At 45.5% G+C, this 72,089-nt stretch overlaps 1 protein-coding gene across 1 annotated transcript; it reads right to left on the bottom strand.

The window, feature by feature from the left end:
* Window positions 1-20,386: 20,386 nt before the first annotated feature.
* Window positions 20,387-62,872, bottom strand: LOC137351410 (cyclic AMP-responsive element-binding protein 3-like protein 3). The gene is made up of 10 exons (XM_068015858.1): window positions 62,728-62,872; window positions 47,452-47,598; window positions 45,893-46,157; window positions 41,351-41,469; window positions 39,756-39,869; window positions 36,464-36,570; window positions 32,626-32,694; window positions 29,240-29,324; window positions 28,452-28,548; window positions 20,387-21,950 (listed from the first exon to the last, which is right to left on the bottom strand). The coding sequence occupies exons 1-10, from the start codon at window positions 62,746-62,748 to the stop codon at window positions 21,604-21,606; spliced, it is 1,371 nt and encodes a 456-aa protein (XP_067871959.1). The 5' UTR covers window positions 62,749-62,872; the 3' UTR covers window positions 20,387-21,603.
* Between the last annotated feature and the right edge of the window lie 9,217 nt (window positions 62,873-72,089).

Below are 72,089 nucleotides of genomic sequence, written 5' to 3'. Positions count from 1 at the left end.
AATCCCTGAAAGTTGCTACCCAGGTTAATAGGGCTGTTAAGAAGGCATATGGTGTGTTAGCCTTTATTAGTAGGGGGATCGAGTTTCAGAGCCACGGGGTCATGATGCAGCTGTACAAAACTCTGGTGAGGCCGCACCTGGAGTATTGCGTGCAGTTCTGGTCACCGCATTATAGGAAGGATGTCGAAGCTTTGGAAAGGGTGCAGAGGAGATTTACTAGGATGTTGCCTGGTATGGAAGGAAGGTCTTACGAGGAAAGGCTGAGGGACTTGGGGTTGTTTTCGTTAGAGAGAAGGAGGAGGAGAGGTGACTTAATAGAGACATACAAGATAATCAGAGGGTTAGATAGGGTGGATAGTGAGAGTCTTTTTCCTCGGATGAGGATGGCAAACACGAGGGGACATAGCTTTAAGTTGAGGGGTGAAAGATATAGGACAGATGTCAGAGGTAGTTTCTTTACGCAGAGAGTAGTAGGGGCGTGGAACGCCCTGCCTGCAACAGTAGTAGACTCGCCAACTTTAAGGGCATTTAAGTGGTCATTGGATAGACATATGGATGTAAATGGAATAGTGTAGGTCAGATGATCGGCGCAACATCGAGGGCCGAAGGACCTGTACTGCGCTGTAATATTCTAATTCTAATTCTAATTCTAATCAATATATGTCAGGAAGAGCAAGGGTCCCAACACTGAACCTGGGGAGCTCCACTACAAACCTTCTTCCAGTCCAAAAAGCATCCATTAACCACTACACTCTGTTTCCTATCTCTCAGGCAATTTCATATCCATGTTGCTACTGTCCCTTTTATTACATGAGCTATAAGTTTGCTCACAAGTTTGTTTTGTGGGACTGTATCAAATGCCTTCTGGAAGTTCATGTACACCACATCAACAGCATTATCCTCATTAACGCTCTCTGTTACCTCTTCAAAAACTCCAGCAAATTAGTTAAACAACGAATCCGTGCTGGCTTTCCTTAATTAACCCACATTGGCTGTAACAGGTTTTGGGAAGTCCTGAGGTCCTGAAAGGTGTTATTTAAATGCAAGTCCTTCTTCTTCTTGTTAAAACCTTATCCATTCCTTTGTTACCTCCAGGATTAACTTTTCTAATATTCTTCATCACCCACTGTCCATAATCTTCAGCTCAACAAAAATCTCTGCTCCCCATTTTCTATCCTGCACCAAGTATTGCTTACCTATCATCCCTGTTCTCGTTGACCTACTTTGGCTCCTGATCCCTGAAAGACTTCCAATTTAAAATTCATATTCTCTTGTTTAACTCCTCTATACGTCTTCCCCATCCCTGTAACCTCCTCCAGCCCCACAAACCACTCCCCTCTATCTGTTGCTCTCACTATGGTGTCATCTGTGTTCCATCTTCTTTTTCCCTCATAAGCTTTCAGCCGTCCTGGCTCTGGAATTCCTTCCCTAAACCTCTCTGCCTCTCCATCTTTCTCTCCTCTTTTAAGACCCTGACTGCTCCAAGGAATCATTTGTGCACCATGAATTTGGTATTATACTGTTATGATCAGGTGAGGAGGGGTTGAAATTCTTCCCTCTTGTCGCTCTCCTTGTTTGACCGCAACAGGGTTTATTTCTTTTAAACAGTGGGTTTGCTTACCAATTCAGTGAGTGTTTAACCCTTTTAGGTGTTATGATCATAAATGAACCAATTGGACAGGTTTTGAGTTGAAACAAGAAAGAAGTTAGTTTATTGTACTTAAAATCAAAAACTTAAGTAAAAATAATAAACTACACTCCAACTTTCACACACTCGCACACGAGAATCACATACACACAAATAGGTTACAGAGGGAAGAAGGATAGATTGGTTGGAATTGAGTCCAGAACAAATAAAAGAATATACAGCCTGTGGTGTCTGGTCATTCACTTGTCTTTTGGCTGAATTCATGGTCCTGAAGTTTCTGGCTGGTAGGCGTGGCCACCTGGTTTGGGGTTTTCTTGGAGTCGATGATGTAGATGGTTTTCTCTTCCAGAGTCTCTCTGTCTGCAACAATGATGGATGTCTTGCAGCCCACAGACAGGGTTTGAAATTTACAGTGTTACCTAGAGAGAGAGAGATTCAGCCCCACTGGGGGTCCTGCACTGGTTAGCTCAGATGCTTATCTGATGTATCCAAAAGAAATTCCAAGTTTTCACACAGATGGAGAGGCTGTCGCATGATTATCCAGTGTATTCTCTTTGGCACTTTAATGAGATCCAAGTCTAAGAATTCCAATCTCTCTCAGGTCTTATTGTTTCAATGATTACCCCTTGAGGGTTAATGTTCCAAGGTAGCTTTGAATGTCTTGCTAATGAAAGCAAGACCAGGTAGCTCATTCAAACTGCTCAAGCCATTGTTCTGGATGAGGGCTATTCAGACATGTGTCTCCACCACGATACCTTGGAATATGAGGTATTTCAATGCAAACTGCTGTGGCCATCTTAGCGGCTGTCTTTTTAAAAGTTGAATTTAGGATTCCAGCTTTCCTTTTAAAAGTTTAATTTAGGTCACCAACTGATGAATTAAAAGTCATCATTTAGCATAGCACGTTTTCATGACGATACATTATCATATACACATACACACACACACACATATCAAGGACTGAACTATCTCAGACATCACCATGGTACCAAGAGTACAGGAACCAACATGGCCTGTAGAACATTTGATCAGCTGTGTCTAGTCTTATAATGTTCAATCACAACTCGGCACCACAAGGAGTAGTTGAGACGATTAGAAATGATGCATTTAAGAGAAAGTTGGATAAGTACATGAGGGAGAAAGAGTAGAAGGAGCCTTGGGTGGAACACAAACACTGGCTTAGACCATTTCTGTGGCCTATTTCTGTGCTGTAATTGCCATGTAATCCTTAAAGAGATGTTGAGACGTTGATTCAGATCCCTTCTCGTGGAGATCGTTGATGTTAATTGCTTTTCATGGGAGTTTATTTTAATGTATCCACCAGTGTTTCTCACATCCAGTCTTGTTGAAGCATGTGCATTCCCCCGCTCTGTCTTCTAGTTGTCTGATAAAACCCCACATTATCCATCATCATTTTAAAGAGCTGGCTTGACATTTCCCACAATACTTTTCCCAATACACTAAGCCGTGTATTTTACACTGGAAGTAGCTCCCTGGGCAGTAATTTTCTCTTCCGTCTGCTTATATTTAATAAGCGATACCCTGGTACTCTCATTCTATGGCCTGCACGCACAAACGATTTACAGAACTTTCATTTCAATTATCCCAGTTTGCTGGATTGGCACCCGCTGACCAGCAGCTGGAGGTCTGGGACTGAAACCGAAAGTCTGACAATTTATTTCTAATGGCTCCAATTGCCGTGCCATAATTAGTATTTAATGGCAACAGATCAATACTCTGGAAGATGTAAAGACACACTGTGACAGCGGCATGGACTCTACACACTGTAAAGTGTCATTCTGCTGACGTGGGAATGCAGCTCAAGGTATAAATAACTTGGCAACTCTGAGAGGACAAAATAAAAGCAGTGTTTTCTTACAAAGGAAGATGGGATTCATTGGCCAGGATTGTCTGATTCCGTGATAGAAAGCAATAAATTCTGAAGCAATTCACAATGCTGTAATACCATTCTAACAAAGGAAACAAAGGGGAGAAAGACTTGGAGCTAAAAAGCACCTTATACTTTGAAAAGTCTCTAGAATCAATTCAGACAATGAATTACCTCAAAGTGCAGTAACTTATGTGGGCAAACAAGACAACAGTTTTGAGCACAGCAAGATCCCACAAACAGTAATTGAGATTAATCCAGGAGGCTGCAAACAGGGACTGTCCCTATTTAGGAGCAGGGAGAGAGGCCATGGTCAGAAGAGGTGAGAGGCTGTGATCGAGAGAGGGAGAGACTGCGATCGGAGGAGGAACAGGCTACGATCAAGAGAGGGAGAGGTCGCGATGGGGAGAAGGCAAGGCTGCAGTGGAGAGGGAGAGAGGCCATGTTTGGGAGAGGGATAGAGGATGTGATTTTTAGAGGGAGAGGCCACAATTCGGAGTGGGAGAGGCACCATCCCAAGTCTAAGGAAGACTGGAAAATTTACTCACCCTCAGTGCTCCACCTGCGTACTCACTGTGACATCAAAGTTGACTTCATTCTTAGCTGAATTCCAAGAATCCTTGCTTGCTCCTCCCTTGGTGCTCCATGCTGACTGGACCCTGGAAAACCAATTATCTTTTTGTTCATTCTTGGATTGTGAGCATCTCTGGCTAGGCCAGCATTTATTGCCAATCCCTAATTGCCCTTGAGAAGTTGGTGGTGAGCTGCCTTCTCGAACCGCTGCAGTCCATGTGGGGTAGGTACACCCACAGTGCTGTTAGGGAGGGAGTTCTAGGTGTTTGACACAATGACAGTGAAGGAACGGCGACATAGCTTCAAGTCAGGATGGTGTGTGGTTTCAAGGGGAACTTGCAGGTGGTGGTGTTCCCATGCATCTGCTGCCCTTGGCTTTCTAGGTGGTAGAGGTTGTGGGTTTGGAAGGTCCTGTCGAAGGAGTTTTGGCGAGTTGCTGCAGTGCATCTTGCAGATGGTACACGATCATGTCCTGCTGTCCTATGACGTCACTCCTTGATTTTTTTTTTTTGGTTGATTTTTGAAACCCAGCTCCGGACTCTCTGCTCCTCTCGCTCTCCCGCAGGTCCACTCTCGAGCCTTGTTTTATCCTGGGTCTGCTCCTTTCGCTCTCCCAGGTGATGCCAGAGGACTGGAAGATTGCAAATGTTACACAAACATTTAAAAAAGGAGAGGGATAAACATGGCAAACAGGCCAGTCAGCCTAACCTCTGCGTTTGGAAACATTTAGAATCAATAATCCAGGATAAAATGATTTACCATTTAGAAAAGTATGGGCTAATGAATGAAAGTTATTATAGAATTGTTAACAACAAATCGTGTTTGGCTAACTTGATTGAGTTCTTTGATGAGGCAACAGAAAGAGTTGATGAGGATCATGCGATTGATGTTTTGTATATGGACTTTCAAAAGGCATTTGTCAAAGTACCACATAACAGACTTGTTACATACAAACATACAAAATAGAAGCAGGAGTAGGCCACTCGACACCTCGAGCCTGCTCCGCCATTCAATAAGTTCATGGCTGAACTGATTACCCCACATTTCCACCTACCCCCGATTACCTTTCACCCCCTTGCTTATCAAGAATCTATCTACCTCTGCCTTAAAAATATTCAAAGATTCTGCTTCCACTGCCTTTTGAGGAAGAGAATTCCAAAGACTCACGACCTTCTGAGAGAAAACATTTCTCCTCATCTCTCTTAAATGGGCGACCCCTTATTTTTAAACAGTGACCCCAAGTTCTAGATTCTCCCACAAGGGGAAACATCCTTTCCACATCCACCCTGTCAAGACCCCTCAGGATCTTATATGTTTCAATCAAGTTGCCTCTTACTCTTCTAAATTCCAGTGGATACAAGCCTAGCCTGTCCAATCTTTCCTCATAAGACAGCCTGCCCATTCCAGGTATTAGTTTAATAAACCTTCTCTGTACTGCCTCCAACGCATTTACATCCTTCCTTAAATAAGGAGACCAGTACTGTACACAGTACTCCAGATGTGGTCTCACCAATGCCCTGTATAGCTGAAGCACAACCTCCCTACTTTTGTAGTCAATTCCCCTCGTGATAAACAATAACATTCTATCAGCTTTCCTAATTATGTGCTGTACCTGCATACTTGTTAGCAAATTTAAAATCTATGGAATTAAATGAACTGTGGCACCATGGATATGAAATTGGCTCAGGGACAGAAACCAGAGGGTAATGGTGAACAGTTGTTTTTCCGACTGAGATATACAGTGGTGTTCACCAGGGGTTGCTATTATGACCTCTGCTCATTTTGTTACATATTAATGACCTGCACTTTGGAATGCAGGATATAATTCTAAAGCTTGCAGATGACATGAAAGTCAGAAATGAGGGAGATAGTAAAAGACTACAGGAAGACATAGAGAAACCTGGTAAACTGGGCGGACAAATGGCAGATGAAATTTAACAGAGATACATTTTGGTGGCAAGAATGAGGTGTGGCAATGTGAACTAAATGGAACAATTTTAAAGAGGGCGCAGGAACAGAGACACCTGGGGATTCATGTACAGAAGTCTTTGAAGATGGCAGGACAAATTGAGAAAGCTGTTAAAAAGGCATATGAGATTCTTGAATGAAAGCAAAATACTGCAGATGCTGGAAATCTGAAATAAAAACAGAAAGTGCTGGAGATACTCAGCTGGTCAGGCAGCATCTGTGGAGAGAGAAACAAAGGACTGGATTTTATTGGTGCACCGCGCTCCATGGCGGCGCACTGTGACAGCAGCAGCCTTCCGACATGGAAGGGCCGCCGCATAGCACCTGCGATATTACGCATGGGGGCTGATTTAAGTCGAGGAGGCGGAGCGGCAGCCTCTGATGATGTAGAGGGGGCAGCCGCCGCGTCCCTGGCAATGGCGTCCAGCGTCACTGCGCAGGTACCGGTGCCATTTTTAAAGGGCTTCAAGCCCTTTAGTAATACTTCTATATGTAAAGGTCCTGGTCTCCGGGAAATAACAATAGGATTTTATTCACACTCTGAATTCCGTCTCCCACCCCACAATGGGTAATTTGTATACAAATTTCCCTCTCCCCCATAATTAACTTGTTTTCATCTCCGGAACTTTCTCCCCCGAAATTTGTTCCCTTTCACCCACAACCCCTCCCCACCATCCCCACAGCCAATAAAAATTGGTTACCCCACTCCACCACCCCTCCCACCCTGAAAATTCTATTGCTCCTCCCTCTGCTCGGAACTCCATATGGAGTTCTGAAGGTGCGCAAGGTACGAATGGCGGCGGTAAAATCGGCGTGGGACGGCCGCCACCTGCAGGTAGGTCAATTTACATCTAATTTATGTTGATTTGCATATTTAGATGAAGGCCCCGCCGCCAGTCGGCGGGGGGAGCCACACCGAGGCCCCCGCCGCCGGTAATATGCAGCGGGCCCTTCTCAAAGTTGGGGTTCGAGGCGGGCTTCACCCCGCTGAATTTTATAGGTTCCCCCGCTGCATTGAGGGGCTGGTAAAATTTAGCATAGAGTTAATATTTCAGGTCTGTGACTTTTCATCAGAATTGAATATTTCCAGCACTTTCTGTTTTTATTATGAGATCCTTGGCTTTATTAATCGAGGCATAGAGTACAAAAGCAAGGAAATTGCGCTAAACCTTTACAAAACACTGTTTGAGGCTCAGCTGGAGTATTGTGTTCAATTCTGGGCACCACACTTTCGGAAGGAGGACCTTGAAGAGGGTGCAGAAGAGATTTACTAGAATGGTACCAAGGATGACAGACTTCAGTTGTGTGGAAAGTCTGGAGAAGCTGAGGTTGTCATCCTTAGACCAGAGAAGGTTGAGAGGAGATTGGATTGATGTGTTCAAATTTGTGAATGATTTTGATAGAGTAAATAAGGAGAAACTGTTTCCAGTGGCAGAAGGTTCGGTAACCAGAGGGCACAGATTTAAGGTAATTTGCAAAAGAACCAGAGGAAACACGAGGAAATATTTTTTTACACAAGTTGTGATCTGGAATGCACTACCTGAAAGGATGGTGAAAGGAGATTCAATAGTAACATTCAAAAGGGAATTGCATAAATATTTGAAGGAAAGAATTGGAGGGCTATGGAACTAGCTCTACCAAAGAGTCAGCACAAGTACGATGAGCCTCCTGTGCTGTATTATTCTATGACAATATAACCTAATTTAGTGATTTTGGTTGAGCGATAAATATTGGCTAGGACACTGGGGAGAGCTCCACTGCTCTGAATAGTGCCACATCCACCTGAAAGGGCAGATAGAGCCTTGCTTTGACATCTTTCTGAAAGGGGCACTTTGACAAACAGCACTCCCTCGCTACTGCTGTAAAGTATCAGCCTAGATTTTTTTTGCACTCAGGTAGGACTTGAATCACTACCCTTCTGATTCAGAGGGGGGAGACTGCTGCTGCTGAGCCATGGCTGTAAAGCTCTTTGGAAATGAAATTTGGAACAGAGATCCTTGCTCTATTAGCTGATTTCATCATTTTATTTTTTTTTAGAGATACAGCACTGAAACAGGCCCTTCAGCCCACCGAGTCTGTGCCAACCAACAACCACCCATTTATACTAACCCTACAGTAATCCCATATTCCCTACCACTTGCCTACACTAGGGGCAATTTACAATGGCCAATTTACCTATCACCTGCAAGTCTTTAGCTGTGGGAGGAAACCGGAGCACCCGGCGAAAACCCGCGCGGTCACAGGGAGAACTTGCAAACTCCACACAGGCAGTACCCAGAATCGAACCCGGGTCCCTGCGGTGCTAACCACTGCGCCACTGTGCCACATTGAAAGTAATTTGACCACACAACAGCATCTCCCCTAAAACCAAAAATATCCTTGGCAACCAACACAACAGAACTGAATGGAGCTTTAACAATAAGGTAACTTCAAAATATAGCAACAAGTCCCTTTAAGGTAGGTTAGCCAAAAGAAATCGTTATTCTTATACTCAGTAGTAATATAATACATGAAACCACATGAATAGACAGCATCGAACATGACAGTGCTTCACATTAACAGCCGTAACTCGGATCACAATGGAAGTCCTTCCATTATTGATGGAGTGAAACAGCTTTCTACTACCCTTCTTGATGCAAGCATCTAAGCTTTATATACCCCGGATCTGCTCAAGTATTAATGTCACCAAACAATTTCAATCACATGGAATAAATTCAGATAAATATATATCTTGGACATTGATAACTATATGAATAGGCAGTGCATGAGAAAACTGGACTTCTCACAGAGATATGCAAATTATAATAGTAACACCACAAAGGTAGTAATCCAAGTTGGGACTTCAAATCCCAACATAGCAGTTTGTGAATTTGAACTGGTGGTGGAGCAGCTGAGACTTTGTGCATCCAGCAAGGTGAAGGATCCAGTTCTTGGGAATTGAATATTTTTCTGCAAGATCTACATCAAGAATTCCCCACAGTAGGTACACGCAGGGAATAAAGAAAGGTATAGCATAAACATTCACTCCTTCCGTTGCTGATGCACTGTGGCTGCAGTGTGTACTATCTACAGAACCCATTGGAGTAACTCACCCAAGCTTCTTCGAGAGTGGCTCCCAAGCCTGTGACCTCCACCACTTAGACAGATAGGTGCCTGAGAACACCGCCACCTCCAAGTTTCCCTCCAAGTCACACTCCATCCTGACTTGGAAATATATCGCCATCTCTTCATTGCTCGGCCAAAATTGTAAAACTCCCTATCTAACAGCACTGTGGGAGACCCTTCACCACACAGACTGCATCGGTTCAAGAAGAAGGCCCACCACCACCTTCTCAAGGTCTGCTCTGCCATTCAATATGATCATGGCTGATCTTGGGCTTCAATTCCACTTTCCTGCCTGCTCCCCATATCCCTTGATTCCCTGTAAGATCAGAAATCTATCTATCCCAGCCTTAAATGTATTCAATGATGGAGCATCCACAACCCTCTGGGGTAGAGAATTCCAAAGATTCACAACCCTTTGAGTGTAGTCATTTCTCCTCATCTCAGTCCTGAATGATTGACCCCTTATCCTGAGACTGTGTCTCCGTGTTCTAGATTCCCTGACCAGTGGGAACAATCTCTCAGCTTCTACCCTATCAAGCCCTTTCAGAATCTTATATGTCTCAATTAGATCACCTCTCATTCTTCTGAACTCCAGAGAATATCGGCCCAATTTACTTATCCTCTGATCGTAAGACAACCCCCTCATCCCAGGGACCAATTTAGCAAATCTTCGCTGCACTGCCTCCGATGCAAGTATATCCTTTCTTAAATGTGGTGACCAAAACTGCACACAGTATTCCAGGTGCAATCTCACCAAAGCCCTGTACAATTTTAGTAAGACTTCTTTATTCCTGTATTCTAATCCCCTTGCAATAAAGGCCAACATGCCATTTGCCTTCCTAATAGCCTGCTGCACCTGCATGTTAACTTTGTGCGTCCTTGTACGAGTACCCCCAAGTCTCTCTGAATATCAATACCAGCTTCAGATCTTTTAAACAATATTGTGCTTTTCTATTTTTACAACCAAAGTGAACAACTTCACACTTCCCTACATTATACTCCATTTGCCATCTTGTTGTCCACTCACTTAACCTGTCTATATCTCTTTGCAGCCTCTCTACATCCTGCCCCCCAGCTTACCTTTCCACTGAGCTTTGTATCATCAGCAAACTTAGATACATTACTCTCTGTCTCTTCATCCAACTCATCAATATAGAGTGTAAAAAGCTGAAGCCCCAGCACTGATCCTTGCGACACCCCACTATTCACTGCCTGCCAACTTGAAAATGCCCCATTTATGCCGACTTTCTGCTTCCTGTCTGTTACCCGATCCTCTATCCACGCTAATATATTAACCCTTATTCAGTGAGCCATTATCTTGCTTATTAATCTTTTATGTGGCACCTTTTCGAATGTCTTTTGAAAATCCATTTATACTACATCTACTGGGCCCCCTTTATCTACCCTACTAGTTACATCCTCAAAAAAGTCTAATAAATTTGTCAAATGGGATCTCCCTTTAGTAAAACCATGCTGACTTGTTCTAATCAGACTACTCTTTTCCAAGTGCAATGTTAAGACTTCTTTAATAATAGTTTCCAGCATCTTCCCAATGATTGATGTTAGGCTAACTGGCCTCTGGTTCCCTGTTTTCTCTCTACCTCCTTTCTTGAAAAGCAGTGTAACATTTGCCAACTTCCAATCTGACGGGACCATTCCTGAATGTAAGGAATTCTGGAAAATCATAGCCAGCACATCCACTATCTCTGCAGCTTTATCACTTTTAGAACCCTAGGATGTAGGCCATCTGGTCCCGGGGACTTGTCAGATTTTAGTCCCTCAAGTTTCTCCAATACTTTTTCTCGGCTGATATCAATTTCCTTAGATTCCTCACTCTTTTTAGCCCCTAGGTTATTACCTATTTCTGATATGGAACTTGTGTCTTCTACTATGAAGACAGACACAAAATATTTGTTCAATGTCTCTGCCATTTCCTCATTCCCCATGGGAAACAGGGTTAAAGAAAATCCCAAAGCCTTTTATTCATATATAAGGAGAAAGAGGGTAACTAGAGAAAGGATTGGCCCACTAAAGGACAAAGGAGGAATGTTATGCTTGGACTCAGAGAAAATGGGTGAGATTCTAAACGAGTACTTTGCATCGGTATTCACCGAGGAGAGGGACATAACGGATGTTGAGGTTAGGAACAGATGTTTGATTACTCTAGGTCAAGTCGGCATAAGGAGGGAGGAAGTGTTGGGTATTCTAAAGGGCATTAAGGTGGACAAGTCCCCAGGTCCGGATGGGATCTATCCCAGGTTACTGAGGGAAGCGAGAGAGGAAATAGCTGGGGCCTTAACAGATATCTTTGCAGCATCCTTAAACACGGGTGAGGTCCCGGAGGACTGGAGAATTGCTAATGTTGTCCCCTTGTTTAAGAAGGGTAGCAGGGATAATCCAGGTAATTATAGACCGGTGAGCCTGACGTCAGTGGTAGGGAAGCTGCTGGAGAAGATACTGAGGGATAGGATCTATTCCCATTTGGAAGAAAATGGGCTTATCAGTGATAGGCAACATGGTTTTGTGCAGGGAAGGTCATGTCTTACCAACTTAATAGAATTCTTTGAGGAAGTGACAAAGTTGATTGATGAGGGAAGGGCTGTCGATGTCATATACATGGACTTCAGTAAGGCGTTTGATAAGGTTCCCCATGGCAGGCTGATGGAGAAAGTGAAGGCGCATGGGGTCCAAGGTGTACTAGCTAGATGGATAAAGAACTGGCTGGGCAACAGGAGACAGAGAGTAGCAGTAGAAGGGAGTTTCTCAAAATGGAGACGTGTGACCAGTGGTGTTCCACAGGGATCCGTGCTGGGACCACTGTTGTTTGTGATATACATTAATGATTTGGAGGAAAGTATAGGTGGACTGATTAGCAAGTTTGCAGATGACACTAAGATTGGTGGAGTAGCAGATAGTGAAGGGGACTGTCAGAGAATACAGCAGAATATAGATAGATTGGAGAGTTGGGCAGAAAAGTGGCAGATGGAGTTCAATCAGGGCAAATGCGAGGTGATGCATTTTGGAAGATCCAATTCAAGAGTGAACTATACAGTAAATGGAAAAGTCCTGGGGAAAATTGATGTCCAGAGAGATTTGGGTGTTCAGGTCCACTGTTCCCTGAAGGTGGCAACGCAGGTAAATAGAGTGGTCAAGAAGGCGTACGGCATGCTTTCCTTCATCGGACGGGGTATTGAGTACAAGAGTTGGCAGGTCATGTTACAGTTGTATAGGACTTTGGTTCGGCCACATTTGGAATACTGCGTACAGTTCTGGTCGCCACATTATCAAAAGGATGTGGATGCTTTGGAGAGGGTGCAGAGGAGGTTCACCAGGATGTTGCCTGGTATGGAGGGCGCTAGCTATGAAGAGAGGTTGAGTAGATTAGGATTATTTTCATTAGAAAGACGGAGGTTGAGGGGGGACCTGATTGAGGTGTACAAAATCATGAGAGGTATAGACAGGGTGGATAGCAAGAGGCTTTTTCCCAGAGTGGGGGATTCAATTACTAGAGGACACGAGTTCAAAGTGAAAGGGGAAAAGTTTAGGGGGGATATGCGTGGAAAGTTCTTTACGCAGAGGGTGGTGGGTGCCTGGAACGCGTTGCCAGCGGAGGTGGTAGATGCGGGCACGATGGCGTCTTTTAAGATGTATCTAGACAGATACATGAATGGGCAGGAAGAAAAGAGATACAGAACCTTAGAAAATAGGCGACATGTTTAGAGAGAGGATCTGGATCAGCGCAGGCTTGGAGGGCCGAAGGGCCTGTTCCTGTGCTGTAATTATCTTTGTTCTATGATTTCTCCTGTCTCTGCCTCTAAGGGACCAACGTCTACTTTAGCTACTCTCCTCCTTTTTATATACTTATAAAAGCTCTTACAATCTGTTTTTATATTGCTGGCTAGTTTACTCTCATATTCTATTTTTTCCCTTTTTATAAACTTTGCTGGTTTCTAAAACACTCCCGATCCTCAGACTTGCTACTATTTTTTGTAACATTGTAAGCCTCTTCTTTTAGTCTAATACTCTCAACTTCCTGAGTGAGCCACGGATGGATCTTTCTTGACAGGTTTTTGGTTTTTAAACAGAATGTACTTTTGTTGAACCCAAGCAGTGTTATCCAATGCATTAGGCACTGGCTGATTGCATTTCTGACTCATAAATAATAACTGAGTGATAGACACCACAATCGGGCACATGGTCTCAGTAGTCATATTCGCACGGCATATGGATGTGAACTTTAATCTTGTATGTTTGTTGATAGGGCGAAAAAGCAAGCATATGTGAATGTTTTTTGATTGTTGTGACTGCTCTACTTCCTTTGTCACTGAATGGTGGTAGATGTTTGTGAAATAAATATGCACTTGCCAAGTACGTTTGTATGTAAGGTATTTTTCCCCCTAACATTAGTGCATATGGCTATAACGTTCTTGCCATAGCTACCCCTGTGTCTAGCTAGCAATTTCTATGGGACAGCACTGGTCTATAGAACTGAGTCAGTTTTTAAGAAACTGCATCTCAACATCAATCTCTGATTGCAGGAGAGGAGGGGAGGAAACTAGCATCACCGAAAAACAAACAGCCTTCATAAAATTAGTTTTCTCACAAGCCCAGTCAGACTGGTACAACCAAGATAAGAGGATAATTGAACTTCAACCAAGCCAGCAGTGGAGAAACTAAAAGGCTTGTTTTGTGCCTTTTTATTATATCTTACCAAAAAACAGTGTAAGCTCTTATAATCTGTGTACAAATATGATGTACGTTAGGATATGAAAAGAATTTTGTAATGATCTGTCTGGCTCCATTAATTCTATTCCAAATTTGTGGTTGTAATAATATTAACCAAGCAACTTGTTAAAGCTTCCAAATAGCTTGTTGGATTTTTTTTTTTAATATTTGTTCTCAGAACGTGGGCATTGCTGGGAAGGCCAGCATTTATTGCCCATCTGTGGTTACCCTGAACAAGTGGTGCTAGACCTTTTCTTCAAACCGCTGCACAGTGCAAATGTTTTACAGATGAATGTCTCATTAGGCCTCTAGAGAAGGCATTAAGAGTGGACAATACAGTGTGGGCAAGAGTCACATGTAGGCCAGAGCAGGTGGTGAGTGCCAAGTGCCCTTTCCTGAATCTTTCATGGTCATTTTTCTCCAAAGCTGGCCCACAAAAGACCAAAATGGGACTTGTGCTTGTGACCCTTAAATGGCTAGGTCAGCAGTTATTGGACCTGTTACAAACATTTGACAAATTAAAGATTCTCTTTTATCCCCTTTCAACCTCGCTTTCCTTCCCCTTGCCTTACGCAATCTAGTTCTGATTCCCAGTCTGTCTCCTCCAAACACTCTGGGCTGCATGTTGAACATGGCGGCCCACACACTTGGGGTACACGTCACAGAGCCACCGAGATTCCAAACGGCCACACCTCCCGATGATGTGGATGGGGCGGATGAGCCATCCCTGGCAACGGTGTCCGGCGCCAATCCGCATGCACCTGCACCATTTTAAAGGGCTTAGAGCTATATATGACAATAAAAATGAATCCAAAAGTCTTTCCATGCCCTCTTCCACCCCTCCAATGGCATTGCACATCATTCCTGCCCTTTGCCCCCCGCCCCCGAAATACCTACCGTGAATATATGACCTTCCCACCCACACCAAAGTTCAGAGCCTTTGTCCTTTACCCCTTCCCATCACCCTCCCCCCCGCTCCCCAACCAATCCAAAGAGTTTGACCCAGCTCCCCCCTCCTGCAGGGAGAAAAATACCTCCACCCCCTCCGCACAGGAGTCACACCTCATTTCCCCAAAGGGGGATTCGAAGGCGTGGCATTGCCAGCCGCCCAAATGAAGATGGGTGCGGCAAATCAGGAGGCGACGGGACCTTCATTCATTCATGTAGGTTAATTTATTTACATATGGAAATTGGGGTCCCGTCGCCGAGCAGTGGGGGCTGGGGGGGGTGGGGGGGTAGGGTGCTGCCACGAGGCCTTGCCACCGCCACTAAGATCAGGACAGGGCCTGCCGGGGTCAGTGGCGGGCCTCATCCATTGCTTTCTTCATGTCTCACGCCCCCCCCACCCCACCAATGTTCCCAGCACGGAGACCCTTTAAAATCCAGCCCTCTGTCTCAATATCCCTTGCCAACTTCAATGGGGCTCTCCACCATTCACCCTCCCCCCATCCCACCCATCATTGCCCATCCCATTCTAGTGTTTCTTCCCTTACTTCTCCCACGTCAGCTCCCTTTGTTATTTCTCTTCACAGTCTGCTGTCCTTTTTTTCCTCACTCGTCAATCAGTTTCCCTTTGGCTTCCATTGTGACTTTCCTGACCAGTCCTACACCCTAGGGCTTCCCATAATGATTACCCTGCCTCACTTTCATTGGCTCATCTTGATGCTTGCCCTCTCATTCTAATTCCCTCTGCCTTCCCATACCATTCCCCTCACAATCTGACTCCCTCTGCCTTCCCATAATGCTTCTTCTGGCTCCCTTTGCCAATACCCCTACCAATTTAATTGCCTCTGGCTTCTCATGATGCCTACCCCACCTCAATCTCCCACTGACTCCTATTGCCTCTCCCATTATGGATCCGCTTGCAGTTTGACACTCACTGTTGCTTAGTGATCCTCACCCCTAACCACCTATCCTTCTCTGTCTCCACATCCCATTCCTAATTCCACACTGATTCTCTTTAGCTTTTTATGGTGCCTATTAATAAATCACTGCTTACCTTATTATTAACCCTTTAAATTTGGTTCTCCCCATGTGCCCTCTCAATCTCTTCCCCACTGATTTCCTTTGCTGTTGCCTCTCTCAATCTGTTTTCGTAGAATCATCAGAGAATGATACAGCATAGAAGGAGGCCATTTGGCCCATTGTGCCCATGCCAGCTCTTTGTTAGAGCTACTCAACTGATCTCACTCCCCTGCTCCTTCCCCATAGCCCTGTAATTTTTTTCCCCTTCAGTTAGTTATCCAATTCTCTTTTGTAAGTTACTATTGAATCTGCCCCCCGCCCCCCACAACCTTTCAGGCAGTGCATATCCGATCGTAAAAAACCTGTTTCCTCATGTCGCCTCTGGTTCTTTTGCCAATCACCTTCAAATCTGTGTCCACAGCCACTGGTCTCTATATTTAATCTATCAAAACCATTCATGATTTTGAACACCCCTTTCAAATCTCCTCTTAACCTTTGCTGCTCTTAGGAGAACAACCCCATCGTCTCCAGTCTCTCCACATAACTGAAATCCCTCATCTCTGAGTACCATTCTCGTAAACCTCTTCTGTACCCTCTCCAAGGCCTTGGCATCCTTCCTAAAGTGTGGTGCCCAAAATCCTCCACCTGAGGTCTAACCAGTGTTCTTAAAACTTCAGCATAACTCCCTTACTTTTGTACTCTCTTCCTCCATTAATAAAGACAAGGATCCCAGTTTTTTAACAGCCTTTACAACTTGTCCTGCTATCTTGAAAGATTTGTGTACATAGACCCAGAGGTCTATCCGTTCCTACACCCCAGATCTAGATCCAGCCCTGCTTCCTTCCTTATTGGTCTGGAAACACACTGATCAAGAAAGTTCTCCTGTACACATTTCAGGAACTCTTTCCCTTCTTTGCCAGTTTATATTAGGTTAATCAAAGCTCTCCATTTAACACTTCATCTTTCTGCAATTTGCCTGAAAGTCTGCTCCTCTGTCCTTTTCCCACAATTCGGTGGTCTGTAGTACACACCCAGTAGCATTAGCTCTTTTATTGTTCCTTAATTCTAACCAAACAAATTCAGTCTTTGACCTCTCACATGCATCATCCCTCTCCAATGCTCTAATAGTCACTTTGATCAACGCTGCCATCCCACCTCCTTTTTATTCTCCCTTGTTGTTGCTGAATACCCTGCAGCCAGGAATATTAAGTACCCAATTCTTTGAACCATGTCTCTGCTATTCCCACTATATGATAATACCATGTGGTGACCTTTGTCTGCAGTTCACCAACCTTATTTACCATGTTACGTGCATTCATGCATATGCACTCCAAACCCATATTAGACTGCATGAATTTACCCCCGTCTGATTCCTCCTATTTCTGAATTACTCGATATACTCTAATGCTATTTGTCTCTCCCAGTCCTCTGTGCATCTCATTTCTCTGCTTTAATATTTCCTCCTGGCACTCACCCCCACCCCGTCAGATTATTTTAAACCCTCCCCCATGGCACCAGTAACCTCCCTCTGAGGACACTGCTCCCCGCTCTGCTGAGATGCCACTCATCCACCTTGAACAGGTCCCTCCTGACCCAGAGCTTTTCCCAATGCCCCAGAAATCTGAAGGCCTCTGTCCTGCACCATTTCTCCAGCCACATATTTACCTGTCTTGTCTTACTGCTCATATACTCACTAGCATGTGGCACCAGGAGCAATCCAGAGATTACTGCCTTTGAGGTTCTGCTCTTTAACTTCATCCTGAACTCCTGAAGCTCTGGCTGCAGCAACTCAACCCTATTCCTTCCTATGTCATTGGTTCCCACATGGACCATTACTTCTGGCTGTTCCCCATTCCCCCTCAAAGTGTTCTTCACCCTTTCAATGATGGCCTTTAACCTGGTACCAGGGAGGTAGTAACACACCACGCAGCTGCAGAAATGCCTACCTATCCCCTTGACAATTGAATCCCCTAAGACCACTGCATTTCTACACTTGGCTGTATCCACTGTGCAATCATTTGTCCCTCACTGCTGCAGATGTGGTCCAGACTACACTCCGCAAGGTGTTGTCGTCTTCACTGGCATTCAGCACTGAAAACCAGTTCGAGAGTGCTACACTACTGGAGGATACCTGCACTGCCTGCCTCTTCCTACCCTGCCAATGGCCACCCACTTACTAACCTCCTGAAAACTTTGTAGTGCAAGGTTACCACCTCCTGGAGCATGCACTGCAGGAAATTCTCAGCTTCCATATGTCCTGCAGTGACTTCTCCCAAACTTGAATGCAAGCAATTGGAGTTACTTCCTCTATACATGGTTATCCAGAAGCATCCTGGAGTTTCCACATAGCAAGGAATTGTAGGTAATAGGTCTCAGCTGTCCCATCATTTGGCTTAAAAAAACTTTCAATCTTATTAATTACTCTGATTATTTATACATTTACTGTTGCCTCTTGACTTAAATTATTTCGCTCTTCCTTCCACCTCTGCACTGAATTCCCACTCTCACCAAATTCCTGTTGCCACTTGTTGACAAGTCTCTCCTTTTAACAGGTACGCTGCACGCAGTTCATCATGTTTTTCCTGTTGGCAATCCATCCTGTTTACGCACCCATTCTGCCCTCCATTCCTATTACCAATTTCATTCTGACACTCACCGGCTCTATTGCCTCTCTCCTGCTACCTTCCCATAATGCTTACTCCTCCCAAGCTGTCTTATTCTACAAATCTGTCTCCTTTTGCCATTGCCCCTCTAAATGTGATTTTCTAGGCTTCCCATGAGGCTCCCCCCAACTAATCATTCTCCCATTGGCTTTCCGTGGTGCTTATCTCTACTAAACTCTCTGCTTCCATTGATATTACCCCCTCCAATCTGGTTTCCCATCCAATTCTCCTCCAAATCTGGCTCTACCGGTGTCAGTCTTGGCTCAGTGGGTATCACTTTAACCTCCAAGTCAGAAGGTTGTGTGTTTCAACCCCATTCCAGAGATTTAAGCACATAATCTAGGCTGACTTATCAGTGCATTACTGAGTCATGACTGAGTGAGTGCCGTCATTCAGATGAGACATTAAATTGAGGCCCTGTCTGCCCTCTTAGGTGAATGTAAAAGATGCCATGGCATGATTTCAGAGAAGAGCAGAGTTGATCTCTAAAGTGTCCTGGCCTATATTTATCCCTCATCAGACAGATTATCTAGTCATTATCTCATTGCTGTTTGTGGGACCTTGATGTGTGTAATTTGTCTGCCTCATTTCCTCAATTACAACAGTGATCATACTTCAAAAGGACTTCGTTGGCTGCAAAACACTTTGAGACCTACTGAAGCTGCTGTATAAATGTAGACCCTTTATGTCCGGCAGTAGTTTTTTTTCCTCACAGAACAGTGGACCTATGAAACCTGCCAGCTCATGCGGGTGAACACTGATTCATTGAGTTCCTTCAAGAGAGAGCAGGTGCTGTTTCTGTCTGGGATCACCTCGTACTGCGTAGAATTATCAGGGCCAAAGTGAAACTCTGGACTAGTTTTGGTCGTCTGAGGGAGCTGGAATGAAACCTTTTGTTCCCCATAAAACTAGGTTCAAGTCCCATTCCAGGGCCTGAGCACAAAAATCAAGGCTGACACTTCAGTGCAGTACTGAGGGAGTGCTGCGCTATCGGAGGTGCCGTCTTTCGAATGAGACGTTAAACCAAGACCCCATCTGTCTGCTCGGATGAATGTAAAAGATCCCATGAAGAGTGGACAGTTGTCCTCAGTGTCCTGGCCAATATTAATCCCTCAATCGACATCACAAAACAGATTATCTGGTCGTTATCGCATTGTTGTTTGTGGAAGCTTGCTGTGCGCACACTGGCTGCCATGTTTCCTACATTTCATCAGTGACTACACTTCAAAAAGTACTTCATTGGTTGTAAAGCACTTTGAGACGTTCAGTGGTCGAGAAAAGCGCTATATAAATGCAAGTCTTTCTTTCTGAATTGGCCCATGTTTCATCTGTTTTATTGCCTCTTCCAGGAGATCACATGACTCTGGCAGGGGGGAGGAGTGTCTGTATTGTGATGCATCACATCTGTGTGGGACAGGCTAACCTGGCCAGTGTGTTGTTTTCTGTTCTTTATATTTCGTATGTTCATAATAACAGCAAACACGTAAGGAAACTGTTACCCTTCCCTAGTTAACTGTCTTCCCATATCTTGAGTATTGCTGAACTACAGTCTGGAAATTAATATTGGAAATAGTAACAGTATTAGCGGGCAAACACTTTGTATGTTAGAATGATGTCCGACTATTCTAGTGCAGGTCTTAACCTAGTTAAAATAATCCCCTATCAAGATTGGGGAATGTCATACAAAGCAACCGGCTAATATTGCCAGTGATCATTTTTTGGATTATGAGGCCAAAACTAACAGACTGTCAATCATCTTCCACTTTCTATTATCCACTGGGGAGGAAGTGGTTAGTAGGGATTCGAAAGTGTGTGGAAAAAAAGATCCACAAATGTATTTTTACAGATCTATGAAATTTTAATGATTTGTATTCATTCCGATGGTTGCAGTGAAATCTTTTTTTAAAAATCAAATTCAGTAAACATTCACCAAGTGTTACAACATTTTTTAGAAAATCAGCATATAAAGCAGTGTGTAAGAAACAGGTACATCTAAAAGTGGGAGTGGGAGTGGAGGGTGGAGGAGGGTGGATGATGAAGGGGTAAATGGAAAGGAAGAGTACATGGCGAGGGGGCTGGGTATAGTGAGAGATTGATGATGAGGAAGGGGTTGACAAGATGGGTTATGTGACAGGGTGGATGGTGTAAGAGGGGAATAGCAAGAGGTGGGGGAATGGTGTGGGGGGTTGGCGAGAGGGAGTGGAGTCTACAACTGGATTTCCAGTCCCTGGTCTAGGGAGAGGAAAAATTGGTTAGGGTTTCAAGAGAGATGCCAGTGAAGGGGAAAGCTCATTCAACCGATTCTGGAGGCCAGTCCAGTGCTCCCCCGTCACAGCTTCCAACCTCATAGTCAGCCTAGGTGTTCATATTAAGAAGGGAAACTTGGGCAAGATGCCAGGAGATCAACCTTCACTCATCCAAACATGCGCCAGCATATCGCCACCTTTGCTAAAGAAGTGGAGAAACAGGCACCAAAAGAAATATTGGAGAAGAATTGAAACCATGTGGGGTGGACAGGCTCAGAAAATGCAAAGCTCAGTTGCACGAACCAGGGGGAGAGGGAGAGGCCAATTCACCGACGCAGCATGGCCACGGAGGCCCAGAACCTCTCGATCACACTGCTGATCCAGGCTCAAGGAAGAGAAAGAAGAATGCTATCATTACAAGAAGTGAAATAATATAGTTTCTGCACATGAGATCCAAGTGTTATTAATGCTCTGGGAAGTTTTGAAAAATGTCAATTATGGTGCTGAGTATTAATGCTATGAAGCTGGGATTGTTCATAGTAATGTCATTAAGACTGTTATTTACTGTAAAAAAAAAGAATTAAAGATATAGACATTGTACCCACTTAAAACCAAGATGTGGCAGATCAGGCAATATCTGGACTGTGCAATATGGCTAATATGGAGACAGAGGGGCTGTTTCTGATGTACGAGGGAGAACTGGTACAATGTATTCTGATGGAATGATGTAAATCTTATTCCAATCTTCAGTACTCGATCAGTCGCAATTCCTTTCCCCTTTAAACATCAACGAATAAGAAAAGTCCCAGATTTAAAAAGCCCCTACATTTCATCTCTGTGGTCAGGGGTCAGTTCAGTCCATGCGGAATGCCCTAGTGCATGATCTGCAGTATGGTCTTCAGGATTGAGGTCTTCAAGGACTGTGACATCCTTGGCAATGGCACCATTCCTCAGTGAAGGGTTGGACCTGTTGGACAAGAGGCTCCCAATATCCCCAGTGAGTTCTTTGCCATTCGCTGTTTGGTCTTGTTTTTTAACTGCGACACCACTCTCCAAAGTGAGCTGATCACTCCATTCTGAATTCTTCTCTGCTGCGGCATGGTTGTGAGGGCTGGCCAACATCTGAAGCACTCGGGAAGACTCCAGGTCATGCAAAGACCTAGAAAATACTGCAAAAAAAAAATCAATGTTATAGCTTATTGAACTCCCCCGATAGAGGTGTAGAAGCTTTTAATTCCAGTTAAAAACAGGCCTCTTTAATGAGGGTCAGTAGAGTGACTGATTCCACTGGAGCTCCAACCCACTTAGCCAAGTTCCCTGGCTCAACCCCAGCAGAGACAAGAGGCTGAGTTTTCACCTCAGGGGCAGGAAACAGGAACTGGGACAGTTTCTGGGTCCCAAACCCACCCTGGGGGGGTAGCAGTCAGATTGGGGCCAATCAGAGGCCTTCCAGCTTCAAAGGAGCAAATGGCTGCAGTAAAAAGTAAGTAACTGAGAGGGTGCTTCAACAAGCAGGTGCCCTCTCATCCACTGTTTTATTTTATTTATTTTTTTATTTTTTATTTAGAGATACAGCACTGAAACAGGCCCTTCGGCCCACCGAGTCTGTGCTGACCAACAACCACCCATTTATACCAACCCGACAGTAATCCCATAATAATATAAAAGCAAAATACTGCGGATGCTGGAAATCTGAAACAAAAACAAGAAATGCTGGATTCACTCAGCAGGTCTGGCAGCATCTGTGGAAAGAGAAGCAGAGTTAATGTTTCGGGTCAGTGACCCTTCTTCGGAACTGACAAATATTAGAAAAGTCACAGATTATAAACAAGTGAGGTGGGGGTTGGGCAAGAGATAACAAAGGAGAAGGTGCAGATTGGACCAGGCCACATAGCTGACCAAAAGGTCACGGAGCAAAGGCAAACAATATGTTAATGGTGTTTTGAAAGACAAAGCATTAGTACAGATTAGGTGTGAATATACTGAATATAGAACATCAGCAAGTGCAAACCTGAAGAAAAACAACCTGAAAAAAACAGTGGGTAAGCAAACTGAACAAACTAAGATGAAATGAAATAAATGCAAAAAAAGATTGTAAAAAATGTAAAAAGGAATGCAAAAAAAAGGAAGAAAAAATAACTAAAAATGACTAAAAATGAAAGTAAAGTGGGGGGCTGTCATGCTCTGAAATTATTGAACTCAATGTTCAGTCCGGCAGGCTGTAGTGTGCCTAATCGGTAGATGAGATGCTGTTCCTCGAGCTTGCGTTGATGTTCACTGGAACACTGCAGCAATCCCAGGACAGAGATGTGAGCATGAGAGCAGGGGGGAGTGTTGAAATGGCAAGCAACCGGAAGCTCAGGGTCCTGCTTGCGGACTGAGCGGAGATGTTCCGCAAAGCGGTCACCCAGTCTGCGCTTGGTCTCCCCAATGTAGAGGAGACCACACTGTGAGCAGCGAATACAGTATACTACATTGAAAGAAGTACAAGTAAATCGCTGCTTCACCTGAAAGGAGTGTTTGGGGCCTGGGATAGTGAGGAGAGAGGAGGTAAATGGGCAGGTATTACACCTCCTGCGATTGCAGGGGAAGGTGCCCTGGGACGGGGACGAGGTGGTGGGGGTAATGGAGGAGTGGACCAGGGTGTCGCGGAGGGAACGATCCATTCGGAATGCTGACAGGAGAAGGGAGGAGAAGATGCGACTGGTAGTGGCATCACGCTGGAGGTGGCGAAAATGGCGGAGGATGATCCTTTGGATATGGAGGCTGGTGGGATGAAAAGTGAGGACAAGGGGAACCCTGTCACGGTTCTGGGAGGGAGGGGAAGGGGTGAGGGTAGAGGTGCGGGGAATGGGTCGGACACGGTTGAGGGCCCTGTCAACCACAGTGGGGGGAAATCCTCGGTTGAGGAAAAAGGAGGTCATATCAGAAGCACCGTCATGGAAGGTAGCATCATCAGAGCAGATGCGTCGGAGACGGAGAAACTGGGAGAATGGAATGGAGTCCCATATACAGTAATCCCATATTCCCTACCACCTACCTACACTAGGGGCAATTTACAACGGCCGCCAATTTACCTATCACCTGCAAGTCTTTGGCTGTGGGAGGAAACCGGAGCACCCGGCAAAAACCCACGCGGTCACAAGGAGAACTTGCAAACTCCGCACAGGCAGTACCCAGAATTGAACCCGGGTCCCAGTACAGAAAGCAGCCAAGCCACAACTGTGGGCAGGGTGTACAAGGCAGCCTTTGGCTGAACCCCACCTAGGCAGGCAGGAAGGGCCTGTAGGCCTGCCTGGAGTGCTGGCATCCTAGCCTGCCACTGGGTGCCCGCCTCCAGGCAGTTAACCTGCCCTCCTGTCACAATGGGTAACTGGAGGCTGACTGGTATTTTCCAGTCAGCCTCCTTAATCCCTGGTTAACATGGCTCTTAACGAGTCTAATTGCTTGTCCATGTGGGAGTGGGATGGCTTGCCGGGCCCCGAGCATGCGTCGGCAGAACGGGGTCAGGAAACCAGCATACCAGCTGGCTCCGTAATCTTTAGGCCCCGTCCACCTCTATTTCCAACCTCTGAGGGGCTCAAAGTTTCAGCCCAAGGACTAGATATTCCTTCACATATGAGGATAGACTGCTTCCTCCTTAAAATCTACCTCTTTGTCCAAGTTTTGGTCACCTGTCCTAATATCTCTTTATGTGGCTCACATGTAAATGCATTGGAAGCAGTTCAGAGAAGGTTTACTAGACTAGTACCTGGAATGGGTGGGCTATCTTATGCGGAAAGACTGGACAGATTAGATTTGCATCCGCTGGAGTTTAGAAGAGTAAGAGGCAACTTGATTGAAACATACAAGATCCTGAGGGGTCTTCACAGGGTGGATGTGGAAAGGATGTTTCCCCTTCTGGGAGAATCTAGAACCAAGGGTCTGTTTAAAAATAAGGGGTCGCCCATTTAAGTCAGAGATGAGCTGAAATGTTTTTTCTCTGAGGGTTGTGAGTCTTTGGAATTCTCTTCCTCAAAAGGCAGTGGAAGCAGAGTCTGAATATTTTTAAGGCAGAGGTAAATAGATTCTTGATACGTAAGGGGGGTGGTGAGTGGAAGGTTATCGGTGTTAGGTGGAAATGTGGAGTAATCAGTTCAGCCATGATCTTATTGAATGGCGGAGCAGGCCCTAGGGGCCGAGTGGCCTACTCCTGCTCCTAACTCATATGTTCGTATGTTAAATTTTGTTTGAACACGCTCCTGTGAAGCACCTCAGGAGGTTTCACTGCATTAAAGGTGCTACATTTTGTTTCAAAGAAAGAAAAAATGAAGGTTATAGATACAGCCACTCATCAGAATACATTCTCCTCAAGGGCTGCACCAATAACATTAATATTTTCCTTCCTTTACAGATGTTCCCTGATCTGCTGAGTGTTTTTGGCCATTATCTCTGTGGTTTCTCTTTACAGATTTCCAGCATCTGCACTGCTTTATTTTTATTTCCTTACCCATGCTTGGTTTACCATTACTCTCTCAATTTCAAATCTGTGAGGGATCATTCTGCTAAGGAAGTGCAAGTTACATAAAGCAGTTGCTTAAATTACTCATGCGAACTGCTGCAAAAAGCTGCTCTCAGTTCGTAGCTCATGATATTCTCAACTACCATCACCAGCTGATTCACTTCAAGAAAACGTGTGAGTTAATTCAAATTTACAGCCGCAGTTGACTGTGGCTTGAAGTTTGGTTCCCCTGAAGCCCAAACTAAAACCATTGAATGTGCAGTACTGAGGGAGTGCTGCACTGTCAGAGGGTCAGTACTGAGAGAGTGCTGCACTGTCCGTGGGGCAGTACTGAGAGAGTGCTGCACTGTCAGAGGGTCAGTACTGAGGGAGTGCTGCACTGTCCATGGGGCAGTACTGAGAGAGTGCTGCACTGTCCGCGGGGCAGTACTGAGAGAGTGCTGCACTGTCAGAGGGTCAGTACTGAGGGAGTGCTGCACTGTCAGAGGATCAGTACTGAGGGAGTGCTGCACTGTCAGAGGGTTAGTACTGAGAGAGTGCTGCACTGTCCGTGGGGCAGTACTGAGGGAGTGCTGCACTGTCAGAGGGTCAGTACTGAGGGAGTGCTGCACTGTCCGTGGGGCAGTACTGAGAGAGTGCTGCACTGTCAGAGGGTCAGTACTGAGGGAATGCTGCACTGTCCATGGGGCAGTACTGAGAGAGTGCTGCACTGTCAGAGGGTCAATACTGAGGGAGTGCTGAACTGTTTGTGGGGCAGCACTGACAGAGTGCTGCACTGTCCGTGGGGCAGTACTGAGAGAGTGCTGCACTGTCAGAGGGTCAGTACTGAGGGAGTGCTGCACTGTCCATGGGGCAGTACTGAGAGAGTGCTGCACTGTCAGAGGGTCAATACTGAGGGAGTGCTGAACTGTTTGTGGGGCAGTACTGACAGAGTGCTGCACTGTCAGAGGGTCAGTATTGAGAGAGTGCTGTACTGTCAGAGGGTCAGTGCTAAGGGAGCACTGCACTATCGGAGGCTCAGTACTGAGGGAGTCCTGCACTGTCAGAGGGTCAGTGCAGAGGGAGTGCTGCACTGTCCATGGGACAGTACTGAGAGAGTGCTGCACTGTCGTAGGGTCAGTACTGAAGGAGTGCTGCACTGTTGTAGGGTCAGTACTGAGGGAGCGTTGCACTGTCGTAGGGTCAGTACTGAGGGAGCGCTGCACTGTTGGAGGGACAGTACTGAGCGGGGAGTGCTGCACTGCCGGAGGTTCAGTACTGAGGGAGCGCTGCACTGTCGTAGGGTTAGTACCAACGGAGCACTCCACTGCCAGATGGTCAGTACTGAGGGACTGCTACATTGTCGGAGGGTCAGTACTGCGGGAGCGCTGCACTGTCGCGGGGTCAGTATGAAGGAGCACTGCACTGTTGGAGGCGTCATCTATCGGATAAGCTGTTAAACCGAGGCCCTGTAAGCCAATGTATTATTTTACCTTTTAATGTACAATCACTTTTTCACCATGTAACTGTTCTTTTATTTCTTTTGTATTAACGAATATAGACTGGTTGTGGTGTAGTCCTGTGAGTGTGGAGTCTGTCTCATGGTGGCAACATGGAGCATCGGAGTACCCAGACTGAAGATATCTAATGAACTGTATTGTGGACTTGAAAACACAAGGCAAGATGGTCAATTCTGATCATGGCATTGCCTTGTCAGAATTAGCAGGGTCTGCAAAACTATTAAAAGCAAAAGTGCTGGCATCCCGGAACAGATCCAGGCCTTGCTCGTTAAGAGCTTAAAAAATAATGTCTATCTGTACCAGTCTGAAAATTGATAATGGTGCTAGAGATAATGAAGTAGGGAAACTGTTTTTGTTATCTGAAGCTATGGGCCTTGAAACTCCTACGTGAGGCCCAAGCCTTTAGCCATATACCTTGTTTTTCAAAAAGGATAGTGAGGTAATTGCAGACCAATTGAAGAAGTTAAAAACAAGTTTTACCTTATATGGAATAAGGCCATAGCAAAAAAGATATAAAGAAAGAGCCCACAGGAGCATCTCTGCTGCAGTGGTTAGGGCGGTGTGGTCAGCCATCCGGAAGTCACACATGGAAGATTCGCGGTGGATTGACCACTGAGACAGACTCCGGCTCGCAGGACTGCTAAGCAACTGGTATTATCGTGAGTATGTACTATTACTTTGTGGTTTAATAAAGGTGTACCACATCTAGTGGATCAATATCCAACTTGTTGTATGCCATTAATACCCAGAGTAAAGGCTGGAACCAATTAGACCAGTAGAGCCTCTGCCATCTCAGGTGGATGTAAAAGATACCATGACACTATTTGGAAGAAGGAGTTATCCCCTGTGTCCTGTTTCCCTGAACTGACATCGCTAAAGCAGATTATCTGGTCATTTTCACATTGCTGTTTGTGGGATCCTGCTGTGTGCAAATTGCCTGCTGTATTTCCTACCTTACAACAGTGATCATACTCCAAAAAAGTACTTAATTAGCTGTAAGGCGCTTTGGGATGTAATTAAATCAAGAAGGGCGCTTTATAAATTCAAGTTCTTTCTTTTTACCAATACTCCTGGGAGTAATTTTAACCTAATTCAGCTAACAGGAAATACACAGGATGGGGTGGAATACCAGTTTGGCACCCTGCCTAATATTGCTTCCCATTGACTTCAGCCAGACTAGAAGATCAGCCATGATCGAATTGAATGGCAGAGTAGGCTCGAGGGGCCGAATGGTCTATTCCTGCTCCTATTTCTTACGTTCTTATGTTTCCCAAATGGGTGCGTTGGGTTAAAATTGCTCCTGATGTTTCAGTCACTCTGTGGAGCATGTGCAAAATATCAGCCTTCTTCTTAAGCTGCATTCTGCCACCTCAGAGGCCAAATTCCCTCCCCCCAAAAGCCACATTCCCAACTATTGTTTTTATTATATATTTTGTTGTGGTGGCAGGTGTCAAATGCTTGGGCAGTGCCTGCCACAATAGCAGGGTAACTTTACAATGAGATGTCTGATGACCTTCTGTGTTTACAAAAGGGACATGTCAAGTGATCGGGTTTACACCCAAGGACATAAATCAGATTGTAAGTTCTGTTTGTTACTTGTCACCAGAGTCTGGTGTTGAACTGTTCTCCCATTCTCCTGGTATTAAGTTACTCTGGGTACCAGTCCTAACCTCGTACAGGTGTGAAGTCATCTTCCTTTGCACCCTTACTAGCGCTGAATGAACTGAAGCTGGGGAAAATAATCAGGCCAAACGACAACATCAGCACCTGAGGAGAGAGAAAAGACCAAAAGTTACATGGCTCACATCAACACTAACAGTGCTCTGCACCTTAAAGGGACAATGTCTCTGTTGCAATTGTAGTAAGAAGAGCCAGAATTAATCACTGCCATTTTATTTTCTCCTCTTGACTGCTAAAGGTGCAGATTCCGTGCAGAGGCAGCTTAGTTCCACAATGCTGTCATCGCTTTGGTCATTCAATGCTGTCCAATCAAAATCACTGACTAGCCCCAGGTGTGATAACGATAACACCATTTTAGCCACTCATGGGCAATACAGGTCAATTTACTCCACATGTGTGAGTACTTAGTTAACAAATATCTACCACAATTCAATAACCAAGGAGGTAAATCAGCCACTGTGATTAGTAAAGCAGACATACTCTCCGCAGGTGAAACTGGACATGGGCCTGCGCCATAAAACAGGTTGACTCACATTGGTACCTGTTATGTCACGGGCCTGATATTCAATCTGTTGAAGACAATGGAACTGAATATTGAGCAGAGGGTATAACGGGCACCCAATGTGATCCCACTTGTTTTCTGTTTCCGCCATGTCCAATTCCATCCCCTCTGCTTTCAGTCTTTCCATTTTACCAACAAACACACCAAAAGGTTAAAGTTCACATTAAAGTTCATCTTGTGTGTATGGGTATTGCAATGACATGCCCAATGACGTACCATGATGCAGGTGCCTGTCTGTGCAGTCCTGCCGGTTGAATGCATGACCAGGGTTTGGAGTTTTCTCAATTGCTGCAGTAATGTCCTGTAGGAAGGAAGCAATGTTTAGCTTTAACAAAACTTTTTATCTTCCTCTCAGATGAGAAGAGTCATAAGCTTCAACAACTCATGGGTACCAACACCCCTCTGGATCCTTCCTCCCCTTCCTTTTCCTCTGACCCCATCTCTTCTTCGAACCTCACCCCTTGACATGTATTCACAATACCCTTTGACCTTCCCCTCTTTGACTCTGAACAATCTGTCCTTAGCCAAGATCTCAGTTTCATCCCCTTATGGCTCCCACCACAATGAACTGAGCTCAGCATAACACTGAGCTCTTCTTCTGTCACCTCCGTCTCCGCGCCCACTTCTTTGGCCAGTTGTCCTCACTCCGCTCAGTGGATCCTTTTACTCATCTCCAATATTCTCCCTCCATCTGGACCCCTACCTCTGGCCTCTTACCCTCCCTTGATCTTTTCATTGAGAACCACCGACAAAACATCGGCCATCTCAATTTCTCTGCTCCCCTCACTCACTCTAACCTGTCTCCCTGTGAACTTCCAGCACTCCGTTCTCTCAGGTCCAACCCTAACGTTATCATTAAACCTGCTGACAAGGGTGGAGCCGCCGTTGTCTGGCAAACCGACCTCTACCTAGCAGAGGCCGCACTCCAACTCTCTGACCCTTAGTCCTGCTTCGCCCGGACCATGACCCCACTACTGAACATGAAGCCATTGTATCCAGGACTATCACTGACCTCATCTCATCTCCGCTCTGGAGATCTTCCATCCACAGCCTCTAACCTCATAGCTCCCCAACCCTGTACAGCCCACTTCAACCTCCTTCCCAAAATCCACAAACAGGACTGCCCTGCTAGACCCATTTTTTCAGCCTGTTCCTGCCCCACTGAACTAATTTCTTCCTATCATAACTCTATTTTTCTCCCCTTGTCCAGTCTTTTCCCACCTACATCGGTGACCCTTCCGATGCCTTCCGACACTTCAACAGTTTCCAGTTTCCTGGCCCTCACCATCTGCTATTCACAATGGATATCCAATCCCTCTACTCCTCCATCCCCCTCCAGGATGATCTGAGGGCTCCCTGCTTCTTCCTTGACAGAGGACCAACCGGTTCCCATCCACCACCACCCTCCTCTGCCTGGCTGAACTTGTTCTCACATTGAACAATTTCTCCTTCAACTCCACTCACTTCCTCCAAATAAAAGCATCCTAGCTATGTCTGCCTTTTTGCAGGATATGTGGAACATTCCTTGTTCCAGTCTTACTCAGGTCACCTCCCTCACCTCTTCCAGTACATTGATGACTGTATTCATGTGGCTTCCTGCTCTTGCCCTAGACTGGAAAATGTAATTGACTTTGTTTTCAATTTCCAATTTCCACCCTTCTCTCGCCTTCACATGGTCCATTCCTAACTCTTCCCTTCCCTTCCTCGACTTCTCTGTCTCCATTTCTAGGGATAAGCTGTCTACTAATATTCACTATAAGCCCCCTGACTCCCACAGCTACATCAGCTACACTCCCTCACACCCCACTTCCTGCAAGGACTCAATTCCACTCTTCCAGTTTCTTCATCTCCGTCCTATCTGTTCAAAAGATGCAACTCTCCATGCGTCTTCCTTTTCCCTCAACTGAGGATTCCACCCCCCAGCACTGTGTTTGACAGGGCCCTCGACTGTGTCCAGCCCATTTCCAGCACCTCTATCCTCACCCCTTCCCCTCCCTCCCAGAACCACAAGAGGGTTCCCTTTGTCCTCACTTTCTACCCCACCAGCTTCCGTATTTAACGAATCATCCTCCGCCATTTCTGTCACCTCCACCACAAAACACATCTTCCCTTCCCCTCCCCTGTCAGTATTCAAAGGGACCATTCCCTCCACGCCACTCTGGTCCACTCCTCAATCACCTCCAACACTCCCCCTCTTTCCTACGGCACCTTTCCATGCAAGCACAGGAGATGCAACGCCTGCCCTTTTACCTCCTCCCTTCCCACAGTCCAGGGCCCAAAACACTCCTTCCAAGTGAAACAATGATTTACTTGTACTTCTTTCAATTTAGTATTTTCTATTCACTGCTCACAATGTGGTGGCCTCTACATTGGGGAGACCAAACACAGACTGGGTGATGACTTTGCAGAACACATCAGTTCAGTCTGCAAGCACGACCCCGAACTTCCTGTTGCTTATCATTTCAATTTCAATTCTCTACCTTGTTCCTACTATGACCTTTTGTTCCTTGGCCTGCTACAGTGTTTCATTGAAATTCAAAGCAAGCTCGAGGAACAGCACCTCATCTTTCGACTGGCCACTTTACAGCCTTCTGGACTCAACACTGAGTTCAATAATTTTGGATCATAACCTCTGCCCCTATTTTTTTTTTATTTTTTAGCTTTTTTTTTGCTGGTTCATTTCCTAATTCTCCCGCCCCCACTTGTTTCTTTCTTAATCCCTTTACTTTGTGTTCGGACAGCTGCTTTCCTGTCATTTACACCTCACCCAGACACATCATTTGTTCCTTTACTTGTCCCATTACCACTCCCCTTGGCTTTGCATCATGAAATTTCTTGTCATTTACTCTCTCCTGCCCTCCACCCTATCACAGACCTTCCCCTTTCTTCTTTTCCTCCCCTCCCCCCTTTCACTTGCTCAAAAATCTATTACATTTCTAACGTTTGCCAATTCTGATGAAAGGTCACACAGACTTGAAATGTTAACTCTGTTTTTCTCTCCACAGATGCTGCCTGACCCCACCACTCCACTGCTTCAAACTCTATGTTCATTTAAATTTAGCATCTCTCTCCCACTTTCACCACCCCAACATTTGTGACCGTACCTTCAGCTGTTTAGGTCCCACACTCCAGAATTCTCTCCCTATATCCCTAGGCCTCATCCCTCTCTCCTCCTTTAAGATCCTCCTTAAAACCCACCTCTTTGACCAAACTTTTGGTCAAACTTCCTACGTGTTCCTTTGGCATGGCATCCAATTTTTTCTGAAGCATCTTTAGATGTTTTTCTATGTTAAAGGGGTTATATAAATGCAAGTTGTTGTTGCTTTACCGACTAGACATTAACACCAAGTGAAAATTGGTTTTAACCAAACCCACTGACATAGCGAGCACTAATCTCACCGGTCGAACATAAGATGATTTTTGTGATACAGTCCCACCCACACACAGTTTGAGCTGCAGTAAGAGAATCCCCCCGCCGACAGAAGGTCAGTTTTGGGGTTGGATGGAATACCAATGGCCGGGCTCCACTGTCACACCGTCTCCTAATGAACAGAAGCCCTGGTGCGTGCTGTACATCACCTTCCACAGAGGAGACCACTTACGTATTCTGCTTCTCCAGACAGATGACTTTTCTTTGCAGTTCATAGTTCTGGGCCGTGCAGGCTGCCATTCTGAAGGTGAAAGAACAAGGCAGTTCTTCTGAGAGAACACAAGGTATGTTGAATATAACAGAGAGCACTGGGTAACTGGTATATTACCGAGGACTGAGAAAGCACTAGCTCTATCTACTTCGCCTACCATGTGCCTAAACCTCCACTTCATAAGAACGCCCCACACTTGCCTCTCCCACGCTGGCTATCCTTTGACCATCTTGAGCACAAAAGTCTAGGCTGACACTCCAGTACAATACTGAGGGAGTGCTGCACTGTCAGAGGTGCCATCTTTCGGATAGGTCCTTAAACTGAGGCTCCATCTGCCCTCTCAGGTGGTCATAAAAGTTGCCATGGTACTATTTGGAAGAACAGCAGAGGAGCTATCCCCAGTGTCGGCCAAAATTTATCCCGAAATCAGCTTCACTAAAACATTATCACTTTGATATGTGTGGGAGCTTGCTGTGCGCAAATTGACAGCTGTCTTCTACATTACAAAGGTGACTGCACTTCAAAACGTATCTCATTGGCTGTAAAATTCTTTCAGACATCATAAGGTTGTAAAAGACCTTACATAAATAGAGTCATAGAGTTTTACAGCACAGAAACAGGCCCTTCGGCCCAACGAGCCTGCGCCGACCATCAAGCACCCGTCCAAAACTAATCCCATTTCCCCACACTTGGCCCATAGCCTTGTATGCTATGGCGATTCAAGTGCTCATCTAAATACTTCTTAAATGTCCTGAGTGTTCCTGTCCCTGCCACTCCTTCAGGCAGTGTGTTCTAGATTCCAACCACCCTCTGGGTGAAAACATTTTTCCTCAACTCCCCTCTAAACCTCCTGCCCCTTACCTCAAATCCATGTCCCCTAGTCATTGACCTCTCCGCTAAGGGCAAAAGTTTCTCCCTATCTATCCTATCAATGCCCCTCATAATTTTGTATACCTCAATCAGGTCCCCACTCAGCCTTCTCCGCTCCAAGGAAAACAACCCCAGCCTATCCAGTGTCTCTTCATAACTGAAATACTCCAGCCCAGTCAATATCCTGGTGAATCTCCTCTGCATCCTCTCCATTGCAATCACATCCTTCCAATAGTGTGGTATCCAGAACTGTACACAGTACTCCAGCTGCGGCCTAACCAGCGTTTTATATAGCTCCATCATAACCTCCCCGCTCTTATATTCTGTGCCTCGGCTAATAAAGGTAAGTATCGTGTATGCCTTCCTAACCACCTTATCTACCTGTGCTGCTGCCTTCAGTGATCTATGGACAAGCACCCCAAGGTCCATCTGACCCTCTGTACTCCCTAGGGTCCTACCGCCCACTGTATATTCGCTTGCCTTGTTCGTCCTCCCAAAATGCATCACCTCACACTTCTCAGGATTAAACTCCATTTGACACAGCTCTGCCCATCTTACCAGCCCATCTATTTCGTCCAGTAATCTAAGGCTTTCCTCCTCACTATTTATGACACCACCAGTTTTCATGCCATCTGCGAACTTACTGATCATATCTCCTATATTCACATCTAAATCATTAATGTGCACTTCAAACAGCAAGGGTCCCAGCACCGATCCCTGTGATACCCCACTGGTCACAGGCGTCCATTCGCAAAAACAACCCTCGACCGTCACCCTCTGCTTCCTTCCACTAAGTCAATTTTGAATCCAATTTGCCAAATTACCCTGGATCCCATGGGCTCTTACTTTCTTAACCAAGTTCCCATGCGGGACCTTATCAAAAGCCTTACTGAAGTCCATGCAGACGACATCAACTGCTTTACCCTGATCTACACCTCTAGTCACCTCCTCGAAAAATTCTATCAAATTTGTTAGACACGATAGCCCCCTGACAAAGCCATGCTGACTATTCCTCATCAATCCCTGCCACTCCAAGTGGAGATTAATCCTGTCTCTCAGAATTTGTTCCAATAATTTCCCTATCACTGGCTTTAGACTCACAGGCATATAATTACCTGGTTTATCCCTGCTACCCTTCTTGAATAATGATACCACATTCTCTGTCCTCCAGTAATGCAAGTTTTTTTTTGGCCTAGGTGAGATTGCCAATTTTGTGAAAATTTTGTGTTGCTGTTCCTTTCAAAAGTTTGTTGGTCGGTTTAGGCTGGTGGGAGACTGATGATTTAGTGCTTCAGTGCCAGCTAGAGCTGAGGCCTGCTCTGTGTCTCATGTGCTAAACGTAGGGAAAAGCAAATGGGAATGGCTTCCACTGCTGAAGCCTGCATACCCAGGCTCAAAGTCCCATTTACAATGTCTACTCCCAAAAATGTGGTGTGTTACCCCAATCACTGAGGGTCTGGGGCATTGGACACCATGGGGAGATCAGTAAATGTTTGTTTTTCTGATCTGCTGCCGAAACCCTCATCCATGACTTTGATACCTCCGGACCTGACCATTCTAAATGCTCTTCTGGCTATCGTCCATCCTACCATCCTCCGTAAACTTGAGCTCACGCAAAACTCTACTGCCTGTATCCTATCCCACATCAAGTCCCATTCACCCGTCACCCCTGTGCTGACTGACATACATTGATTCCGGTTTGGCAATGCCTCGAATTTAAAATTTGTATCCTAATGCTCAAATCCCTCCATTGGCTTGCCCCTGCCCATCTCTGTGACCTCCTCCAGTCCTACATCAACTACCCCCCCCCCAACCCCCTGTCCCCGAGATCTCTACCATCCTCCAATTCCAGCCTCTGATCAATCCCCAATTTTCCTTTATCCCACCATTGGTGGGCGTGCCTTCAGTTGCCTAGGCCCAAAGCCACTTTGCCTCTACCTCTCTCTCCTCCTTTAAAGCATTCCTTAAATCTACCTCATTGGCCAAGCTTTTGGTCGCCTGTCCTAATATCTCCTTATGTAGCTCAAGGGTCAATTTTTTTCTGATAACACTCCTGTGCAATGATTTGGGATGTTTTACTACTTTAAAGATGCTGTATAAATGCAAGCTATTACTGTTATTGTGGGTGGGCCTGACCTTCAACTGAGACCACCAGACTTGACTATTCTTACGTGTAGTCACATTTCTGGGCCTCAAAGAGCCAATGCTACTTGGCCAGCATCCACCTTCCCGCCCAAAACATGACCTGGCTACAGCAGTGATCACTTACTTGCTGCTGGCCAAGGAAGTCTAGTCCCTTCCCCCCACCGCCTCCCAGTGCATTGCTCATGACATTTAAATATTTGAATAAGCTGACATCATCATGTGAGGTCATGTCCTTTGATCACAGGTAGGGTGGAAAGGATGTGGTTCACTGCTAAAGAATGACTCAGTTATTGGCCCTGCAATGCTTTGCCTACACCTGCCTTTATCACCCTGTGTCAATGCTTGACTATTGAGTTGGCATAGAGCCACAACTGGGTAAAGTGGGGAAAGGGTACATGACTGTTCGCCACCCCAATCCCTCTGACAACCTGTCCCCCAGGTGACCTCTTTCTGCCCTTCAAAATAGTTCCTCTGGACATGGACAGAGATGATGTGAGGGAGAGTCAAACTGGTCGCTACTGGGTTACATTTCCACTTTTGCACTGGTTTTCCGAGGGCATACATTAAATGATGCACACACAGGATAATGCAGCCTCACCAACATCTTCCCCTTCACTCTTCCCCCACTCTTACCCTCTCCTTCACTTCTTTCTCCCCTTCCTTTGTCCCAAGGCACTGAGGCCAATTGTAGCCCTTCCACCACCATGTTGGCTGAGATTCGCCAGTGGTGGCTCTGAGGTCCCAGTATCACGCTACCTGGTGTCGTTATTACAGTGTCCCTCACCTGTTTTCCAAGCCGTCAATGTACTCCTTTTTCTTCTTGCGGCTCTCTTGTGCAGACTGTTTATTCCGGATCTTTCTCCTGATCTTCTTTAAAATCCGTTCTTCTTGCTAAGAGGAGGAAAGAACTCAACTCATCCAGTCTGTTCTCAGTCTGATTCAATTACTGCTGATAAGCTGAAATGGAGGGGGGACTGAGAGAAAAAGAGAGGGAGAGAGAAAATGAGAGGGAATGAGAGAGAGAGAGAGAGAGAGAGAGAGAGGAAGAGAACAAGGAGGAAGGGGGAGCATGAATGCACAAAACCAGAAACGATCAAGAAGGGGTGGCCTGGAATTGTCTGCCAGGTTTCAATGACAAGGAAGCGTAAAAACATTAGGCAGTGATACCTTCAGAGGCAGCACGAAGGATCTAATGTGGCAATGAAACTACAGATAAAAAGGGAGGGACATATGTTGTGTAATAATCCTCTCCTGCCATACCTGGCCACTGTATTCCCAGTACCCAAGTAGGGAGTTCAACTCAGAGGCTGAGACAGAACATATGCCTGCTGTTATGAACGCTGGACTTTGTAGCATTATTTTGTTTTTAAAAAACTGTGATTTTTAATGTAGTGTAAAACGGAGTCAGAGAAGTCATGTGACCTCTCACCAACGCTGCTTAAAGACAAGACAGGAATCTTGGTTACCAGGAGAACAAGGAACCCAGATCAAAGGCCCTTTTGAAAAGCAGAGAATGCAAGGTTTTAACACCTGAGCAAAGAGGACATTGACTTTGAGGGGGACTGGGAGATCCAACCCATTGCAACTGGGAGGAGTCTGGGACTTTTAACTGCAAAAGATTTTCGTTCAAGGACAGTAACGTATAAACATGGTGTGAGGGTCTAATAAGTGAAGAAAATACTGTTCTCAGTAATTTGGAGTATTAGCTACTTTAAAAGTACTATTTAGATACTGATGATTTTTAGGGGAGACAGTGGCATTGTGGTAATGTCACTGGACTAGTAATCCAGAGGCTGAGGGTAATGCCCTGGGGGCACACATTCAAATCCCACCACGGCAGCTGATAGAATTTAAAATTCAATTAATAAACATCTGAAATCTGGAAGTCTCTGTAATGGTGTCATGAAACTATCATCAATTGTTGTAAAAACCCAGCTGGTTCACTAATGCCCTTTAGGGAAGGAAATCTACCATCCTTACCTGGTCTGGCCTACATGTGACTCCAGTCCCACAGCAATGTGGTTGACTCTTAACTGCCCCCTGAAACGGCCAATCAAGCCACTCAGTTCAAGGGCAATTAGGGATGGAATTGGGCAACAAACACTGGCCTTGCCAATGAGGCCCACACCTCATGAAAGAATAAATGTTTTAAAAAGGTTAGTTGTTATAATAAAAGTCCTAAAACATGGAATCTTGTCATGTAATTCTTCAAATTGGTCTGGGGAGTTCATATCTTGCATTTTAACGCGTAAAAGACTGGGCTGACGGAAAATGGTTCCCTACCCCAGCACCGCGGGACAGGGCGGCACAGTGGCGCAGTGGTTAGCACCGCAGCCTCACAGCTCCGGCGACCCGGGTTCAATTCTGGGTACTGCATGTGTGGAGTTTGCAAGTTCTCCCTGTGTCTGTGTGGGTTTTCTCCGGGTGCTCCGGTTTCCTCCCACAAGCCAAAAGACTTGCAGGTTGGTAGGTAAATTGGCCATTATAAATTGCCCCTGGTATAGGTAGGTGGTAGGGAAATATAGGGACAGGTGGGGATGTGGTAGGAATATGGGATTAGTGTAGGATTAGTATAAATGGGTGGTTGATGGTCGGCACAGACTCGGTGGGCCGAAGGGCCTGTTTCAGTGCTGTATCACTAAACTAAAAAAAAACCGAGAAACTGAAGGTTCTGGCTCAAGATACTGTAGGACTGATCAAGGCCCTGGATTTATGCAGCCAGTACTGAAGGATCTGGCCTATTTCAGCTCATTAACACATACTTGGTAGAAATGCCTCTCGTAAGAGAATATTTATCCCTGCCAGGGCACCGTCAGGCAGTATGCGCTTGTAACAGGAACTGTAACACCCATAGGTTGATCTGTTGTCAATCCCAGTTTTCAATTTATTTTACTGTTTCCCCTTCTATCCATGTTTTCATACCCACTGCACTGATGCCATCACTCCTCCCCCCAGACACAACCCCTCCTCCTTCCCCAGTTCCTCTTTCAATCAGGACAACTTGGAGAAAGGGTGTCTTTAATTTCTCTAAAACTAGAAAGGGCTCGGAATTCACAGCGAATCTATCACCATCTGAGAGAAAGAGAAAAGGCAGATCAATGTTCCAAGTGGATTTGGTCTAGAAAGACTGGAATCCAAATTCTGAACCCATCTTCCTTTCCAGCATGTGCCATGTAATTCCTCTCATCTCTTCTTTATTTTCCTCCGATTTTCTTCCCAATCCTCTGCAGCAAAGCACCTCATCTGACTGCATGACCGAGATAGGGAATTCGCCATTTACAGGAACTGGAAGAGGCCATTCAGCCTCTCGAGCCTGTTCCACCATTCAACTAGATCATGGCTGATCTGTATCTTAATTCCATTTACCTGCCTTGTTTCCACAACCTTTAATACAGTTACTTAACAAAAACATAACAATCTCAATGTTGGCATTTCAACTGATCCCCATCCCAGCCTCAACAGCTTTTTGGGGGTTTCCTGACATCACCCCTGAACAGCCCTACTTCTAATTTTAATGTTATGCCCCCTTGTTCTGGACTGCCTCCACCAGGGACAATAGTTTCACTCAATCCACCTGATCAAATCTTCAATCATCTTAAACACCTCAGTTAGATAAGGCCTTAACCTTCTGTACTCAAGGAAAGGCATATCTAGTCTATCCAACCTCCCCTCTTAATTTAACCCTTTTAACCTAGTATCATTCTGCTGAATTTGTATTGCACACCCTCCAAGGTCAATATATCCTTTCTGAGATGCAGTGCGCAGAACTGAATGCAGTTACTCCAGATGTGGGCTAAGAGATTTGTACAACTGTAACATAACTTCCACCCCTTTGAATTCCAGATCCCTTGAGACAAAGGATAACGTTTCTAGAATGACAAGCTACCCACTTGCCCTGGTTCACACCAGCCTGTTCCGCTTAGTACTGGCATGCACTGGTTATTACCGGTCTGCTCCAGTTATAACCGGCCTGCTTGGTTATCACCAGCCTGCTCTGGTTAGTGCCACCCCTGCTGTGGTTCACAGCAGCCTACTCCGGTGTGAACAGCGCGAGCAACGGTTAGACGACAGCGTACTTTAGTCAGTGGCAGCTGCGATGGAAGTGTGACCCCTTCCTTCACCAACAACTTCTTCTCATCATCATTGAGCACCAGCTCCCGGATTTGGTGCAGCTGCGGCTTGTGCTGGTGCTGCAAAAAACAAGAGGAAAGATTTGCATTTATATAGCAGCTTTAACAACTTCAAGACATGTCAGGGCACTTTACAGCCAATGCTGATACTTCTGAATTGTAATGTAGGAAATACATAGAGTCATAGAGTTATACAGCACAGAAACAGGCCCTTCGGCCCATCATGTCCGCGCTGGCCATCAAGCACCTAATTATTCTAATCCCATTTTCCAACACTTGGCCCGTAGCCTTGTATGCTATGGCGTTTCAAGTGCTCATCTAAATACTTCTTAAATGTTGTGAGGGTTCCTGCCTCTATCACCTCTTCAGGCAGTGCGTTCCAGATTCCAACCACCCTCTGGGTGAAAAGATTTTTCCTCAAATCCCCTCTAAACCTACAGCCGCCAATTTATACACAGCAAACTGCCACAAACACTAATGTGATAATGACCAGATTATCTGTTTTTATGATGTTGGTTGAGGGATAAATATTGACCAGAACACCAGGGATAACCCCCATGTTCTTCTTCGAATAATGCCATTGGATCTTTTACATCCACTTGAGAGGGCAAATGGAGACTCATCTGAAAGACGGCTCCTCTGACAGTGCAGCAGTCCCTCAGTACTACACTGAAGTGTCAGCCTGTGCTCAAGTCTCTGGAGTGAGGTTTGAATCCACAACTTCCTGACTCAGAGACAAGAGTGCTAGGACTTATCTGATACCTGCTGGCTTTAACAAGAGCATAGGTAACAAATTCATACCTAGGGACTGTCATTATATAGCGTGAGCATTTATAACTTTTCTGTCTTTATTGAAAATCAATGTTTCACATCAGTTTAAATCCAAACATTTATTAACAGTCCCTAAGTAATAAGTATTTTACATGCATCGATTAAGTAACTAGTTGGATCCAAAAGTGCAATTGAAGTTTTTGAGGTAGCATGGGCTATATTAAACATAAGTTAAAGCCTGGAAGGAGGCCATTCAGCCCATCAAGTCTGTGCCAGCTCTGGACTAGAGCAATGCTAAACGAATCATGTCATGATTGTATGTGTGGGCTTGAGTATTAGAGACTGTATGGTACTTGGGAGGGAAACTGAAAGTAGCTTTGTGCTTTGGGGAAAACACCTGACCTGGGGGCTGTTGTAAGGTCAGATAGGCTTTGTAGCCACAGTGAGCAGCAGTAGGCAAGAACTCGACAGAAGTCTTTTTATTAAAGCTTGTTAAATCTTTGTTAAAGTTAAATCTGTGACTTCAAGTGTGATTGTTCAGCCTGAGATGTGACAAACCCCACGGCCCCACTCTCTACTCAGCCTTTCTGCTGAGTACCTCTGTCAGTGAAGTTAGTTTAACCTACAACAATATAGCTGTGGTTAATTTCTCACTCAACCCTGCTTTAAAACTAAAGCTAAAAGAAGTCAAACATAAGAAAGAACATGATGCCCAGGTTAGAGAAATTAATTCAGAGCAACTTAATCATGTAGGAGACACAAAGCCTCACCATTTCACTCATGTTCGAAAGCAGTAAGTCCTTGACAGTGAGTGTGAGGAAATTATCAGGAGCAGACTGTGCTGAAATGTTCTGTCTCCCTTCCTCAAAAAATCCAGCGTTCCAGTCACCTGGGAGAATAAACACAGAAAAGGCATGACGATCATTAACATTCACCTCAGAATTTCTATTAGTCAGGCTCAGTGACTACAAATTGTTAATATATAACAACTTATCTTTACAGAGCATCTTTAACATAGAAAAACATCGCAAAGAGCCTCATCAGAGGGTTATAAAGCGACACCAAGGCACATAAAGATAAATTAGGACAGGTGCCTGGAAGCTTGGTCAAAGAGGTATGTGTTAAGGAGGATCTTAAGGGAGAAAAGAGAAGTGGAGAGGCAAAGTGATTTAGGGAGGGAATCCCAGAGCCTAGGACCTGAAGGCACAGTCACCGATAGTGGAATAAAGGAAATTGTGGATGCATTAGAGGCCAAAATTGAAGGACCACAGAGATAGAACATAGAACAGTACAGCACAGTACAGGCCCTTCGGCCCACGATGTTGTGCCGAACCTTTAACCTACTCTAGGATCAAACTACCTACATACCCTTCATACTACCATCATCCATGTACCTATCCAAGAGTCGCTTAAATGTCCCTAATGTATCTGCTTCTACTACCACCGCTGGCAGTGCATTCCACGCACCCACCACTCTCTGTGTAATGAACCTACCTCTGACATCTCCCCGAAACCTTCCTCCAATCACCTTAAAATTATGCCCCCTGGTGATAGCCCTTTCCGCCCTGGGAAAAAGTCTCGGGCTATCCACTCTATCTATGCCTCTCATTATCTTGTACCCCTCTATCAAGTCACCTCTCATCCTTCTACACTCCAATGAGAAAAGCCCTAGCTCCCTCAACTTTTCTTCGTAGGACATGCCCTCCAGTCCAGGCAGCATCCTGGTAAATCTCCTCTGCACCCTCTCTAAAGCTTCCACATCCTTCCTATAATGAGGCGACCAGAACTGAACACAATATTCCAAGTGTGGTCGAACCAGGGCCTTATAGAGCTGCAGCATAACCTCTCAGCTCTTAAACTCAATCCCCCTGTTAATGAAAGCCAACACACCATACGCTTTCTTAACAACCCTATCAACTTGGGTGGCAACTTTGAGCGATCTATGGACATGGACCCCAAGATCCCTCTGTTCCTCCACACTACCAAGAATCCTGTCTTTAAGCCTGTATTCTGCATTCAAATTCGACCTTCCAAAATGAATCACTTCACACTTTTCCAGGTTGAACTCCATCTGCCACTTCTCAGCCCAGCTCTGCATCCTGTCAATGTCCCGTTGCAACCTACAACAGCCTTCCACACTATCCACAACTCCAGCAACCTTCGTGTCATCGACAAACTTGCTAACCCAGCCTTCCACTTCCTCATCCAAGTCATTTATAAAAATCACAAAGAGCAGAGGTCCCAGAACAGATCCCTGCGGAACACCACTGGTCACCGAGCTCTCTGGCTGAATACTTTCCATCTACCACCACCCTCTATCTTCTATGGGCCAGCCAATTTTGTATCCAGTCTGCCAACTTTCCTTGTATCCCATGCCTCCTTACTTTCTGAATGAGCCTACCATGGGGAACCTTATCAAACACCTTGCTAAAATCCATATACACCACATCCACTGCTCTTCCTTCATCAACGTGTTTTGTCACATCTTCAAAGAATTCAATAAGGCTTGTGAGGCATGACCTGCCCCTCACAAAGCCATGCTGACTGTCTCTAATCAAACTATGCTTTTCCAAATAATCATAAATCCTGTCTCTCAGAATCCTCTCCAATAATTTGCCCACTACCGACGTAAGACTGACTGGTCTATAATTCCCAGGGTTATCCCTATTCCCTTTCTTGAACAAGGGAATAACATTTGCCACCCTCCAATCATCTGGTACTACTCCAGTGGACAGTGAGGATGCAAAGATCATCGCCAAAGGCGTGGCAATCTCTTCCCTCGCTTCCCGTAATATCCTTGGGTATATCCCGTCTGGCCCTGGGGACTTATCTGTCCTCATGTCTTCCAAAATTTCCAGCACATCCTCCCTCTTAACCTCAACCTGTTTGAGCATATCAGCCTGTTTCACGCTGTCCTCACCAACGACCAGGTCCCCCTCTCTAGTGAATACTGAAGCAAAGTATTCATTTAGGACCTCCCCTACCTCCTCCGACTCCAGGCACAAGTTCCCTCCACTATCCCTGATCGGCCCTACCCTCACTCTGGCCATCCTCTTGTTCCTCACATAAGTGTAGAACGCCTTGGGATTTTCCTTAATCCTACCCGCCAAGACTTTTTCATGTCCCCTTCTAGCTCTCCTAAGTCCATTCTTCAGTTCGTTCCTGGCCACCTTGTAACCCTCTAGAGCCCTGTCTGATCCTTGCTTCCTCAACCTTAAGTAAGCTTCCTTCTTCCTCTTGACTAGCTGTTCCACATCTCTTGTCATCCAAGGTTCCTTCACCCTACCATCCCTTCCTTGCCTCATTGGGACAAACCTATCCAGCAGTCGCAGCAAGTGCTCCCTAAACAACCTCCACATTTCTGTCGTGCATTTAGCCGCAATTGGTGGAAGAATTTTTAGATTTAGAGATACAGCACTGAAACAGGCCCTTCGGCCCACCAAGTCTGTGCCGACCATTAACCACCCATTTATACTAATCCTCCACTAATCCCATGTTCCTACCACATCCTCACCTGTCCCTATATTCCCCTACCACCTACCTATACACTAGTGGCAATTTATAATGGCCAATTCACCTATCAACCTGCAAGTCTTTTGACTGTGGGAGGAAACCGGAGCACCCGGAGGAAACCCACACAGACACAGGGAGAACTTGCAAACTCCACACAGGCAGTACCCAGAATTGAACCCGGGTCGCTGGAGCTGTGAGGCTGCGGTGCTAACCACTGCACCACTGTGCTGCCTGTGGGTATCGAGAAGAATTTTGTTCATCCAGAGGGTGGTGGGGGTCTGGAACTTGCTGTCTGTACAGCAGTAGAGGCAGAAACCCTCATTGCATTTAAAAAACATTTGGATATGCACTAGAGGTGATGAAACCTACAGGGTAATGGACTAAGAGCTGGAAGGTGGAATTAGACTGGATAGCTCTTTATTGGCTAGCACAGACACCATAGGCTAAATGGCCTCTTGTGCTACAATTTCTGCGGCTCTAGATCAAAACAATCAACAACTCCAGTAAAATTCAGAATCGAAATTTCTCATTTATTTCTGCTGTTTTACTCGACTGCTTCCATGGTTCATTCAGTGGAAATATTGAGAAATGTATATCTGCTGCCACCTGGTGGTCATATTGAGGTAATGTAGAAGCACAGGATATTAGCCTGCACAGTGAATACTGTGCATGTTTTCCTTATACTGTGTACAAGAGCAAAATCATGAGCAGCTACTCTCAATGCCTTTCAGGATCTCGGGATGTCCCAAAGCACTACAGCCAATGAAGTTCTTTAGAACAGTAATCATTGTTGCAATGTAGGAAGCGTGGCAGCCAAATTGCACACAGCAAGATCCCACAGACAGCAATGAGATAATGAGTGATATCAGTAGAGAGATAACTATTTGCTGGACAGCAGGAAGAACTCCTCCACTCTTCTTCAAATGCCATGAGATCTTTGACATCTGCCTGAGAGGGCAGACGGAGCCTTGGTTTAACATCTCATTCAAAAGACGGCACCTCCAACAGTGCAGCACTTCCTCAGTACTGCACTGGAGTGTGAGCCTAGACTATGTGCTCCTGTCTCTGGAATGCAACTTGAACCTACAACCTTCTGACTCGGAGGAGTGAGAGCTATTGTTAAGTCATGGATGGCACTTTCTGCAGGCAAAAGACACCTGTTGTACCTATAATCCACTGTGTAAAGCACTTTGGTTGATTGCAAAGTCATAACATGAATATTAAGATCCCAGCTTTAAGCCTTGATCAGTATTCCCCTAACCCTCCCAGTTGGACACTACAGCTGAGTTTGTTTCCCTCTTGTCTTGGGAGGGGAGGTCAGCCAGAGTTCCCCCTCCCGATTGCCATCCAGTGACATCTGCCAGGAAGTATGGATGTGGGGAGCAGGTGATGATTGGGATCAGGTTTCGCTGTGATGCCCTTCTTAGTCGAATAGCCTGTAAACACCTGCTGCCTGAACTCAAGCATGAAGAACAATCCTTTGAGTGAGGGGCTGGAGATTTCAGGAGGAGGAAATTATTCAGCATGGGGAAATGACTTTTCAAGGGTTATGAAGTTGCACAGGAAGAGCTCCCTGTTTGACTCCTAATTTGTGATTACTCCGCTGCATTAAATATGCACAAATAAAACTCTGAGCAGGCTGCATTCTCACATAAGGACTGATCGCAGGGAGTCCTGGGAGAGGAAATAAGGATCCAGGCCAATTAGGGTGAATATAAATCGGGGAAATTCCTCTCCAAACCTCTTCCATTCACTCCAGCCCCTTGTTGCCTGTGGTTAGAGGAAGCATAGCTTCTTACTGCAATCGATGGAGATCTCTGCATCTGGGTAGTCTGCCTGGCAGCTGGACTCTGGCCCAGGGTGAAAGGTCGGCTCAATGCATACAGCCTCAATGTTCTGGGGGCTGTTAGACGGCACACAATGCTGGGGACTGTCCAGCTGGTCAGAGAGCTGGTCTTCAGATATCCCACTGTCACTGCCGGCTGAAGACCAGAGCGGGGAGGCAGGGACAGCTTCAGCTAGGATCGAGGACAGAAACTCTTCATTGCTTCTGCCGTTGTGGATCTAATGGGCAAGCAAGGAGAGTTGGGTTAGTGACTTAATAAACCAGCTTGAGAGAATTCCACCAATACGTTACCAGCTGAAAAGGGACAGGGTGAAGTGGGGTTACAGTGCTCTGTGTGGGGGGGTAACTCGGGGTTACATTGCTCTGTGTGGGGGGGTAACTCGGGGTTACACTGCTCTGTGTGGGGGGGTAACTCAGGGTTACGTTGCTCTCTGTGGGGGTAACTCGGGGTTACACTGCTCTGTGTGTGGGGGTAACTCGGGGTTACACTGCTCTGTGTGGGGGGTAACTCAGGATTACGTTGCTCTCTGTGGGGGTAACTCGGGGTTACACTGCTCTGTGTGTGGGGGTAACTCGGGGTTACATTGCTCTCTGTGGGGGTAACTCGGGGTTACACTGCTCTGTGTGTGGGGGTAACTCGGGGTTATGTTGCTCTTTGTGGGAGTGACTCAGGGTTACATTGGTCTCTGTGGGGCTAAATCAGGGTTACGTTGCTCTGTGTGGGAGTGACTAAGGGTTACGTTGCTCCTTGTGGGAGTGGCTCGGGGTTGCGTTGCTCTCTGTGGGAGTGACTCAGGGTTACGTTGCTCTCTGTGGGAGTGGCTCGGGGTTACGTTGCTCTCTGTGGGAGTGACTCAGGGTTACGTTGCTCCCTGTGGGAGTGACTCGGGGTTACGTTGCTCTGTGCGGTGGTGACACAGGGTTATGTTGCTCTCTGTGGGAGTGACTCGGGGTTACATTGCTCTCTGTGGGAGTGACTCAGGGTTACATTGCTCTCTGTGGGAGTGACTCGGGGTTACGTTGCTCTGTGCGGTGGTGACACAGGGTTATGTTGCTCTCTGTGGGAGTGACTCGGGGTTACGTTGCTCTGTTTGGGGGTGACACATTGTTACGTTGCTCTGTGTGGGAGTGACTCGGGGTTACGTTGCTCTCTGTGAGAGTGATACGGTGTTACGTTGCTCTGTTTGGGGGTGACACATGGTTACGTTGCTCTGTGTGGGGTGACTTGGGGTTACATTGCTCTCTGTGAGAGTGACACGGTGTTATGTTGCTCTGTGTGGAGGTGACACGGGGTTACGTTGCTCTCTGTGAGAGTGATACGGTGTTACGTTGCTCTGTTTGGGGGTGACACATTGTTACGTTGCTCTGTGTGGGAGTGACTCGGGGTTACGTTGCTCTGTGTGGAGGTGACACGGTGTTATGTTGCTCTGTGTGGGCGTGAATCAGAGTTATGTTGCTCTGTGTGGAGGGGGGGGGTGCGGAGTTATGATTTGGGATTATGATGCTCCTTACACTCGGCTGTGGCATTCCCCAGCTCGCTGTGCGCCCCCTGCCATCTGTGTGGAGGCTCTCATGCCGAAGAATCCCATCCTGTTGGTCGAACAGTAGGTCCAAGAGCTCCACACAATCCAGGTCATCAGGCAGGCCATCTGCTGGTGCCTACAGAAGGAAAATACAGAAACCTTTAACCTCAAATGCAAGGGAACAGGACCAAAAATCAGCCTAGTGGAGTGGTTTACACAGATAGTTAATAAGAGACTGAAAGGGGATCTGACTTAACTTCCATTGTTAGCGTGTCAGCCATGGATCAGTGGTATCACTCCAACATCTGATAATAGCAGGATGTGGGTTCAAGTCCCACTCCAGAGACCTGAGCACATAATCCAGCTTGAGACTCCAGTGCAATTTTACAGGAGTGCTGCACCGTCAGAGGTGCCATCATTCAGATGAGGTGTTAAACCAAGGCCACATCTGCCTTCTCAGCTGATGTAAAAGATCCCATGGCACAATTTGAGGAAGAATAAGTGAGTTCTTCCTGGTGTCCTGACCAATATTTATCACTCAACCAACATCATTGAAACAGATCATTGGGTCAGTATCTCATTGCAGTTTCTGAGACTTAGCTGTGTGCAAATTAAGCTGTTGTATTAAGATAATTTATTGGTTATGAAGCAGTTTGGGTTGTCTTGAGGTCATGGAAGGTGCTATATAAATGCAAGTTCCTTCTTTTTCCATTGTATATAAATTTTCAGCAAGGTGCAGCTAGAGCAATTCTAAACAGGACAGATGTTTCAGAAATTTGACCAGGATGGGTTTTTTTTGAAGCATAGAAAGATTCCGATAAACCACACTGATCAAGCAGTGGGGATTCCAGTTCCCACAGTCTGATTACAGAGCTTGTTCTCACTGCAGTGAAGGTGCACCTGACCACAGATGTGTCAGCTGTAATTGCTTTGTGTGGAATTCACTCTGTCCAGGATTTAAGTAATCAACAACGTTGAAAGGTCTTCACAGAAACCAGTACAATGCCACTTCCACATGAGCTGTATATTTAGATTTTCAGAAGGCATTTTATAAGTTGCCACACAAGAGATTGTGACACAAAATTAGGGCTCGTGGGAACATAGGAACATAGGAAATTGGAACAGGAGTCGGCCATTCGGCCCCTCGAGCCTGCTCCATCATTCAACTAGATCATGGCTGATCTTCCAGCTCAACACCACTTTCCCACATTACCCCCATATCCCTTGATGCCTTTAATATCTCGAAATCTATCGCTCTCTGTCTTGAACATACTCAATGACCGAGACAGCCCTGCTCTTTGGGGTAGAGAATTCCAAAGATTCACCACCCTCCTCATCTCAGTCCTAAATGGCCTACCCCTCATTCTGAGACTGTCCCCTGGTTCAAGACACCCCTCCTCCCCCCACATCCAGGAGTAACATCCTTCCTGCATCTACCCTGTCAAGCCCTATAAGAATTTTCTACACTTCAATGAGATCACCTCTCATTCTTCTAAAATCTAGAGAATACAGGCCCAGCCTTCTCAATCTCTCCTCATGGGACTATCCATCCCAGGAATCAGTCTGGTGAACCTTTGTTGCGCTCCCTCTATGTCAAGTATATCCTTCCTTAGGGTAAGGAGACCAAAACTGTACACACTACTTCAGGTACGGTCTCACCAAGGCTTTGTATATTTGCAGCAAGACATCTTTACTCCTGTACTCAAATCCTCTTGCAATAAAGGTCAACGTACCATGGAGTTGGGGGTAATATATTAGCATGGATAGAGGATTGGTTAAAGGAGAAAAAACAAGAGAGTAGGAATAAACAGGTCATTTTCAGGTTGGTAGGCTGTTACTAGTGGAGTGCCACAATGATCAGTGTTTGGGCCTCAGCTACGTACAATTTATATCAGTGACTTGGATGCGAGGACTGAGTTTAATGTATCCAAATTTTCTGACAATACATAGCTAGGTGGGAAAGTAGGCTGCGGGGAGGACTCAAGAGTCTAGAAAAAGATATAGACAGGCTAGGTGATTGGGCAAGAAGGTAGCAGATGAAGTATAATGTGGGGAAATGTGAAATTACTCACTTTGGTAGGAGGAATGGAAAAGCAGAATATTTTTTAATATTGAGAGACTAGTAAATCTTGGAGGGATTTGGGCATCCTTGTACATGAATCAGAGAGAGTTAGCAAGCAATTAGGAAGACAAATGGCCTTAATTACCAGGATGTTGGAGTATAAGAGTAAGGAAGTCTTGCTACAATTGTACAGGGCTGTGATGATACCACACCTGAAGTACTGTGTTTGGTCTCCATGCCTATGAAAAGATATACTTGCCTTAGAGGGGGTTCACTAGATTGATTCCTGAGATGAGAGGTTGTCCTATGAGGAGAGATTGAGTACACTAGGCCTATATTTTCGGGTTTAGGAGAATGAGAGGTGATCTCTTTGAAATGTATAAAATTCTTAGCGAGCTTGACAGGGTAGAATTTGAAAGGCTCTTTCCCCTGGTTGGAGAGTCCAGGGGTCATAGTCTCAGGATAAGGGGTCAGCAACTTAGGATCGCGATGAGGAGAAATTTCTTCACTCAGAGGGTTGTGAATTTTTGGAATTCTCTATTTTAGAGGGCTCTGGATGCTCAGTCATTGAGTATATTAAAGGTTGAGATAAATGGATTCTTAGGCACTTAGGAAATCAAGCGATGTGAAGATAGGGCGGGAAACTGGAGTTGATGTAGCAGTTCAGCCACGATCTTGTTGAATAGCTGAGAAGGCTTTCTCTCTGGTGTGACCTGGGGCAGGGCTGCAGATTAATGTTGCAGCCCATAATAGTTTAACTGTTCTACATAGCCACAAAGAGAGATTGAATTACATCTTATAAATTCAAAAAACTTTTTGTTTGATTTGTTTGATCCTGGTCTGTACTTTCAGTTGATTCCATCCAACTGCAACACAACTAGCATTTATATAACAGCTTTAACAGAGTAAAACATCCTAAGGCGCTTCACAATAACAATTATCAAACAAATTTGACACCGAGACATATTAAGAGATATCAGGACAGATAACCAAATGCTTGATCAAAGTAGCAGGTTTTAGGGAGCAACTTACAGGAGGAGAGAGAGATAGAGAGGTGGAGAGTTTTAAGGACGGAATTCCAGAGCTTAGATGGCTGAAGTCACAGCTGCCAATTGTGGTGCGAAAGAAATCTGGAATGCATAGTTGGGATAGTTATAATTGGCCTCAGTGCCCTTGGGCTGAACCAAAAAGGGCTCAGGCTCCTAATCACAGTCCATGAAGGTGGTGGAAGTGGAGACAATAAATGACTTGAAAAGGAAATTGGATGGGCACTTGAGGGAAATAAACCTGCAGGGTTACAAGGATAGAGCAGGGGAATGGGACCGACTGGATTACTCCACAGCGAGCCAGCATGGACTCAATGGGCCAAATGTCCTCCTTCTGTGCTATAATGAATCTATGACTCCTGCAAGAAAGTGTCCATTACGCTCACAGTGGGGAAAAATTACATTGGAGGTTAGGACGTATTTCTCTGGATCTCTGAGCAGATTTCTGAAGCTTGTGACAAGTTTGGATTCCCAGGAGGCTGGACAGGACAACAAGAGGGCCATTTCCAGTGAAGCAGGGTAAGTTGTAGGTTAACTGGAATTCAAAGGATTTATAGGGCTAGGCTCTGCTTGATTGGCCTCGGGAAAGAGTAGAGTCATTTCTAATGAGAGGTCACAGACCTGAAACATTAACTTTGCTTCTCTCTCCACAGATGCTGCCAGACCTGCTGAGTATTTCCAGCACTTTTTGTTTTAGTTTCATTTCCCAGAGTTTGTTTCCAAATGAACTTGTCTTCTTTGCCTCTCACAGGAGAGTGAAGGATAGGTTGATGGTGTACACTGCACCTGGATGGGATGAACTTGAAGGGCTAGATGGCCTTTTCATACATTTGTGTGGGAACGCTTGCTGATGGGCTCACACATTCCAAGTGCCCAATTAGTTGGGGAACAGGCCAGTGGCCAAAGTATGTGGAAGTTTCCCATAACAGGAGATAACTCACGTTGGGGGGGAAAGCAGCAAGCAATAGGGGTTCAAAATAGACTGCACTCTACCATTTGATAACTGAAGTAAGTGTTTGTGTTTACAGTGTCACAGGTGAGGGAAACATTCTAGATTAGATTGAATTAACTATGGCTCCCTGATAACACTCTCACCTCCGAGACAGAAAGTGATGGGGTCAAGTCCAACTACAGGAATTTGAGCACAAACTCTAGGCTGACATTCCAGTGCAGTGCTAAGGGAATGCTACATTGTTGGAGATACTGTCTTTTGAATGAGATGGTAAACTGAGCCCTATCTGCCCTCTCTGGTGGACATATAAATACCATGACACTACTTTGAAGAAGAGGAGAGTTCTTCCCAGTATCATGGCCAATATTTATTCCTCACCCAACAGCAATGAAATAGATTGTCTAGTCATTATCACATTGGTGTTTGTGGGACCTTGCTGTGTGCAAATTGGTTGCTATGCTTCCTATATTATAACAGTGACGACACTACTTCCTAAGTATTTCACTGGCTGTAAAGCACGCTAGGGCATCTTGAGGTCATGAAAGGCCTTGTAGAAATACAAATCTTTCTGTCAATAAATGATAATAGAATAAGAGGTGAAACATACAAAATTCTTCCAGTGCTCGACAGGGTAGATGCAGGAAGGATCTTTCCCCTGGCTGGGTGGGTTCTAGAACCAGAGAACACAGTCTCAGAATAGGAAGTAGGCCATTTAGGACTGAGAAGAGGAGGAATTTCTTCACTCAGAGGGTGGTGAATCAGTGGAATTCTCCACCCCAGAGGGCTATGGAGGCTCAATCATTGAGTAAGTTCAAGACAAAGCTTGATAGATTTCTAGATGTTAAAGAAACAAAGGGATGTGGGGATAGTGCGGCAAAATGATGTTGAGGTAGAAGATCAGCCATGGTATAGTTGAATGGCAGAGCAGGCTCGAGGGGCCGAATGGCCTACTCCTGCTCCTATTTCCTATTTCCTATGTTCCTAAACTTGTGCTGCCTGGCTGCTGCTTGGTGATTATCTCTTCCCGATCAGTTGGCTGTGAATCAGTATTCAGGCCCCCCAGTGTCTTCAGGATGTACTTAGAACCTATCACATTGGAAGCAGCTCAGGCTTGACTAAGAGTAAAGATCTAAAATAGTGGATCTCCAAGTAAAGGAAAGTGAATGACTCAAGCCAACATTATCGGCCAGGAGAATGGAGATATGTATTTCAATCTTTCTATATACAATACATAAAATATGTACATGTAGATATCTCGATATATATCTCTGTCTGTGAGACAATTGAAATCATGGGTATTGCAGTAATGGTGACAGCTGCTATTTCTACTTCCTCCATATATACATATAAAATAATATCACATGAATGCCTGTTATTCTTGTTTGCTCCGGAGCTGGTGCCGTAACCTCTCTCAGCCTGTTACAACAAACATAGCTACAATTTCTCACGTGGTGAGATTCAAATCCAGGTGACATACAGCTTAGCAGCAGAATAATATCCTTCAAATTACCATGAGAAATTCCACAGGAGATCTTCTGGTATTTTATTAACTTGTACAAATGGAAAGTACTTTCAATTTCCTTTGGCAATATTCATTCCCATCCCTTTAAAATATATTTTATTGCCTTCCTATATTTACACCACCCATTAATTTCTCTTCTACCTTTCGGGTGAGTACCTCATCTCCACTGGACAGTCCAGGCACGAACAGAAATTCACCCCATTGAATAGCATACTGACACTTGCACATATAGAATTACCTTACATAAAATCTACAAGCACCTCCTCCCATTCTAGTTTCCTCCTCCTTTTCTGTGTCCCTGTATCCCTTTATTCCCTTCTTCCTCAAGCATCTGTTAGTGCTACCGGCTTCAATACATATGAAATACACATCTGCTACATGGCAGCAAATTCCACATTCTCACCATTCTAGGGCCTGGTACATAAAGAACGATTATTTGGATCAAGTAACAGAGGTTAAGTAAGGGCCGTCAATAAAGAAGGATAGGAAGAGAGCACTGGAGACCAAACAAAGATTAAGATGGACCTGCCTTGAAATAACAGAATTGCTCGTGGACTGAATATCATTGGATACAAGTTTGTACAATTTATTCCAGCCTGAAAAGTATTTATGTTTTGATTCATTGTGGAAATATTTGTAATTCACAAATACTCCCGAAAATACTGAGAATTCCGGAGACCCACTACAGACTCCTGGAGACCCCCTTTAACTTTTGACACACTCCCAGAGACCCTCTGTAAATATTGACATACTCCCAGGAATCCCCAATTGCTCTCGGCCCTAATTTCTAGGATCACTGCGCAGACTCCCTCTGCTGAACTCAAATCAGATAAGGGCAGAGATCATGATGCCAATTTTCTGATGACTCTAATCTCTACTGTCAGTTGGAGGCCTGCTACCCGACCCGAACCCAATGAGACCTGACGACTTGTCTCAGGCCCATCTTCAGGGTACGCTGTTCAGGTTCGGGTCAGGTCGGGCCGAGTCGGGTCGGGTCGGACACACGCGGTAAGTGCTCTGCTGGTAAGGATTGAAATTAAAAAACTTACCTGAGCTGGGAGTCCAGGACGAAACTGAGTCTGCGCAGTGAGCAAGTGATGTCACTATGACGTCATCGTGCAAGCAATGCAGCTTCCTGGACCTTCCCAGTCGGAAGATAAGTGAAGGGATGGTCGGGTCGGGCTCGGGGCAAAATCTGAGGGACGGGTCGGGCTCGGGTCGGGCTCGGGGCAAAATCTGAGGGACGGGTCGGGCTCGGGTCCGCTGTGGTTCGGTCGGCTTCAGGTCGGGTTCTTTTTTCCCGACCTGAGCAGGCCTCTACTGTCAGTGGACTTATAGGACTGTTGATAAAATGAGTTGGGTTGTTGACAAACAGTAATGTCAAAGGTACAGTTTGTTCTCTTTCTCTGGATGTTTGAATTTGTACATGTGAAGTTGACCAAAGTCCACCTCTTCATAAGATTTCGTAGGTATGGGTAACACATGCAAGTACCAACCATCATATATCAGATTCGTTTACTGAGTGCTATGTACAAGCAACAAGAAACATTTTAAGGACGCTGTTGATTAACGTTAATTAAATAACAATTAAACAACAGTTAAATTAGTCAAATCGCGTAATTAAATCATAATGTTGAAAGTTCAATTCAACAGGCACTCAATTTGGGGACAAAAATTTTTCACAGGGTTTTAAGAGAATGGAAGTAGCTTTGGTTTTGGAAGATGTTGTAAGGTAAAGCCAGGCCACAGCCAACCCCAACCTGACCCGGGCCCGACCCAACCACAGCCAACCCCAATCTGACCCGGGTCCGACCCAACCACAGCCAACCCCAACCTGACCCGGGTCCGACCCAACCACAGCCAACCCCAACCTGACCCGGACCCAACCCGACCACAGCCAACCCCAACCTGACCCGGGTCCGACCCGACCACAGCCAACACCAACCTGACCCAGGCCCGACCCAACCACAGCCAACCCCAATCTGACCCAGGTCCGACCCGACCACAGCCAACCCCAACCTGACCCGGACCCAACCCGACCACAGCCAACCCCAACCTGACCCGGGTCCGACCCGACCACAGCCAACCCCAACCTGACCCAGGCCCGACCCAACCACAGCCAACCCCAACCTGACCCAGGTCCGACCCGACCACAGCCAACCCCAACCTGACCCGGACCTGACCCGACCACAGCCAACCCCAACCTGACCCGGGCCCGACCCGACCACAGCCAACCCCAACCTGACCCAGACCCGACCTGACCACAGCCAACACCAATCTGACCCGGGCCCGACCCAACCACAGTCAACCCCAACCTGACCCGGACCTGACCCGACCACAGCCAACCCCAACCTGACCCGGACCTGACCCGACCACAGCCAACCCCAACCTGACCCGGACCTGACCCGACCACAGCCAACCCCAACCTGACCCAGGCCCGACCCGACCACAGCCAACCCCAACCTGACCCGGGCCCGACCCGACCACAGCCAACCCCAATCTGACCCGGGCCCGACCCGACCACAGTCAACCCCAACCTGACCCGGACCTGACCCGACCACAGCCAACCCCAACCTGACCCGGACCTGACCCGACCACAGTCAACCCCAACCTGACCCGACCACAGCCAACCCCAACCTGACCCGGACCTGACCCGACCACAGCCAACCCCAACCTGACCCGGACCTGACCCGACCACAGCCAACCCCAACCTGACCCGACCACAGCCAACCCCAACCTGACCCGGACCTGACTCGACCACAGTCAACCCCAACCTAACCCGGACCTGACCCGACCACAGCCAACCCCAACCTGACCCGGGTCCGACCCGACCACAGCCAACCCCAACCTGACCCGGGCCCGACCCAACCACAGCCAACCCCAACCTGACCCGGACCTGACCCGACCACAGCCAACCCCAACCTGACCCGGGTCTGACCCGACCACAGCCAACCCCAACCTGACCCGGGACCAACCCGACCACAGCCAACCCCAACCTGACCCGGACCTGACCCGACCACAGCCAACCCCAACCTGACCCGGGCCCGACCCGACCACAGCCAACCCCAACCTGACCCGGGCCTGAGCCCTCTAATTTTTTCTCGCGCCTGTCCTGACCCGACCCGACCCGACACAAATCTCCTTCATCTGTTCTGGCAGCAGGCTTGGTTGGTTGGTTATTTCCTTCACAGACAGGGCTGGAGCGCACAGTTCTCAGATGTTGATAACCCTTTGGCACCTTAACCAAATGGCCATTCTCCACGGATTAGCTCTGATGGAGAGCATCAGCGGGCTATTGCACCACAGTAGGCATCGCAGGCAAACATAGTTCTGTTGTTTAATCATAGAATCATACAGCACAGCAGAAGGGAGGCAGTGGCGAAGTGGTATTGTCACTGGACTGGTAATCTAGATGCACAGGTTAATGTTCTGGGGACATGGGTTTGAATCCCACCAAGGCAGATGGTGAAATTTGAATTCAATTAATAAAATCTGGAATTAAAAGCTAGTCTAATGATGACTATGAAACCATTGTCAATTGTTGTAAAGACCCATCTAGTTCACTATTGCCCTTTAAGGAAATCTGCCATCCTTACCTAGTCTGGCCTACAATGTGATTCCAGGCCCACAGCAAATGTGGTTGACTCTAAACTGCTCTCTGACATGGCCTAGCAAGCTGGGCATTTAGGGGTGGGCAACAAATGCTGGCCTTGCCAGCAACGCCTGCATCCCATGAAAGAATAAAAAAAAGGAGGCCATTTGGTCCATCATGCCTGCGCCAGTTCTTTGTATCCAATTAGTCCCACTTCCTGCTTTTTCCCCATAATCCTGAAAATTTCTCCTATTCAAGTTCCCTTTTTGAAAGTTACTATTGAATCTGCTTCCACCACCATTTCAGACAGTGCATTCCAGATCATAACAGCTCATTGTGTCAAGAAAAAAATTCTCATCTCTCCCCTCATTCTTTTGGCAAGTATTTTGAAAGGTTCTTGCCCCGTGTCCCTATAGGAACACATCCAGCGGGGGTTACTCAAGCAGAAACCCTGACTAAATCATTGCCTACATTGCTCTGGCCCACCAGGGTGTGAGCCTTGACCTAGATGACTCAGTGCCACACCTGGCATCCACTGAATCATCAGGGACAATAAAGAGCAAAGTTTACAAAGGTGAGCATCACCTCAGTATGAATAAAAGCAAATGCAGGGCTTTTGCTTCTGCTTATCCTCTCACCATCTACAACTCAGAGTGAAAGTACTGGAGAGGATATATCTAGTCAGAGCATTTCTTTAGACACGGAAAGTCTTTTGTAACATCAGAGGTCTTCTTGTCTTCGGTGCAGCTGATCTACAAACACTTGATTCAATCACAATGAGGATGAATATCTAATCTATCCTCAAATAATAGCACCTCAACAGTAATAAATATATCAATATCAGCTACATTAATGATCTTTTCTCATTTTCCTACTTTAAGCCCCCCGCCCCCCACTCCTGCCTTCCTCCTATCAGCTTCCAATTGGTCTCTGATTGACAATAGTGGTGACCAACCTTATGATACCATAAAACTTCAATCATGTTCTTAATCATTGCGGTGAACAAAACACTCAACATTTTCATTTTATTCATTCTCATCACTGGCAAGGCTGGCATTTAGTGCCTATCACTAGACTATGTGATACAACTGAAAGGATTGTTCACCCAATTCCGAGAGAAATCAAAAGTCAACCACATTCACATATAAAGTCACATATTGTGCAGATCGGAAAAGCACGGCAAGTTTCCTTCCCTAAAAAGCAGACAATCTGGAGTTTCATGGTCACTTTTACTGATACCAGCTTTCTATTTCCAGATATTGTGAGAAATGGTTTTGATCCCATTTATCTCACTCGGGGAAGGATTCATCTATGTTCTATGTGAAATAGAATTGTAAATCTGATGGAAAATTAAAATATTGTGGGAGTCAGGGATGAGAGGATCAGAGATGCAAGTCAATCATATGTTAAAATCAGAGGCACGTAGAAAGAACTTGCATAGATTTGAATAAATTTGTGGATCATTAGAATAAATTTGTGTATGATTAAGCATGAGAACTAAACATTATAGAGAAGCATGACAGAAAAAAATGTTGCAGGAAATGTTGATGGCATATTATATGCAAGTTTTTTAATTTAGATTGTCCAATAGTCATAAATTATATATTTCACCAGTATCACTCCAGTCATAAAAATGAACCATTTTGACGAAATGAAATTAGAGAAAAGTTATATAAACTGAGAAAAAATCTGAATTCAGCATTAAATAAAGATGAAAAACAACAAGTTAAAAAGTCTCAAATAACAAATTCATATTCAAATGGTACCTAAACATCAGGTTATTTTTTATTTTATAACTGCTGTACTGCCATTTCATTATAGAACTATAAAAAATGTCTGTATATGTGTCAGTGAAATACACTCATATCATCCATTGCTCCGAGCTACTCTGCAACATTCTGATTAAGAGTCACAAACAAAATGACAAACTTGGGATTTGAAAATGAAGACTGTGAAAGGTAAACAGTTCTTGGCAAAGAATGGGTTCAAGTAGGAGTCAATGTGATAAGTCTTGATTACTACACTGTGAGGAATCGTGGAGAAGGAACAGTGTATAGAATGGAGTATTTGGAGCTAAAAGAAAGAACTTGTATTTATATCATTTATTTATTTCACCACCCTAGGTCATCACAAAGCACCTCATGCCCAATTACGTGGGAAGTTACATTCGCGCCACACAAGTGCCAGGCAATGACCATCTCCAACAAGATAGAATCCAACCATCTCCCCTTGACATTCAATAGCATTAAGATCGCTGAATGCCCCACTATCAACATCTTAGGGGCTACCATTGACCATAAACTGAACTGGACCAGCCATATGAGTACTGTGGCTACAAGAGCAGGTCAGAGGCTGGGAATTCTGCGGTAACTCACCTTCTGATTCCTCAAAGCCTATCCACCATCTACAAGGCACAAGTCAGGACTGTGATGGAATACTTGCCACTTGCCTGGATGAGTGCAGCTCCAGCAACACTCAAGAAGCTTGACACCATCCAGCACAAAGCAGCCCATTTGATTGGCACCCCGTCCACCAACTTCAACATTCACTCCCTCCACCACCAATGCACAATGGCAGCAGTGTGTACCATCTATAAGATGCACTGCAGCAACTCACCAAGGCTTCTTAGACAGCACCTTCCATACCCGAGACCTTTACCACCTGGAAGGACAAGGGCAGCAAATGCATGGGAACACCACCACCTGCAAGTTCCCCTCCAAGCCACACCACCATCCTGACTTGGAACTATGTTGCCGTTCCTTCACTGTTGCTGGGTCAAAATCCTGGAACTCCCTTCCTAACAGCACTGTAGCTGTACCTACACTACATGGACTGCAGCAGTTCAAGAAGGCAGCTCACCACCATCTTCTCAAGGGCAATTAGGGATGGGCAATAAATGCTGGCATAGCCAGAGATGCCCACATTCCATGAAAGAATTTAAAAAATTAAATACTTTTACAATGTAGTCATTGTTGTAAGAAAAGCAGCAGCCAATTTGTGCACAGCAAGGTCCCACAAACAGTAAAGTGATAATGACCAGATCATCTCTTTTTAGTTGTTTGTTGAGGGATAATCATTGGTCAGGACACTGCTCTTACTTATAACTCCTCTGCTCTTCTTTGAAACCCCAGTGCCGTGATATATTTTACATCCATCTTAGAAGGAAGGCAGAGCCTCGATTTAATGTCATATAGAATCATAAAATTGTTACAGCACAGAAGGAGACCATTCAGCCCATTGTGTCCATGCCAGCTCTCTGTAAAAGCAACTCAACTAGTCCCATTCTTCTGCCTTTTCCCTGTAGCCCTGCAACTTTTTTTTCCTTCAGATAATTGTCCAATTCCTTTTTGAAAGCCACAACTGAATATGCCTCCACCACACTCTCGGGCAGCACATTCCAGATCCTAACCATTCGCTGTGTAAAAAAGTTTTTCCTCATGTCACCTTTGGTTCTTTTGCCAATCACCTTAAATCTGGTTCTGCCAATGGGAACAATTTATCTCCATCTATCCTGTCCAGACCCCTCATGTCGATGAATCATAGAAAACAATCTCTATCAATTAATCTACAACAGATATAGACATGACAGAAGGAAATCCCCGGTGATGAAGAGCTTCGGGAAACATAAGTCCAAGGTCACCTGTTTCGCCCAAGTATGTTACATTTACTGCATCATGTTTTAAATTACTCATATACTATATCCCAAAATGCCAAAGGTCAAGGAAGGTTGTTGGAGTCAGTTAGAGAAAAGCGAGGAAAGTGACACAGAGTGGGTTTGGAGGGGAGACAGGATCACCTATCAGACAACAAGCTTCTTCCGTAATCTTCAGGAGAGGAAGAGAGGTTCTAGGAGAGTTTTGTCCCTCAATCATCACCAACAAAAACACATTTAATTGCTGTTTGTGGGATCTTGCTCTGTACAAAATGGTTACTATGTGAACCTACATAATAACAGTCACTGCACTTGAAAGAAATTGATTAAATGTGAAGCATTTTGAGATGTTGAGAAAGGTGTGATCAGGTGCTATATAAATATACATTTCTCCTCGATTCAGGTGTTCAGTGGGGTGGGGCGTTATAGATAGTTAGAAAATCTAGAAGAGCAAAGAATTGATTGCCTTGAAGGAGGACTCAAGCTTTATTTTGACAGTTTTACAACCGGAGAATTAAACCAGCCTGAGGAAAACTAGCATCGGTGTTGTTCTGATTTGCCTGAAAACTTGACATCATAATAATGGATTCTGGATCAATCTGCCTTGTCTTTTAATAATTTTACAAAATCCCCTTGGATTCAGGGCATTAAAATCCATTGCAATCACAGCATCAACCTGAAAGCAATACCAAGTCCAAAAGTCAACGACATGCCCCTTTTAAGTGTTGAGCTGATGTTTGTTTAAGAATTGCATATTATCTATTTTTAACAACTCACAGAATCTCAGACTTGCAATCGTTCACATCACTGGTTATGTTATTGTTCCCATTTCTTGCTGCTTTCAGGCCCTTATTTGAGTTGTATATAGGTGGGGTGGGGGGGAGCACATAACAGCATAGTGTGAGTCCAGAGCCATTTTAACTCATGGGCCTCATTACCAAGTCAAAGAACATTAGGCCCCAACCTGGTAGCGATTCACAACAGGTGTGTGGTGGAAGCAGGATGTCACCCAGCTGGAGGCTACCACCCAACGATCCACAGGAATTGACCCTGGCATGAAGGTAAGTGACTGGGGGAGGATTGTCTGGATGGGGGAGGAGAGAGGGTAGCCTGGGATAGTGGAGGCTCAAGGATTCCTTGTAGATGGCCTGCAGTGACACTCCTGCAACACTTATCCCAAAATTAAACCTTTGAAAAAAATACAAAATATTTATGTTTCGGGGCCCTCTCTGGCTGCAACCTGCGGGACTGGGGTTAAAACGGTGTCAGTATCCAAATACCATCATTGCATCTCCAATTTTAAAAATATTAATGAGGCCCCCATTGAACTAGAACCAGGGGACTCAGTCTCAAAATAAGAGGTAGGCCATTTAAGACTGAGATGAGGATGAATTTCTTCACTCAGAGAGTTGTGAATCTTTGGAATTCTCTACCCCAGAGGGCTGTGGAAGCTCAATTATTGCTCAAGACAGAAATTGATAGATTTCTGGATACTAATGACATCAAGGGATATGGGGATAGTGGGGAATAATGATGTCGAGGTAGATAATCAGCCATGATCTGGTTGAATGGCAGAGTGGGCTCAATGGGCCAAATGGCCTACTCCTGCTCCTATTTCCTATGTTCCTATGAACTGTGGCGGGCAACTTGCCTGTGACATGAAACAGAGTGGCTAAAATGGCAGTCGGCACGAATGTGTTGGGAAAGCAGCGCGTGGCACCTGACTGCCGTTTTAACCACTGCCTGCACTAACTTCAGGCCTCTCATTTCTGCAATTATATGTTTCAGGAAATAAACTAGGATGTTTTTGCTGTATTCACACTGTAGTACCATAATAGCAGTCATAGCAGTCATAGCACTGTAACCTCAGAGTCAGAGCTGTGGGTTCAAGGCCCAGTCCAGAGACTTGAACACATAAATCTAGGCTGACACTGTGGTGCAGCACTGAGGGAGTGCTGCCTTTTCGATGCAATGTTAAACTGCTCTCTCAGGTGGATGTAAAAGATCCCACTGCACCATTCAAAGAAGTGCCGAGTCTCCTGCTCAATATTCATTGTTCAACCAACATTGCTAAAGTAAATTATCTGGTCATTGCTGTTTGTGGGACATTGCTATACGCACATTGGCTGCTGCCTTTCCCAATAGTGATTAAACTTCAAAAAGGACTTCATTGACTGTAAAACGCTTTGGGATATCCTGAGGTTTTAAAAGGCACTATATTAATGCAAGGCCTTTTTTCTAAAAGGTAAATTTGCGAATGAAATGTGCCCCAAGTTATCGTAACATCCACAAAGGCTTCAATCAGTCACCGTGAGTTCCATGCTCAATCTCAGTCTAAACTTTGTCCTGTTCTAGAGCTCTGTGTTTGTTTAGAGCTGATAAGTAATGCTAAAATGAGTTTATTTATTTAGAAAATTATTTAACTTGAAATAAACGTACCTTCCCCATGACCAGCGTCATTTTCTGAAATTCTAAGTAAAACTTCTTTTTTCTTCTATTTTCCTGTGTTTCGGAAGCTTTTTGCTCCCATCCACTCACTGGTGTACCCTCGTTCTTTCTTTGATTTGATCTGTGACTAAGTTGAAGTCCAACCAGGCAAAAATAGCTCCAGTTGTTGCGACATCAGCTGCCCCTCTGATTGGCTGCGGGCTGGCTGTTAACAAGGCCAATGTGCAAGGAAAGGCAGTGATTGACATTAGAATCCCACATAGGTTGCAGAGAGTGCCAGGATGGCCTGTCAGAATTGCCGGACGTGCAATAAATGGGGGAGGAGAAAAGGGGGTTCGTGAGCTGTGCTTTTACTGTACCTTAAACCAAAGTACAACATTGTTAATAAGGGATGAACTTTAAACCATGATTTCAACTCACGAAAGAAAATGCATGTTTCATTAATCACTTGAATATTGAATTACTATTGCAGCACACAGACATGTTTTATTAACTTGTTTACTGATAACTCTCATTTACTGATTAAGTATGATTGCAGGATACCAGGTCCTTTTTAGCCTATCATTTCATTCTATTTTCCTCTCAAATCACACTGAGGTATGATTTTACAGGAGGCAATGGGCCGCTGGTATTTCACCCAAGTGGTCATTGTGAGCCAATGTTGGTGGGCTATTTAGCCATGGGGGTTCTCACAACCAAGTTTGATGCTCTCCTCACTTAGAATCCACACACAAGCAATTTCTTTTAGTAGTCACCAGAAGCCAATGGCGACACTGGTTAATTCAGCACAGGCCAGTATCAAATCTCTGCCTTCATGGTCTGCGTGGCTCAATATCACACAATGCCACAGACTGACCAACAGACTAACCAGGATACAGGAAACTAATAAGCCAGTTTTTGTCCATTGGTCTCCATGTGATGCCATCTGTATATTTAGATTTCTGGGCTGACCTTTGCGACCAATATGAACTGTGTGATCTGAGTTTCCGCATCCACTAATTTAACTGACAAACACCACCTCTCCAGCCCCTAAAGCAGATCCAATAAAGGGTAGATCCAGAATAAAAGGCTGGCAAAAATGCACCAAATCCACCACAAAGATCATATCAACATAGAAAAATGAGGGCAGGAAAAGACCAGTTCATCCATCAAGCTTGCCTCATATTCTTGATGTTTGGAACATCATGACGACTCTCCCTGCATCCATGTAATGTTATTGAGAGGTGAAAATCCAGAGAAAAACCCAGATCACCGATTTTCAAAGCCTGATTTTTATTTTGTATGGTTAGCACAGAGAACGTCTCCAGTTAGCCAGTGTAACAACTATATCACCCAGTCAACATTTGGCTTTTTGTATTTATTCATTCATGTGTTGTGGCCGTCGCTGGCAAGGCCGGTGTTTATTGCCCATGCCTAATTGCCTTTGAGATGTTAGTGGTGGTGAGCTGCCTTCTTGAACCGCTGCAGTCCATGACGTTACTCCCACAATGCTGTTATAGGTAAGGAGTTCCAGGATTTTGACCCAACAATGAAGAAACGGCAATATATTTCCAAGTCAGGATGGCATGTGACTTGGAGGGGTACTTGGTAATGGTGGTGTTCACATACACCTGCTGCCCTTGTCCTTCTAGGTGGTAGAGGTCTTGTGTTTGAGAGTGGTTAACGAAAGAGCCTTGGCGAGTTGCTGCAGTGCAACCTGTACATGGTACACACTGCTGCCACTGAACTGGACCAGTTACATAAATACTGTGGCTACAAGAGCAGGTCAGAGGCTGGGAATTGTGCGCTGATAAATCACCTCCTGTCTCCCCAATGTCTGTCCACCATCTACAAGGCACAATACAGGAGTGTGATGGATTACTCTTCACTTGCCTGGATGGGTGCAGCTCCAACAACACTCAAGAAGCTCAACACCATCCAGGACAAAGCAGCCTACTTCATTGGCACCCCAACCACCACCTTCAACATTCACTCCATTCACCACTGACACACAGTGGGAGCAATGTGTACCAATTACAAGATGCACTACGGCAACTCACCAAGGCTCCTTCAACAGTACCTTCCGACCCTGTGACCTCTACTACATAGAAGGACAAGGGCAGCAGATGCATGGGAACACCACCACCTGCAAGTTCCCCTCCAAGCCACACATCATCCTGACTTGGAACTATATCGCAGTTCCTTCACTGTCACTGGGTCAAAATCCTGGAACTCTCCTAATAGCACTGTGGGTGTACCTACACCCCAAAGACTGCAGTGGCTCAAGAAAGCAGCTCACCACCAGCTCCTCAAGGGCAATTAGGGCTGGGCAATAAATGCTGGCCTAGCCAGCGACACCACATCCCACGAATGAATAAAAAAATATCTGTGGGAGAGGAAGTGAATGTTTAAGGTAGTGGATGGTGTGCTGATCAAGTGGGCTGCTTTGCCCTGAATGTTATTGGAGCTGCACCCATCCAGGCAAGGAGAGAGTAGCATAGATCTTGCCTTTTGTTCTTTCCCTCTATTCTCTCTTTCCCTGCCTTTGTACTTATTTAAAACCCGTGACATCTCTAACTTTTTTCTAGTTCTGATGAAAGATCATCGACCTAAATCATTGGTGGGGGTGGGGGGATTTCAACTCCACGAGGGAGTGGATTTGGGAGCAGGTAAGGAGTTAAAAGCAATGAAGGCGACAGTACATTGGGAAGACGTCTCTGCATTTAATTGCAGTGCATTAGGCTATATGTGCGAGACCCCTTTGGGAAAGGTGGGTTGCAAACTTCAATACGTTAATAGATGATTAAAAGTTTTTTTTAACCAGAGTTTTCAGTTTTCAACTATGGGTGCACGTGTTTACCAGGCTTCCTCGAACTCGCCATTGAAAACAAGGCAGCAGTACAGAAACAACGGAGCTGAAGAAATAACAGGCAAAAATTTCCATAAGTACTGAGACCTCAAACCTGCTTCCTTGCCTAATTTTGTGGAGGGCTTTGGCTCACAGTACTTCATTTGAAAGTTTATTTTACTACTTTACAGGTGATTTCTGCTACTTTGGTGGTGATTTTCACTGCTTTGGAGGTTTGTGCATCTGATCTTCACTTGCCACCTGTGCCCAATCGGATCAGCATGGGAGCCACTGATGCTGCTTTAGTTTGGACCTCAGAAGAGGACCAAGGGGACCAGCAGCAGCAACAGCACCAGCAGCAGTAGGAAGAGCACCAACAGCAGGGGACCAGCAGCACCAGCACCACTAGCAGCAGCCTTCTCCTGACTGCTGCTCCACAAGAGAGAGGGCATGAGCAGAGATGCAGCTCACAGGAGACGATATGTGCAATGTAGGGCGTCCAGGCAGAGGATCAGCTTCCTAGGCATGTCTAAACGCCAGTACCTCAGGAAGTTCAGGGTCTTGCGTCAGGTCGCAGCAGATGTTTGCTGGAAGAAGACCTGCTGCCAAGTGGACTTGATAGACATGCTTTAAGTGTCAAAGTCTGTCAGCTGTCAAAGTGGCCACCATCATCACTTTCTTTGCTTCAGACTCCTTCTAGGGATGCACAAGATTTCACAGTCAACTTACCACAAATGCATCGCACAGGTGACCATGCCATGTTTGCCAAGGTAGGCCATTAGGTACACCTTGCCAACGAGGATGCCTGTCAAAACTGAGCAGGCATTCGGGTTTGCATCTCTGGCTGGCTTCCCACAAGTGGCAGCGCAGTGGCGCAGTGGTTAGCACCGCAGCCTCACAGCTCCAGCGACCCGGGTTCAATTCTGGGTACTGCCTGTGTGGAGTTTGCAAGTTCTCCCTGTGTCTGCGTGGGTTTTCTTCGGGTGCTCCGGTTTCCTCCCACAGCCAAAAGACTTGCAGGTTGATAGGTAAATTGGATAATTATAAATTGCCCCTAGTATAGGTAGGTGGCAGGAATATAGGGACAGGTGAGGATGTGGTAGGAATATGGGATTAGTGTAGGATTAGTATAAATGGGTGGTTAATGGTCGGCACAGACTCGGTGGGCCGAAGGGCCTGTTTCAGTGCTGTATCTCTAAAAGTGCAGGGCATCATCGACTGCACACATGTGGCGATCAAGACAACCTCCAGATCGCTTAGGAGTGTTTGTGAACGGTAGGGGCTACCACTCCATCAATGTACAGCTGGTCTGCAATCACAAAACGATGTTTGTGCAGGCACGTGCAAGGTTCCCGGAGAACTGCCATGATGCATTCGGCCCGTGCCAGTCCAACCTCCCTGAGCTCTTCGCACCTCAGAACACAATTACCAGCTGGCTGCTTGGAGACCAGGACTACCCAGTCAAAATATGCCTGATGCCACCTATAAGGAGCAGAAACAATGAAGGACAAGAGTGCTAAAATCAAAGTCCTCTGGCAATGAGTTTTGAATTGAACAAGACATTGGGATGCTGAAGATGTGATTCAGGTGCCCTGACAGATCTGAAGGCTTCCTTCAATACACACCAGCCAGGGTCTCCCAGTGATTGTGGTCTGCTCCATATTGTATTATATCTTTCTCGATGAATATAAATAAGCTGAAGGGCAGGCATAAAGGTTTGAACACAGAGCTTTGATGGAGACTTATTGTTGCTTCAGCTTATGCAGCAGGAGAACGGAATCCTGTGAAATTGCATCACTTCCTGTGATGACATACATATTAGCATAAACATATATTTAAATTATTATATTTAACATACTAACAAATACACTATTTCAACATCCCCCTCCCCTTAAATAACAACCCCATATAGCAACACATTAACATGTATATGAACAAGCAACCCGTACGAGATATTAGAAGTTTGACAACTATAATACTATTTACATATGAACATATGAATTAGGAGCAGGAGTAGGCCACTCGGCCCCTCGAACCTGCTCTGCCGTTCAACAAGATCATAGCTGATCTGATTGTAACCTCAACTCCATAGAACATTCAACTGTAACACGAATATTTGGAACACTCCTCTTCAAGGTGTAGATTACATTTGGAACTGTAATGCTCGTCCGCTGACTGGTCCAGCTGTGTGACAATGACATGTGGGTGTGTTCTTGAACTGTCCGTCCTCTCCTCCTGAAGATTGCGTTTGGGAGGATTCTCCTTAGTTGTCGATGTGTTGCTTGTTGTCTCTTCTAGAGGTGTGCAAAGGAAACCCAACCCAAGTCCGAATGCTGGACCCGAAAGCCCGACCCGAAACCGACACATGCTGTCGGATCCCGTCGGGGTCAGGTAGGGTAGCAGGCCTTTACCCATGTACTGATGCAAAGGGCTGCCACCCAACCTGACCCCGACGGGTGCCGATGACATGTATCGGGTTCAGGTTGGGTCGGATCAGACTTCCGGGACCGGAATTCGGGCTCGGGTTGGGTTTCCTTTGCACACCTCTAGTCTCATCGTCTTCAAAACATATGGGGATACGCATAGGCGATGTTGTTTGGTCACCTTGTGCGTGACTAGCAGAGAGTCCCCTGAGGTAAGATCGATTCCTTCACAGTATCACACCATTTGGTGTTGTCACCTCATACGAACGTGGTTCTTTGTACAACCTGAACAGGCTGGGATCCATATCTGTTCTTGCAGGTAAAGGACCTTCACCTTCTGGCCAAAGTATAATGGAGGTAATTCTGCACCTGCATGCACATCATGTGCGTCTTTCATCTTGTCTTGTTTCTGGCCTAGCCAATCTGTGATAAAGGACAACTTGGTGAGATGATAGTTTGGTAGTGTGGTTCTCACCGATCGACTAAACTTAATTCAGCAGGTGATGACAATCCAGAGCCTAATGGCGTTGTGCGAAGATGCAAGAACGCAACTTCACAGAATCACAGAATCGTTACAGTGCAGAAGGAAGCCATTCGGCCCATTGTGTCCACACCAGCTCTCTGAAAAAGCAACTCCCCTAGTTCCATTCCCCTGTCTTCTCCCCATAACCCTGCACATTCTTCCTTTTCATATAACTGTCTAATTCCCTTTTGAATTTTGCAATTGAACCTGCCTCCACCACACTCTCAGGCAGCGCATTCCAGACCTTAACCACTCAATGCGTGAAAAAGTTTTTCCTCATGTCACTTTTGCTTCTCTTACCAAATGCTTTAAATCTATGCCCTCTCATTCTCGATCTTTTCACGAGTGGGAACAGTTTCTCTCTATCAACTCTGTCCAGACCCCTCATGATTTTGAATACCTCTATCAAATCACCTCTCAGACTTCTCTTCAATGAAAACAGTCCTAACTTCTCCAATCTATCTTCATAACTGAAATTCCTCATCCCTGGAACCATTCTCGTGAATCTTTTCTGTACTCTCTCCAATGCCCTCACATCTTTCCTCACGTACAGCGCCCAGAACTGGACACAATACTCCAACTGAGATCGAACTAGTGTTTTTTTTTTGTTTAGAGATACAGCACTGAAACAGGCCCTTTGGCCCACCGAGTCTGTGCCAACCATCAACCTCCCATTTATACTAATCCTACACTAATTCCATATTCCTACCACATCCCCACCTGTTGCTATATTTTCCCTACCACCTACCTATACTAGGGGCAATTTCTAATGACCAATTTACCTCTCAACCTGCAAGTCTTTGGCATGTGGGAGGAAACCGGAGCACCTGGAGGAAACCCACGCAGACACAGGGAGAACTTGCAAACTCCACACAGGCAGGACCCAGAATTGAACCCGGGTCGCTGGAGCTGTGAGGCTGCGGTGCTAACCACTGCAAGTCTTATGCAAGTTCAACTTAACTTCCTTGCTCTTGTACTCTATGCCCCTATTAATAAAGCCTAGGATACTGTATACTTTATTAACTGCACTCTCAACCTGTCCTGCCACCTTCAATGATTTATGCACATATACACCTAGGTGCCTCTGCTCCTGCACCCACTTTAGAATTGTTCCTTTTATTTTATATTGTGTCTCCATGTTCTTTCTACCAAAATGAATCATTTCACATTTCTTTGCATTGAACTTCATCTGCCACCTGTCTGCCCATTCCACCAACCTGTCTCTGTCCTTTTGAAGTTCTACACTATCCTCCTCAGTTCACAATGCTTCCAAGTTTTGTATCATCTGCAAACTTTGACATTGTGCCCTGTACACCAAGGTCTAAGTCATTAATATATATCGGGAAAAGCAAGGGTCCCAACACTGATCCCTGGGGAACTCCACTACAAACCTTCCTCCAGCCTGAAAAACATCCATTAACCACTACTCTTTGTTTCCTGTCACTCAGCCAATTCTGTATCCGTGTTGCTACCATCCTTTTTAGTCCATGAGCTATAACTTTGCTCACAAGTCTGTTGTGTGGCATTGTTTCAAATGCCTTTTGAAAGTCCGTGTACACCACATCAACATGAGCGGCACAGTGGTGCAGTGGTTAGCACTGCAGCCTCACAGCTCCAGTGATCCGGGTTTGGTTCTGGGTACTGCCTGTGCGGAGTTCACAAGTTCTCCCTGGGACTGTGTGGGTCTCCTCCGGGTGCTCTGGTTTCCTCCCACATGCCAAAGACTTGTGGGTTGATAGGTAAATTGCCATTGTAAAAAAAAAAAATTGCCCCTTAGTGTAGGTAGGTGGTAGGAGAATTGAGGGAAGGTGGGGATGTGAGAGGGAAAATGGGATTAATGTAGGATTAGTATAAATGGATGGTTGATGGTTGGTGTGGACCTGTTGGGCTGAAGGGCCTGTTTTGGTGCTGTTTCTCTCTATGAACAGCATTGCCCTCATCAACCCTCTCTGTTACCTCCTCAAAAAACTCCAGAAAGTTAGTTAAACATGATTTTCCCTTAAGAAATTCATGCTGGCTTTCCTTAATTAACTCGCATTTGTCCATGTGACGATTGAATTTGTCCCTAATTATTTTTTCTAGAAGTTTTCCCACCACCAAAGTTAAACTGACTGACCTGTAATTGCTGGGCTTATCCTTACATGCTTTTTTGAAGAAGGGTGTAACATTTGCAATTCTCCAGTCCTCTGGCACCACCCCCGAGTCTAAGGAAGACTTGGATATTTTGCCCGGTGTCCAAACATTTTTGATCAGCGATTTGACTGTCCTGACTGTATGTTCATCCCATTTGAACGAGCATATCAGGGTGATGATGTGACATGGTTGACGGACCATTGTTCACCACACATATCCTGAAACGGTTTTCCCATGTACTGTGGGCCATTGTCAGATACCACTTCTACTGGGCCACCAAAAAGACTAAAGCTGGCACAAACAGTGTTAGCCACTACTGCACTTGACACGTCTCGAAGCTTCTGCACAATAGAAAATTTGGAGTGATAGTCAGTCATTATCAGATAGTCTTCTCTGTCCACAGAGCACACATCTGCTACTATCTTGATCCGCGGTGATGACAGTATGTCATGCAGTTGGAGAGGCTCTTTCTGTTGACTAGCTTGGTGTTCCTGATATGTATCACAAGATCTCACCATTTGGTCAATGTCTTTGCTGATGCCAGGCCAGAATGCTGACTTGCAAGCTAGTCATCTTGTCCCCTCTATTCCCATGTGTCCTTGGTGGAACTGTCCAATTATGTCAGACTGAAGTGTCACTGATATGAGCACTCAGCATCCTTTGAATAATACTCTATTGGATATACTGCTTTTGTCTCGATAGGGCCAATACATTCTTAGATCTGTAGGAGTAGAGTCATACAGCACCGAAACAGGCCCTTCGGCCCACTGAGTCCATGCTGACCATCAACCACCCATTTATACTAATCCTACATTAATCCCATTTTCCCTCTCACATCCTCACAATTCTCCTACCACCTACCTACACTAGGGGCAATTTTTTTTTTTACAATGGCCAATTTACCTATCAACCCACAAGTCTTTGGCATGTGGGAGGAAACCGGAGCACCCGGAGGAGACCCACGCAGTCACAGGGAGAACTTTCAAACTCCGCACAGGCAGTACCCAGAACCGAACCCAGGTCGCTGGAGCTGTGAGGCTGTGGTGCTAACCACTGCACCACTCTCAGGAATTTCCTGACTCTTCTCAGACCAACCCTCTACAATGATCTGCCATTGAGTTCAGAATTTGTGGTGTTGAGAAGTCTCCCTCTGGAGTTCCTTTCTCTTGTTTTGACTGAAGCACATGAGATCTATCTTGTAGACATCCTCCAAGTTTGCACAGACTTCATCCACCTGGAAGTCAAGTGGTATGTCTCGCCCCTTTTCAGGGTTGGGCAGTCTACTTAGAGTGTCTAATAGGGCCAGCAGACTACCAGGTTTGTATCTGGCATCACAGTTGTAGCCCTGAATCTTGATGAGTAACGTCTGGAGTCGAGGCAGTGCACACGTGAACGGTTTTCTCCTGATCATCTTCAGTGGTTTATGATCTGTCTCGGCCATGAACTC

Source organism: Heterodontus francisci, chromosome 36 (assembly GCF_036365525.1).
Source record: "Heterodontus francisci isolate sHetFra1 chromosome 36, sHetFra1.hap1, whole genome shotgun sequence".
NCBI classification, from domain to species: domain Eukaryota; kingdom Metazoa; phylum Chordata; class Chondrichthyes; order Heterodontiformes; family Heterodontidae; genus Heterodontus; species Heterodontus francisci.
Note: the sequence above shows the minus strand (reverse complement) of the source record. Positions and strands in the feature narration are given on the sequence as shown.

Coding starts and splice junctions, on each gene's coding strand:
- LOC137351410 (XM_068015858.1), bottom strand. CDS start 62,748: ATGACGCTGGTCATGGGGAAG. Junction 41,470..45,892: donor AGAGATCTCCATCGATTGCA/GTAAGAAGCTAT, acceptor TTATTCTCCCAG/GTGACTGGAACGCTGGATTT. Junction 21,951..28,451: donor TGACTTCACACCTGTACGAG/GTTAGGACTGGT, acceptor TTTTTTTTGCAG/TATTTTCTAGGTCTTTGCAT.